We start from the raw sequence: 72,089 nt of genomic DNA, 5'->3' as shown, positions 1-72,089 counted from the left end.
GGAAACCGACACTGAAGGGATACCTGGTGTCAGAGTATACGTTGGCGATGTAATCATCTGGTCTAATACACCAGAGGAACACTGTGACAGGCTCAAGAAAGTGCTCACCAGAGTTCATTACTATGGATTGAAACTAAATCGTGACAAATGTCAATTTGGGATCCAGAAACTGAAATTTTTAGGCAATATCATATCGCAGGAAAGAGTTCAACCGGATCAAGACACAATGAATGCCAAATCAATGCCATAGGTTAAAATGCCGATACCAACAGGCACTGTAAATTCTATGACAATCTATGAAACAGACAAAAAAGCAATTCTGAGAATGCTAGATGTTGTGAACTTTATAGGTAAATTTATTCCAACCTATCCAGTAGAACACCACACACTGTACTGTAGTTTCACCCAGGAGGCGAACCCTGGTCCGAATCCAAACCGTTCCATGCTCATAAAAAGTCCTCCATGCCTAGCAAAACTCCCCGTGGAGAGCAGGGCAAATTCCATTTGTAATGTTTCCTCTCCACCAGTAGTTCCACAGTTGGGGCCGTGGAGTACCGCCGATCTACCTCCAATGTGGAGTCGACCAGCTGTTGCCTGTCAGCCCTCTCCTTCCTCTTTTTGTACACCTTGAATGCAATAATTTCCCCCCTGATCACCGCTTTCAACACCTCCCAGAATGTGGAGGGTGAGACCTCTCTATTCTGGTTGTTGGTAATGGACTCGTCTATGCCTGTGATACCCGATCACAAAATGCATTTTCGGCGAGGAGGGCCGTGACCAGACTCCATAGTGGACATGAGCCTGGCCGCCTCCAACCTCATATCCACATAGTCTGGAGCGTAGTTGGAGACTAAAATTGAGGAATATTCCGCTCCTACTACCGCTAGAAGCACCAATTTTCCCACTACAAAGAGGCTGATCTGGAATAGACCCAGTGGACCTGGGAGAAGAAGGAGAACTCCATGAAGGCGCTCAGCTCTCTCTCTCGCCATGTTTGTCAGTTTCCCTGATTTGGGGCTGGAGCTGTCTGTCCATGGGTACTGTATGCAGTTAAGGTCCCCCCACCCCCATGATGAGCTGGTGTGTGACTGTGTCGGGGTTTTATGCCATGGTTTTTTTCATGAATTCCAGTTGGGAGCCTACATGTTTACAAGGACCACTGGTGCCTCTTCCAAGACACCACTAACCATGACAAACAATCCCTCTGGGTCCGTTATTGTCTGTCGTCGTGAAGGCTGTCCTCTTGTTTAGCAGTATGACTACCCCCATAGCCCTCCTCCCATAACACGATATGTACGTCTGACCCACCCAGCTTTTTCTTACCTACAGTTGGTCCTTCTCCCTTCTGTGTCTCCTGGAGGAAGATAACATCAACCCTCAGAAGTTTTAAGTGGGCAATGACTCTGGATCATTTCACTGGGCCGTTAAGTCCCCTGATGTTCCAGGTGACTACCCTGATGGGGGGGGGGGTTCTGTTCCTCCTACATGCTGGGTCAATCAAACTTACCTAGTGGATGTGCTCTTGCACTCCAGGATTTCCCTTTGTTTGGGGAGTCTGCCAAGATGGTCGTTCCTGGCATTGGTATTTTGTAGTTGCCAACATGTGCTACCTGTCATAGTCAACATTTTACCCCCCCCCCCCCCCCTCGCTCCAACCACCCAATTCCCCCTCTTGGGTCTGTCTACCTTTTTTGTCAGCCCCTCCCCCCACCGAAACTGCCCCTATGCGCCCTCCCTCCCCTTCGCCTTTCCTTCCCCCCATTGTCTAGCTTTCCCCTCCCCCCTTTCTGCTATGCATTCTCTCCCTTTGGGAACTGTGCCGCAACCACTTCTGCCTGTACTTCTCAACGCTGGCTTGCTCACTGGTTCCCCCCCCCCCCCCCCCGCCCCCCCAGAGCAATCCTTATCCTCCCCCACCCAATGTGTTCTTCTCCACCCCCCCCTCCCCCGTCTCTTCCCTCACCTATCTCGGCACCTTATCACTCTCACCCCCTCCTTTCTGGGACTCGGAGATAGGTTGAAAGTGAGGCGGTTTAGTCCCACGCAGTTGCCCTTTTCTCTTCTTTATACAAGGTTTGTTTCTACTGTTACCGCTGTTGCTGCAGCCTTCCTAAGCCATGCCTGTGCACGAACCCGTCCACCTTGGCCGGTGCGGTGAAGTAGTACATCTTCCCCTCATCTTCTCCCAATCCTGGTACCAGTGAAGTTTCCCGATGACTGCCCTTGGTTGTTCTCCCGCTTTAGGCTTTGGCCTGAGTGACCAGTGGGCTCTGCCTATCCCCAGCGGTTTGGGAAAGCTCTTGTCCCGACCAGCTTACCCAGCATCTGGGCCACATATTCTGTGGGGTCCTGCCCTCGATACCCTCCAGCAGACCTACGATGTGGAGATTTTGCCAGCGTGCCCGGTGTCCTGGTCATCGACCTTCCCCTTCAGTATCCCGTGCGTTGCCGCCAATCTTGTCATTTCTGTCTGCAAGGAGGCGACTTGGTCACTCTGGTCAGATGCTGCTTTCTCCAGATCTCTGATTGTCGCCTCTTGTGCCTCCAACCGTCTTTTTTAGCATCACCTTGAAGGGGACCAGGATGTCTGCCACCGCCGCCTTCACTGTTGCCATCATTTCGAGCTTGATGGCGTCCCATGATGTGTTTTAGTCGCTCCTGAGTTAAAGCTTATTGCTGGATAGTCTGGCATGAGCCCCGGCAACTCAGCCTGCCTGGGTATGCCCCGCGTGCTCCTCGACGTCCCGTTCTTCGGCTCTAGGCTTTTGCAGATTCTATCCTCTTTTCAGGTCCTCGAGATATCCCTGGGCATATGGTGGTCCTAGAGGGGTGTAGATGACCCCTATTTTCGTGCTAAACGTGTCGATCTTCTGAGTTCCCGGAGGAGGGCCACGTTGCCTGCGTCCGGTCAGCACATCCCCGTCACCAGATGTCTTCTCGCTATTTTTTGATGGGATAATCATCATAAAATCTCTGTCTACAACAAAATGAACTTCTACATAAGAAATCTTATGCGCAGCTTTATAGTTTTATTATTTGATAAGTTTATAGCATGTGCCCATCTGCTTCCTTTAATTATTTTAATCATGGGATAAACATTCAAGATCCCACTGAAACTCTAACCACAAGTACAGATAATAGATGTGTAATGTTCTATTCTTCCCCACAGGTCAATACTGACGTCAAAAGAAGAAAAAGAGGACAGAATTCATGAAACAGCGTACAGGAAACGATTTATTCACAAACAATTTATTGTTTAGGTACCGAATGAAGATTGACGTTTATACAAGCTTGCAGTATGGTCACTTATTCATCTTTCTGTTTTGTCGATTGTAGTTGTGTGAAGCAATCAACAAGTGTTGTATCTTCTCAATTAGACCAAATACTTTTGTAGTTTTTCAATTATGTAATTAAATGTTAGTTTAAATATCACGGTAAATGCTAAGACAATGTTGCTGCGACACTATTGCAATATTGGGCCTACTTACTGAAAATAAGATTGTGTATTGATGCATTGTTTGGAAAAACATTTATGGGGTTATTTTGATTTTTTTGCAAAGTTCAGTTAGTTTAGAATTTTCAGACAACTGTTATTTCCCCATTATTATAATTTGTTTAGTTTGTTATAATTTTATTACCGTGAGATAATTAAGTACTATCCCACTTCAGACAAAAGTCAATAAGGTTTCATTGATAGTGTGGAACAATAGATGATAGAACACAACAGAAAGATGGTGATAGATTAAGTTCACAAGAGGGAGAAAGAGAGAACAGTTCAGCTGGCTAGCACTGCTGCCTCACAGCGCCAGGGACCCTGGTTCGATTCCGGCCTTGGGTGACTGTCTGTTGAGTTTGCACTTCCGCTCCATGTCTGTGTGGGTTTCCTCCGGGTGCTCTGGTTTCCTCCCACAATCCAAAGATGTGCAAGTTAGGTGGATTGGACATGCTAAATTCCCGCTTTGTGTCCAAAGATGTGCAGGTTTGGTTGGGTTATGGGAATAGGGTGGGTGGGGGAGTGGGCCTAGGTAGGATGTGCTTTCAAAGGATTGGTGCAGACTCAATGAGCCAAATGGCTTCCTCCTGCACTGTAGGAATTCTATGGTTCCATGGTTCTATGGTAGGAGGACTTTTTGACACAGATGCATTACGGCTCCACTGATGTTGCCTTTGTGCTGTTCAGTGACTGATTTTGGAATGTGGATTGAGTACAGTAAAAGGTGCAATTCTGATTGACATTATTATGCTGGTTCTTCAATGAAATGACTTTGAAGTAAGGAATATTTTGCAAATATATCCCTAATGACTGACAAAGCAATAATTGAAACCATTCATATTAAATCTGCACCTAGATTAAACAGCAGCTTCAATGCAGTCTGGATTATTGATTAAGTAAGTACACATCAGATAGTTCAGTATTTGCAAATGAGGTCAGTTTGGATTTTACTGTTTGCTGCATAAATGTTAAAATGTAATTATTTCTCGTAGTTAAACATTGTTGATTTCTGAAAATGTTTGTTTAAAAGAATGTTTGAATCATATTTTATTTTCAAATTTTGTACATGTTTTAGTGAATTGGAATCCACAGATATGTCAGGTTATACCTGCTGATTTTGAATCCTAAGTATAAGTTTTACTTAATTTTATTCATGCAATTATTAACCAACAATTAAATACAGTTTTGAAATAATTTGAGTCAAATTTGTGATTTGCCTTAAGTGCAAGTTGTTTACTAAAATATATCGAAATTGATGTTCAAATGGAGGTTGACATTTTAAAGACAACTTTATGTATAACGCACAAGATATCATTTAACTCTTTGAGAGATAATGGGCTGGATTCTCCGCCCGCAGCGCCACATTTCTGTTTCACCCCACCAGTGGGATGCCCCATTACGCCGGCCGGTCAATGGGATTTCCCATTGTGGGGCTGCCGGCAAAATGGAGCATCCCGCCGGAGGAGAATCCAGCCAATATCTATATGAACAGACTATCCCATAATTTATTGTGGAGTTTTACATAACCTGCTATTTTCTTCAAACCATTTTCAATAGATTTTATATAATCACTGAAACTCATACATAATTCTGAAGTGGAAGCTAAAAGCAATGTGCTGGAAGTAAAGACAGGAACAATGTGAAAGAAAAGTTAAATTTGGACCAAACGCTTTACCAGTGTCAGCTGCATCTTAAATTCTCATGTTATATAATTTATAACAGTTACACTTAAAGTTACAAATTATATCCACAGCATGCAAGTTGGCTGTTAAGTCTTTGCATCGTAACTTATTGCAGTTCAGCCCACTCTGAATGATTCCAGTTATTCCATAGCGATGTATGTACGGGCACAGTAAGTGGTTTTGGAGGAATTGAATTTATGCTCTGTTAAAAAGCAGACATTGGGGGCCACGTGATGTGAGCCCGGGAGTAGCCGCTTTTCTGCGGGCTCTAGCGCCACTCGCTTCCAATCCATCATTTATCCTGATTGCCTGATGTTTATCTACCTAATCCTTGAATTAATATATGCTGTTATGTCCCTAGAAGTATTTCGGATTGGTATTGGTAGAATATGCCAAAATACGTGAAGAAATCTGTCAGTGCAGCCAAATTCAGCCATAGTAGAGCTGTCCTTTAATATGGAGGTCTGATCCTCGGGAGGGCTCTCGACCCCACAGTCTCCAGGTTCTCTTGAAAGTGGTGAAAATGATGAAATGCCAACATTATCCAAGCGATTGACCAAAAGCCAAGTGTGTTGATCCAAAATCTGTGTGCTCATGAGGCCGAGTTGCAAAGCACCATTAAGAGGCATGATGATATGGAGGAAAGGATATTGAAAATGATGCTTCCCTTGTGGAGGCAAGAATTCAATCTTTGGACAGCCGGTTAGTGACATGGCGGAGATCCTGGGGGACTTGGTTGAATAACGAATATCCAAAGCATTGGTGTGATAACCCTACTTGAGGCCAACGGATTTGCAACATCAGAATCCCTGTGGCCTCACCTGAATAAGATCTACCCAGATGAGGGGACGGAGCTAACTCCACTGTTCCTAGGACTGCTGGGATATAAATACCCCGGCCCAGGTGTGGGAGGCCCTTTAGGGAGTAGGAGGAGTGTATCGTAACCTGAATAAAACCAAACTTTGCTACAGACATAGCTGCCGAGTGGTCGCTTGCCTGAGACTTTACAGTCTGTCTACCAGAAGGTGTGGAGGGTAATACCCCTATTATGGTCTGCAAGGACTGCCTGACGTTGTTACATCCATGAGTGGTAAGGCTTGATGGTTTGCTGCTCGGACTAACTCGAACTCTAATGTGTACTCTATCCCTATCATGGTGTTGTTGACTGATTTTATTGTCTTGTATCCAGTTGACGGGAGTTGCTATGATATGTGCACTGAATTATTGTCTTCTGCTTCTCTGGAGTGTTTCAAGGACTCCTATTAGTATTATTACTACTGTATTATCGTATCATCTCATCTTAGTTGTGGCAGAAAAGCCATGTGATTAGTATCCATCATTTTTCTTCTATTGTCTGAGTGTTAGTCATGGCAGAATCAAGTGGTGTCATTATTGAAGGGTGGGTGTGGTGGATACACGTCACCTGGGATGGGCATTCGATTCCCATTCCCTTGTTGACATTTCTTTTATTCTCCTTGTTCTGGAGAATTTATCCAGACGGTAATGACAGTATGGCTGTGGGGTTAATCCTGCGGCTCCTCAGTCTCAATGAAGAATGTCCCCTTAGATCTACTGTGGTTGTGTTTTTTTTGGTTATTATGGGAGGGATTCTGTGTTGTTGACGCTATCCTACTTTGGTACATGAAAGGAATGGTTTGGGGATACTTTTGTGCCTCTGGTGTAAAGTGAGTTGGAGGAGGAGGGTAATTGTGCATGCCCGATTGTGGTGCAAAAATCCAGAATTATTCTTCTCTGTGGCCTAATTAATGATGGCAGCTAATCTTAAAATTTTCTCATGGAATGTAAGGGGCATCCATCACCCATCAAAAGGAAAAAGATTCTCGCTTTTCTTAAGAAGGAGAAGGTCAACATTGCCTAATTACAAGAAACTTATCTAGATGAACATAAGAACAGAAGACCTAGGAGCAGGAGTAGGCCACCTTGTCCGTCGAGCCTGCTCCGTCATTCAATGAGACCATGGCTGATCTTTTGTGGACTCAGCTCCACTTTCCCGCCCGAACACCATGGGCAAAATTCTCCGGTATCGGCGCGATGTACGCCGACCGGCGCCAAAAACGGCGCAAATCAGTCTGGCATCACGCCGCCCCAAAGGTGCGGAAGCCTCCGCCCCTTGACCGGCCGAGTCCTAACCTTGAGGGGCTAGGCCCGCGCCGGACTGATTTCCGCCCCGCCAGCTGGCGGAAGTGCCCCGCCAGCTGGCGCGGAAATGACATTGCCGCGTGGCGCATGCGCGGGAACGTCAGCGGCCGCTCACGGCATCCCTGCGCATGCGCTGTGGAGGGAGTCTCTTCCACCTCCGCCATGGTGGAGACCGTGGCGAAGGCGGAAGGAAAAGAGTGCCCCCACGGCACAGGCCCGCCCGCGGATCGGTGGGCCCCGATCACGGGCCAGGCCACCGTGGGGGCACCCCCTGGGGCCAGATCGCCCTGTGCCCCCCCCAGGACTCCGGAGCCCGCCCACGCCGCCTGGTCCCGCCGGTAAGAGAGGTGGTTTAATCCACGCCGGCGGGACAGGCATTCTAGCAGCGGGACTTCGGGCCGGAGAGTCGCGGGGGGGGCCTGCCAACCGGCGCGGCGTGATTCCCGCCCCCGCCGAATCTCCGGTGCCGGAGAATTCGCCAACCGGCGGGGGCGGCATTCACGCCAGCCCCCGGCGATTCTCCGTCCCGGCGGGGGGTCGGAGAATCTCGCCCCATAACCCTTTATTACTTTATTCTTCTAAAAACCATCTTTTCTTGAAAACATTTATTGAAGGAGCCTCAACTGCTTCGCTGGGCAGGGAATTCCATAGATTTACACCCTTTGGGTGAGGAAGTTCCTTCTAAGCTCAGTCCTAAATCTACTTCCCCTTATTTTGAGGCTATGTTCCCTAGTTCTGCTTTCACCCGACAGTGGAAACAACCTCCCCGCATCTATCCTATCTATTCCCTTCATAATTTTATATCTTTCTATAAAATCCCCCCCCCGCATCCTTCTAAATTCCAACGAGTACAGTCCCAGTCTACTCAACCTCTCCTCGTAATTCAACCCCCTCAACTCTGGGAATAACCTCATGAATCTCCTCTGCACACCCTCCAGTGCCAGTATGTCCTTTCTCAGGTAAGGAGACCAAAACTGAAACCAATATTCCAGGTGTGGCCTCACTAACACCTTATACAGTTAAATTCCATCCCTCTAACAATGAAAGACAAAATTCCATTCGCCTTCTTAATCACCTGTTGCACCTGTTTTAATATTTTATCATTCAAATAATAATCCCTTTTGCTGTTATTCTTACCAAATTGGATAACCTCACATTTGTCAACATTGTATTCCATCTGCCAGACCCTAGCCCATTCACTTAAGCTATCCAAATCCCTCTGCAGACTTCCGGTATCCTCTGCACTTTTTGCTTTACCACTCATCTTAGTGTCGTCTGCAAACTTGGACACATTGCACTTGATTCCCAACTCCAAATCATCTATGTAAATTGTGAACAGTTGTGGGCCCAACACTGATCCCTGAGGGACACCACTAGCTACTGATTGCCAACCATAGAAACACCCACTAATCCCCAATCTTTGCTTTCTATTAATTAACCAATCCTCTATCCATGCTACTACTTTACCCTAATGCCATGCATCTTTATCTTATGCAGCATCCTTTTGTGTGGCACCTTGTCAAAGGCTTTCTGGAAATCCAGATATACCACATCCATTGGCTCCCTGTTGTCTACTGCACTGATAATGTCCTCAAAAAATTCCACTAAATTAGTTAGGCACGACCTGTCCTTTATGAACCCATGCTGCGTCTGCCCAATGGGACAATTTCCACCCAGATGCCTCGCTATTTCTTCCTTGGTGATAGAATGAAAGAATGAGCATTTAAAATTGAAGCAAGAGTGGGTGGGGAGGTTTATTTCGCAACCTTTTTGTTAACCAGTTAGAGGGTGGCAATGTTTAATAATAAGAATGTCCCGCTTAGGGTTGAAACTTGCACCAAGGACAAGGGCAGTAGGTATCTGATCATTAGATGCACAGTGCATTGAGACATTATTTCATTAATGAATGTTGATGGACCCCCAAATTATTCCCTGGAGTTAATTACTAAGGTTTCTTTTGGATTTTACAGACTTGGCCTCGACTAACTCAACTAACCCCCTGGTAGATAAGCTCCTGATTACCAAGAGACCCCCTCCAATCTGCAGTCTAGGGCTGTTGCCTCGGCCTGTGAAGAGGTGGGCCATGTGTATGTTTGGGGGACTTTACACTCGAGGGATAGGGACTTCACTTTTTTGTTCAGCCCCTCATCAACATCATATTAGGATTGACTACTTTTATGTAGAGGACGGTCTTGTACCTGGTGCCCTCCTGCTCCATAGGTAACATTCTAATCTCAGATCAAGCCCCCTTTTTCTTGGAATTTTTGCTTGACAGATACGAAGCACATGAAATGAAAAATGAAAATGAAAATCGCTTATTGTCACAAATAGGCTCCAATGAAGTTACTGTGAAAAGCCCCTAGTCGCCACATTCCGCCGCCTGTTCGGGGAGGCTGTTACAGGAATTGAACCGTGCTGCTGGCCTGCCTTGGTCTGCTTTAAAAGCCAGCTCTTTAGCCCTGTGGTAACCAGCCCCTACACATGGCATATCTACCACGACTAAGATGAGATGATACAATAATTCCCCCCCCTCCCCCTATTGTGAGCATAGAGGTTTGGTATCTCCCTGACAAGAGATACGTAATTCACTGAACATTTAATAAATGCTTTTTATTGGATTTTTGAACAGAGTATATTTGCCGTTGTGTACACAGGATATGATATATATATATATATAAGTAGGCATCCGTTTGTGCCGGCGAGGCACTTCCGGAGGGCAATCCTCGAGTGGGTCTGGTGCCGGTGTTGCCCCTCGCTTTTCCCGGTCGGATTTCGCCGCCGTTGTCTTCTCGTGCACGCTGCCGCTTCAGCCGGCCCTCCCGTCCTCCGCCGGTATTCTCCTTTTTCTCTGTTCCTGTGGATGTTAAGATAGTTAACGTTTCCCTGCTCCCCCCCTCCCCCCCCCTCCCCCACCTACCTCCCTGGCTCTCCTCTATTGTTCCCTGTCAATTCCCCCCCCACTCCCGCCCTCTCCCCCGGTCTATCTCTCCCTCTCAAGCTTTGGCTACTTTCCCCTGGTTCTTGGCTACCTGGCTATTCTTCTGCTTGTTTGTTGGCCGCAAATAGGTCCCGGAACAATTTGGTAAATGGCTCCCACATTCTGTGGAAGCCGTCGTCTGACCCTCGGATGGCGAATTTGATTTTCACCATTTGGAGAAATTCCGAGAGGTCGGACAGCCAGTCTGCAGCTTTGGGTGGTGCTGCTGGCCGCCAGCCAAACAGGATTCTACGGCGGGCGATCAGGGAGGCAAAGGCATGGGCAGCTGCCCTCCTCACCAGAACTAGATCTGGCTGGTCTGAAACCCCGAAGACCGCCACGTTCGGGCATGGCTCCACCCTCACCCCCACCACTTTGGACATTGCCTCGAAGAAGGCTGTCCAGTACTCCACAAGTCTGGGGCAAGACCAGAACATGTGGGCGTGGTTGGCCGGGCCTCCTTGGCACCGTTCACATCTATCCTCCACCTCCAGGAAGAACCTACTCATGTGGGTTCTTGTTAAGTGGGCTTGATGTACCACTTTTAGTTGCGTCAGGCTGAGCCTTGCACAGGTGGAGGTGGAGTTGACCCTATGCAGTGTTTCGCTCTAGAGTCCCCACCCTATTTCAAACCCCAGGCCCTCCTCCCATTTCATTCTTGTTGCGTCCAGTACGGTGTCAGCCCCTTGTACCAGTCGGTCGTACATGTCGTCCAGTAACTCTTCCAGTAATGCCTGTCATCGCGGTTGTGGGTAAGTCCTTGTCTCCTTTCGTAGGATGTTTTTGAGTTGCAGGTACCTTAGCTCGTTCCCCCTGGCTAGCTGGAATTTTTCTATCAGTTCGTCCATTGTTGCGATCCTGTCGTCCGTGTATAGGTCCCTGACTGTCAGTGTCCCCCTGTCCTGCCCCCAGCTTTTGAAGGTGGCGTCAGTCAGCGCTGGTGTGAACCTATGGTTGTTGCAGATGGGAGCTTTGTCCGACATTTTGGTCAGGCCAAATTGCTGCTGTAGTTGGTTCCAGGACTGGAGGGTGGCTATCACCACCGGGCTGCTGGAGTGTTTTTTGGGTGGGGATGGGAGTGCCGCTGTGACGAGGGCCCGGAGGGAGGTCCCCATGCAGGAGGCCTCTTCCACGCGCACCCACTCGGCTTCTGGCTCCTTGATCCATCCCCTTATTCGCTCGGCCGTCGCCGCCCAGTGGTAGAATTGTAGGTTTGGGAGGGCTAGCGCCCCCCCCCATACGAACGCAGCACGTTCATTTTGATCGTCTGGACTTTCCCCGCGAGGGACAGTGGGAGTGTGTTCCATCTTTGCAGGTCCCTTTTTACTTCCTCTGTCAGACTGGTGAGGTTCCATTTGTGGATCCCTTTCCCGTCATGGGCTATTGGATCCCCAGGTAGCGGAATTTGTGTCGGTCTTGTTTAAACGGCAGTCCCGTTACTGCTGCCCCACCTACTTGTTGGTGTACCGGGAAGATCTTGCTTTTGCTCATGTTGAGTTTGTAGCCCGAGAAGGTGCCAAACTCTTTCAGGAGCGTGCTGATTCCGTCCATGCTGCTTTGTGGGTCCGAGATGTAGAGGAGCAGATAATCTGCATAGAGTGAGACTCTGTGCTCTCTGCCGCCCCTTCAGATCCCCCTCCATCTTTTTGCCACTCTGAGCTCAATCACATGAACATTTCAAAAGAGCGTTTGAGTTTTTTCTCTTGCCTAACCCGACCCGAGGTATCACCCCTCCATTTTTGGAAGATGTGTAAGGCTTATGCTAGGGGGCAGATTATCTCATATACAACTACTAAAAAGTGCAAGATGCTGGAGAGCCAGCTGCGGCTGAAGGGTTGCTTGGCGATGGTGGTGGAGGAGAGTTATAAGAAGACTCCCAGTAGGCAGTTGTTCAAGGAGATTGGGGCAGCGAGCGTGGCTTTGGACTCCTTATTGACTCGGCAGGTGGAGAAAAACTTGAAATTTACAAGGTAGAAGTTGTATGAGCTTGGAAATAAACTGAGAAAATACTTAGCCTGCTATTTTAAAAATAAATTTAGAGTACCCAATTATTTTTTCCAATTAGGGGGCAATTTAGCGAGGCCAATCCACCTACCCTGCACATCTTTTGGGTTGTGAGGGTGAAACCCACGCAGACATGGGGAGAATGTGCAAACTCCACAGACAGTGACCCAGAGCCGGGATCGAACTCGAGTCCTCAGCGCCATAGGCAGCGGCGCTAACCACTGTGCCACCGTGTCGCCCACACTTAGCCTGCTTGACAAAGAAGAAGGCTGACTCTAGAGCAATCCCGTCTATGTGGCTTGTGGGAGGGAAAAGGGTTACAAAGACTGAAAAGATAAATGGGACTTTTAGGGAATTCTATGCGGTATTATAAAAGTCTGGGCAATCTGGTGGAGAGTTGGCGGGTATGGAGCATTTCTTCTCTTCCTTAAAGCTTCTTGTGCCCTCGGAAAGCTAGCATGGGCTTCTTACTGCTCCTCTTTCTAGGAAGGAGGTATCAAAGGCCATCAAGGAGCTTTAGTCAGGTAAGGAATCAGGACCTGATGGCTTTGGATATGAGTTTTATAGGGAGTTCAAGGATTTTTATTTAGACCCTTTGCTGAGTGTGTATTGTCTCTCTTTTGAGTTCGGGATATTGCTGCTGACTTTATGTGAGTCTAATATTTATTTAATTCTGAAGGTAGGCAAGGACCTGGAGGAGTGTGTTTCCTGAATATTAGCCTATATCAGCTTGCCTCTCACCTAAGATTCATCAGAAACTAGATTAGGATGGATCAAGCACCAATCTGGCTTGAAATTGAAGCAGTACAGTCAATTTTCCCTCCACAGGTCTTGTTATTTTATAGCGACATTGAGGCGGGCACTGGTAAGTGTGATAATCCTATTATGGTTAATACTCTTAGTGTGTGGAGGTTGGTTCGCCAACTAGAAGGGAGACTTAAACTGACTTCCACTCTCTCCTAGTCAGGGCAGTCCAGACTTCCCACCCGGTCTAATTGACCATGGATTATCTGGAGCGATAGAGTCATTTGTAGGCTGTGAGACATGTTTAGAGATCCCTTTTCGTCATCCTTTGAGCAGTTACGTCAGCAATTTGTCATCCCAAGGCAATCCTTTTTTAAGTGTTTACAACTTAGAGAATTTACCCTTAATTAAGTCTTCCCTGCGTCTTGACTCCTCAATTTCAACAGTGGAAAGAATCCTGATTTCTGTTGAGCCTAATCAATTGATTAGTAAGATGTTTTGAACTCCAGGACCCACATCGCCATTCTGAATGCCCTGCAGGCATAGGAAAAGCACTTAGCTAGCCAGATTGATGAGGAAACATGGGGTAACATATGGGATTATGCCAGAACTTTCCTTTGCAATAAGATGAAGGACGCCCAATTCAAGATACTACACTGTTCTCATATTATGCCTGGTGTTGGACAAAGGTTTGATCCTTCCTTACCCCCGATGTGCCAAAAGTTTCAGGTGATCAAGGACGATTATATTCATTGTTTAGATTCAATCCTATTGTCAGGGGACTGGAGAGGATTTTTGAGAGAGCCTTCAAATCTAATCCTCTATTTGATTTTGGGTCTCCCGATCAGGAATATTACGGATTCTAATGAAAATATCTACATGATATTCTGACATTTACTGCTGGATTAGTGGCAAATATCCCTCTATCCAAAATTGGCATAGGCTGATTGTGGAATGCATCCCATGGAAACTTTGACATCTGTTTTCCACTCTAAATCCGATGTGTTTCGTAAAGTATGGAACCCCTACCTTAAATTCATAGGCCCCACTTTGGCTGACTTGCATTTGCTGGGCTTTCCATGAGTGAATTCATCTTAGTTCAACTCACTTTAATTAATTTCAAGTTGTTGCTCTGAATCACAAATACTTTGGTGTGCGCGGCCTGTATTGTGATCCTTCTGCATTAATATGATCTTGCCCTCTTTTCCCCACTCGCTGTGGTATCTCATTGTTGGATTGATCCGACATTTAAGCTCGGGGCTCTGGTTCCTCAACTGACCTGTTCCGAATCTATTCTGCACTGTTTTGCTTGTATTTATGTCAACTCTTCTATTATTTGTTGCATTTATTGTTATTAAAAAATGGGAAAAATCCTCATAAAAATATATTTAAAAAACATACATTAAAATATTCATCACAAAAGATGATGGAAGGGGAAAGGCTATGAAGAGAGAATTGAGATGCTGGAGCTTTTCTCCATCACAGCGACATCCTGCGCTTGGCAACACCCGTCTGAAAACACATCAGGTTCCACATTAATGATGATGACAGGTCAAAGAGACACAGCCTGAGTGAGTAAGACACATCCAGAATGGGAATTTGAAACTTGGTAATTCGGTGCAGAGTGGGAAAAGGTGCTTTTTCCCTACTGTTTTGTTCTCTCTCTTTCTTCGGGCCTAGTTTCGGGAGCCGTTCGGAGGAGGAGGAGCAGTCTCTGTATGAGTATAAAAACCTAATGGTTACTTCCTGTTTTCCACTTTTGTTTTCAAAAGTGATGGCAGAGGGAAGCTGTGATCTGATTGGTTGATAGCAAATCTGCCTCAAATTAAAAAAAAAAACACAGCTAAACTTGTAAACTTAAATTAAACTAATTAATTAATTAGAGATGGCTGGTCAGGTGATGTGCTTGAGCTGCTTGATGTGGGAGCTGGCAGATCCCATTGCGAGCTGCAGCGACCACATCTTCAGTAAGTGTTGGCTGCTCAAAGAGCTCCGGCTCAGAGTTGATGAGCTGGAGTCTGAGCTTCAAACTGAGGCACATCCGGGAGGGGGAGACTTACCTGTACATTGTGTTTCAGGAGGCAGTCACACCTGTCAGAGTAAGTAGTTTAAATACTGCCAGTGGCCAGGGACAGCAGGGTGTGACTGCAAGTCAGGCAGGTAAAGGGAACCAGCAGTCAGGAACTCAGGAGCCTCAGCCCTTGACTCTGTCCAACAGGTACGAGGCACTTGCTCCCTGTGTGGATGGCGAACAGGGCTGCAGGAAGGATGAGTCAGCTGACCAAGGCACCATGGTTCAGCAGGCCATTCAAGGGGAGGGAGTAAATAGGAAAGTTGTAGTTGTAAGGGATTCTATTATCAGGGGGATAGATAGTATCCTTTGTGAGCAGGATAAAGAGTCCCACATGGTATGTTGCCTGCCCGGTGCTAGGGGGCGGGACATCTCTGACCGGCTTGAAAGGATACTGGAGAGGGAGGGGGTGGATCCAGTTGTTGTGGTCCATGTCGGTACCAACAACATAGGCAAGTCTAGGAAAGAGGACCTGTTTAGACATTATAAAGAGCTAGGATACAAATTTAAAAAACAGGTCCTCAAGGGTCATAATTTCCGGATTACTGCCTGAGCCACGTGCAAATTGGCATAGGGAGGCAAGAATAAGGGAAGTTAACACGTGGCTGAAAGAGTGGTGTGGGAAAGAGGGGTTCCTTTTCATGGGACACTGGCATCAGTTTTGGGACAGGGGGGACCTATACCGTTGGGATGGTCTCCACCTGAACCGAGCTGGGACCAGTGTTCTGGCGAGAAGAGTAAATAGGGTGGTCAATAGGACTTTAAACTAGAGATTGGGAGGGAAGGGAAAGTCAGGGAACCAAGAGGTGAAGTAATCAATGAGAAGCGTAGCTGCTTAGGAATACAAAAAAGCACGAAAAGACAGAACTCAGGAGAGGTTACGATAGTCCCCATCTCACAAAATATGACACAGTGTATGAAATGGCTCAGTAAACCAAGGTCCACCACACTAAGAAAACAAAAAGGGACGGTCAATAGAGAATTAAAGGTGCTATATTTAAATGCGCGCAGTGTACGGGACAAGGTAGATGAGCTTGTGGCCCAGATTGTGACTGGCAGGTACGATGTGGTAGGCATCACAGAGACGTGATTGCAGGGGGTTCAGGACTGGCATTTAAACATCCAGGGATTCACAACCTATCGAAAAGAAAGAGAGGTGGGCAGAGGGGGCGGGGTTGCCTTGTTAATTAGGAATGAAATTAAATCAATAGCACTAAACGACTTAGAACATAGAACATAGAACATAGAACAATACAGCGCAGTACAGGCCCTTCGGCCCACGATGTTGCACCGAAACAAAAGCCATCTAACCTACACTATGCCATTATCATCCATATGTTTATCCAATAAACTTTTAAATGCCCTCAATGTTGGCGAGTTCACTACTGTAGCAGGTAGGGCATTCCACGGCCTCACTACTCTTTGCGTAAAGAACCTACCTCTGACCTCTGTCCTATATCTATTACCCCTCAGTTTAAAGTTATGTCCCCTCGTGCCAGCCATATCCATCCGCGGGAGAAGGCTCTCACTGTCCACCCTATCCAACCCCCTGATCATTTTGTATGCCTCTATTAAGTCTCCTCTTAACCTTCTTCTCTCCAACGAAAACAACCTCAAGTCCGTCAGCTTTTCCTCATAAGATTTTCCCTCCATACCAGGCAACATCCTGGTAAATCTCCTCTGCACCCGCTCCAAAGCCTCCACGTCCTTCCTATAATGCGGTGACCAGAACTGTACGCAATACTCCAAATGCGGCCGGACCAGAGTTCTGTACAGCTGCAACATGACCTCCCGACTCCGGAACTCAATCCCTCTACCAATAAAGGCCAACACTCCATAGGCCTTCTTCACAACCCTATCAACCTGGGTGGCAACTTTCAGGGATCTATGTACATGGACACCTAGATCCCTCTGCTCATCCACACTTTCAAGAACTTTACCATTAGCCAAATATTCCGCATTCCTGTTATTCCTTCCAAAGTGAATCACCTCACACTTCTCTACATTAAACTCCATTTGCCACCTCTCAGCCCAGCTCTGCAGCTTATCTATATCCCTCTGTAACCTGCTACATCCTTCCACACTATCGACAACACCACCGACTTTAGTATCGTCTGCAAATTTACTCACCCACCCTTCTGCGCCTTCCTCTAGGTCATTGATAAAAATGACAAACAGCAACGGCCCCAGAACAGATCCTTGTGGTACTCCACTTGTGACTGTACTCCATTCTGAATATTTCCCATCAACCACCACCCTCTGTCTTCTTTCAGCTAGCCAATTTCTGATCCACATCTCTAAATCACCCTCAATCCCCAGCCTCCGTATTTTTTGCAATAGCCTACCGTGGGGAACCTTATCAAACGCTTTGCTGAAATCCATATACACCACATCAACTGCTCTACCCTCGTCTACCTGTTCAGTCACCTTCTCAAAGAACTCAATAAGGTTTGTGAGGCATGACCTACCCTTCACAAAGCCATGCTGACTATCCCTGATCATATTATTCCTATCTAGATGATTATAAATCTTGTCCCTTATAATCCCCTCCAAGACTTTACCCACTACAGACGTGAGGCTCACCGGTCTATAGTTGCCGGGGTTGTCTCTGCTCCCCTTTTTGAACAAAGGGACCACATTTGCTGTCCTCCAGTCCTCTGGCACTATTCCTGTAGCCAATGATGACATAAAAATCAAAGCCAAAGGTCCAGCAATCTCTTCCCTGGCCTCCCATAGAATCCTAGAATAAATCCCATCAGGTCCCGGGGACTTATCTATTTTCAGCCTGTCCAGAATTGCCAACACCTCTTCCCTACGTACCTCAATGCCATCTATTCTATTAGCCTGGGGCTCAGCATTCTCCTCCACAACATTATCTTTTTCCTGAGTGAATACTGACGAAAAATATTCATTTAGTATCTCGCCTATCTCTTCAGACGCCACACACAATTTCCCATCCCTGTCCTTGACTGGTCCTACTCTTTCCCTAGTCATTCGCTTATTCCTGACATACCTATAGAAAGCTTTTGGGTTTTCCTTGATCCTTCCTGCCAAATACTTCTCATGTCCCCTCCTTGCTCGTCTTAGCTCTCTCTTTAGATCCTTCCTCGCTACCTTGTAACTATCCATCGCCCCAACCGAAACTTCACACTTCATCTTCACATAGGCCTCCTTCTTCCTCTTAACACGAGATTCCACTTCCTTGGTAAACCACGGTTCCCTCGCTCGACGCCTTCCTCCCTGTCTGACCGGTACATACTTATCAAGAACACGCAGTAGCTGATCCTTGAACAAGCCCCACTTATCCAGTGTGCCCAACACTTGCAGCCTACTTCTCCACCTTATCCCCCCCAAGTCACGTCTAATGGCATCATAATTGCCCTTCCCCCAGCTATAACTCTTGCCCTGCGGTGTATACTTATCCCTTTCCATCATTAACGTAAACGTCACCAAATTGTGGTCACTGTCCCCAAAGTGCTCTCCTACCTCCAAATCCAACACCTGGCCTGGTTCATTACCCAAAACCAAATCCAACGTGGCCTCGCCTCTTGTTGGCCTGTCAACATATTGTTTCAGGAAACCCTCCTGCACACACTGTACAAAAAGCGGCCCATCTATTGTACTCGAACTATATATTTTCCAGTCAATATTTGGAAAGTTAAAGTCTCCCATAATAACTACCCTGTTACTTTCGCTCATATCCAGAATCATCTTCGCCATCCTTTCCTCTACATCCCTAGAACTATTAGGAGGCCTATAAAAAACTCCCAACAGGGTGACCTCTCCTTTCTTGTTTCTAACTTCAGCCCATACTACCTCGGAAGAAGAGTCCCCATCTAGCATCCTCTCCGCCACCGTAATACTGCTCTTGACTAGCAGCGCCACACCTCCCCCTCTTTTGCCTCCTTCTCTGAGCTTACTAAAACACCTAAACCCCGGAACCTGCAACATCCATTCCTGTCCCTGCTCTATCCATGTCTCCGAAATGGCCACAACATCGAAGTCCCAGGTACCAACCCACGCTGCCAGTTCCCCTACCTTGTTTCGTATACTCCTGGCATTGAAGTAGACACACTTCAAACCACCTACCTGAACGCTGGCCCCCTCCTGCGACGTCAAATCTGTGCTCCTGACCTCTATACTCTCATTCTCCCTTACCCTAAAACTACAATCCAGGTTCCCATGCCCCTGCTGCATTAGTTTAAACCCCCCCAAAGAGCACTAACAAATCTCCCCCCCAGGATATTTGTGCCCCTCAGGTTCAGATGTAGACCATCCTGTCTGTAGAGGTCCCACCTTCCCCAGAAAGAGCCCCAGTTATCCAAAAATCTGAAACCCTCCCGCCTGCACCATCCCTGTAGCCACGTGTTTAAATGCTCTCTCTCCCTATTCCTCATCTCACTATCACGTGGCACGGGCAACAACCCAGAGATAACAACTCTGTTTGTTCTCGTTCTGAGCTTCCATCCTAGCTCCCTGAAAGCCTGCCTGACATCCTTAACCCCTTTCCTACCTATGTCGTTGGTGCCAATGTGGACCACGACTTGGGGCTGCTCCCCCTCCCCCCTAAGGACCCGGAAAACACGATCCGAGACATCACGTACCCTTGCACCTGGGAGGCAACATACCAAACGTGAGTCTCTCACGCTCCCACAAAATCTCCTATCTGTGCCCCTGACTATAGAGTCCCCAATTACTAATGCTCTGCTCCTCTCCCCCCTTCCCTTCTGAGCAACAGGGACAGACTCCGTGCCAGAGGCCCGTACCCCATGGCTTACCCCTGGTAAGTCGTCCCCCCCACAAGTATCCAAAGCGGTATACTTGTTTCTCAGGGGAACGACCGCAGGGGATCCCTGCACTGACTGTTTTTTCCCAGTCCCTCTTACAGTTACCCACCTATCTCCAATCTTTGGTGTAACTAATTCCCTGAAGCTGCTATCTATGACCCCTTCTGCCTCCCGAATGATCAGATGATGTGGAGTCTGTGAATTATGGTCAGATGAATTAGGGTCAGATGATGTGGAGTCTGTGTGGGTAGAGTTGAGGAACCACAAAGGCAAAAAAACCATAATGGGAGTTATGTACAGGCCTCCTAACAGTGGTCAGGACCAGGGGCACAAAATGCACCACGAAATAGAAAGGGCATGTCAGAAAGGCAAGGTCACAGTGATCATGGGGGACTTCAATATGCAGGTGGACTGGGTAAATAATGTTGCCAGTGGACCCAAAGAAAGGGAATTCATTGAATGTTTACAGGAGGGCTTTTTGGAACAGCTTGTGGTGGAGCCCATGAGGGAACAGGCCATTCTGGACTTAGTGTTATGTGATGAGCCAGACTTGATAAAAGATCTTAAAGTAAGGGAACACTTAGGAGGCAGTGATCATAATATGGTAGAATTCAGTCTGCAATTTGAAAGAAAGAAGGTAGAATCAGATGTAAAGGTGTTACAGTTAAATAAAGGTAACTACAGGGGCATGAGGGAGGAACTGACGAAAATCGACTGGGAGCAGAGTCTAGTGGAAGTGGGGGGGGATGATTTTTCAATTTGTTAATTTTTCAATCCTGTAACTTTTCTCTCTTCCCCTCGTTGGGGGGGTGGGGGGGGGGGGGGGTATGAGGAACTGTGGGCGCCGGTGGGAAGGAAAGGGGAAGGAGAAGGGATTAGGGGCGGGGTCGAGTGGGAAACGCGGGAGTTGCTCCCGCGCTAGGGTAATTATGGCGGGAACAGGGACGCAGGAAGGTGGGGGCCTCGCACAGTGAGAGGCCGAGGGCAAACGGGGAAGCCGAGGTCAGCCAGAGTTCGCTGACTTCTGGGAGTAACATGGGGGGTGTAATTACGCTAGAGGGGGATCTAGCGGAGCGGGGGGGGGAGGGTGTTAACTGGGTTGCTGCTGCTAAGGGGAAGGGGAGCTGTTATGGGGCGGGGTGGTCGAGACGGGAGGGCACCGTCGGTGGGATATACGGGTACGTGGGAACCGGGTAAGGAGCTGGGTTAAAAAAGGGGATGGCTAGTCGACAAGGGGGGGGGGTGGTAAAGAGCCCCCCAACCCGGCTGATCACGTGGAACGTGAGAGGGCTGAATGGGCCGATTAAAAGGGCATGGGTACTCGCACACCTAAAGAAATTAAAGGCAGATGTGGTTATGTTGCAGGAGACGCACCTGAAACGGACAGACCAGGTTAGACTACGTAAAGGATGGGTGGGACAGGTGTTTCATTCAGGTCTAGATACGAAGCATAGGGGGGTGGCTATTTTAGTGGGGAAACAGGTACTGTTTGAGGCAAAGACCATAGTGGCGGACAGTGGGGGTAGATACGTGATGGTGAGTGGCAGATTGCAAGGGGAGGCGGTGGTTCTGGTGAACGTATACTCCCCGAACTGGGATGATGCAAACTTCATGAGGCGTATGTTGGGGCATATCCTGGACCTGGAGGCGGGAAAATTGGTAATGGGGGGAGACTTCAATACGGTGCTTGATCCAGGGCTGGACCGGTCGAGGTCCAGGACCGGGAGGAGGCCGGCAGCGGCCAAGGTGCTTAAGGACTTCATGGAGCAGATGGGAGGAGTAGACCCCTGGTGATTTATTAGGCCTAGGAGTAAGGAGTTCTCATTTTTCTCCCATGTTCACAAGGTATATTCACGGATAGACTTTTTTGTCCTGGGAAGGGCACTGATCCCGAAGGTGACAGGGACGGAGTATACGGCCATAGCCATCTCGGACCATGCTCCACATTGGGTAGATCTGGAGGTAGGAGAGGAAAAAGAACAGCACCCACTCTGGAGAATGGATATGGGCTTATTGGCGGATGAGGTGGTATGTCTAAGGGTGTGGGGGTGCATCGAAAGGTACTTGGAGCTTAATGACAACAGAGAGGTTCAGGTGGGAGTGGTCTGGGAGGCGTTGAAGGCGGTGGTCAGAGGGGAACTGATATCCATAAGGGCACATAAAGGGAAGCAAGAGAGTAAAGAAAGGGAGCGATTGATGAGAGAACTTCTGAGGGTGGACAGGCAATATGCAGAGGCACCGGAGGAGGGACTGTACAGGGAAAGACAAAGGTTACATGTGGAATTTGACCTGCTGACCACGGGTAAGGCAGAGGCACAGTGGAGGAGGGCACAGGGTGTACAGTATGAGTATGGAGAGAAGGCGAGCAGGCTACTGGCCCAACAATTGAGGAAGAGGGGAGTGGCGAGGGAGATAGGTGGGGTGAGAGGTGAGGAGGGAGAGATGGAACGGGGAGCGGAGAGAGTGAACGGGGTGTTCAAGGCATTCTATGAGAGGTTGTACAAGGCTCAGCCCCCAGAAGGGAAGGAGGGAATGATGCATTTCCTGGATCAGCTGGAATTCCCGAAGGTGGAGGAGCAGGAGAGGGCGGGACTGGGAGCACAGATTGAGGTGGAGGAGGTGATAAAGGGGATTGGGAGCATGCAGGCGGGGAAGGCCCCGGGACTGGATGGGTTCCTGGTGGAATTTTATCGGAAATATATGGACCTACTGGCCCCGCTTTTGACGAGAACCTTTAATGAGGCCAGGGAAAGGGGGAAGCTGCCCCCGACTATGTCAGAGGCGACGATATTGTTACTTTTGAAGAAGGAAAAAGACCCGCTGCAGTGTGGGTCCTACAGGCCCATTTCCCTTTTGAACGTAGATGCGAAGCACCTGGCCAAGGTGATGGCGACGAGGATAGAGGATTGTGTCCCGGGGGTGGTCCACGAGGATCAAACTGGGTTCGTTAAGGGGAGACAGCTGAACACGAACATACGGAGGCTGCCAGGGGTGATGATGATGCCCCCACCAGAGGGTGAGGCAGAGATAGTGGTGGCGATGGACGCTGAGAAAGCATTCGACAGAGTGGAGTGGGACTACCTGTGGGAAGTGTTGAGGAGATTTGGTTTTGGAGAAGGGTTTATTGGATGGGTACAGCTGCTATATAGGGCCCCGGTGGCAAGTGTGATCACGAACATGCAGAGGTCTGACTACTTCCGTCTTTATAGAGGGACAAGGCAGGGGTGTCCCCTGTCTCCGTTACTGTTTGCATTGGCAATTGAGCCCCTGGCCATAGCATTGAGGGGCTCCAGGAAGTGGAGGGGAGTACTCAGGGGAGGAGAAGAACACCGGGTATCATTGTATGCAGATGATTTATTGCTGTATGTTGCGGACCCAGTGGAGGGGATGCCTGAGATAATGCAGACACTCAGGGAGTTTGGGAAATTCTCGGGGTACAAATTGAATATGGGAAGAGTGAGTTGTTTGTGGTGCATCCGGGGGAGCAGAGTAGGGGAATAGATGATTTACCGCTGAGGAAGGTAACAAGAGATTTCCGGTACTTAGGGATTCAGATAGCCAGGAGTTGGGGAACCTTACATAGGCTAAATTTAACACGATTGGTGGAACAGATGGAGGAGGATTTTAAGAGATGGGGCATGGTGCCCCTGTCACTAGTGGGTAGGGTGCAGGCGGTCAAAATGGTAGTCCTCCCGAGATTCCTTTTTGTGTTTCAGTGCCTCCCGGTGATGGTCACGAAGGCTTTTTTCAAGAAAATCAAGAAAAATGTCATGAGTTTTGTGTGGGCTGGGAAGACCCCAAGAGTGAGGAGGGGGTTTTTGCAGCTTAGCAGGGATAGGGGGGGGACTGGCACTACCGAGCTTAAGTGAGTACTATTGGGCCGCCAATATCGCAATGGTGTGTAAGTGGATGGGAGAAGGGGAGGGAGCGGCGTGGAAGAGATTGGAGATGGCGTCCTGCAAAGGAACCAGCCTACAAGCACTGGCGACGGCGCCGTTGCCGTTCTCCCAGAAGAAATACATCACAAATCCAGTGGTGGTGGCAACACTGAAAACTTGGGGGCAGTGGAGACGGCATAGGGGAATGACGGGAGCCTCGGTGCGGTCCCCGATAAGAAATAATCATAGGTTTGTCCCAGGGAGAATAGATGGGGGATTTGGAGCATGGCAGAGAGTTGGGATTGTGCAACTGAGGGATCTGTTCCTAGACGGGACGTTTGCGAGTCTGGGAGCGCTGACGGAAAAATATGGGTTGCCCCAAGGGAATGCATTTCGGTATATGCAACTGAGGGCTTTTGCGAGGCAACAGGGGAGGGAATTCCCGCAGCTCCCGACGCAGGAGATTCAGGATAGAGTGATCTCAGGGACATGGGTGGGGGATGGTAGGGTGTCAGATATATACAGGGAAATGAGAGACGAGGGGGAGATCATGGTGGATGAGCTGAAGGGAAAATGGGAAGAAGAGCTGGGGGAAGAGATTGAAGAGGGGCTGTGGGCAGATGCCCTACATAGGGTAAACTCTTCGTCCTCGTGCGCCAGGCTTAGCCTGATACAATTCAAGGTTTTGCACAGGGCGCATATCATAGTATCATAGAATTTACAGTGCAGAAGGACTGGAGCAAGGCTCAGTAAATTTTTCGGGGTAGAGGATAGGTGTGGGTGATGCTCGAGGAGCCCAGCAAACCACACCCACATGTTTTGGTCATGCCCGGCACTGCAGGGGTTCTGGGTGGGGGTGGCAAATGTGCTTTCGAAGGTGGTGGGGGTCCGGGTCGAGCCAAGCTGGGGGTTGGCTATATTTGGGGTTGCAGAAGAGCCGGGAGTGCAGGAGGCGAGAGAGGCTGATGTTTTGGCCTTTGCGTCTCTAGTAGCCCGGCGAAGGATATTGCTTATGTGGAAGGAAGCCAAATCCCCGGGCGTGGAGACCTGGATAAACGACATGGCAGGGTTTATAAAACTAGAACGGATAAAGTTCGCACTAAGGGGTTCGGCTCAAGGGTTCACCAGGCGGTGGCGACCGTTTATTAACTACCTCGCAGAACGATAAAGGAAATGGGAAGGTAACAGCAGCAACCCGGGGGGGGGGGGGGGGGGTCCTCAGGGGTGTTTATGTATAGATATTTGTACTTGGTTATGTATATTGGATTGCTTGATTTTATTATTTGGGAGAGCTATTATTTTTGTTCTGGCAGTTGCCATTTAGTTTATATATTATTTATTTATTTGTTAAAAACGGTCACTGTTATTTATATTGTTTTATTGTTGTTAAAAAGGGGAAAAACCTTTGTACTATTTTGTTTGGCCGAACAATTTGAATAAAATATATATTTTTTAAAAAGGATGAGATTTCTAAATTCTTGGAAGTGCAGGGTCGGATTAGGACAAGTCAGCATAGATTTAGTAAGGGGAGGTTGTGCCTACAAATAGGTTAGACCAAGAACAACCAATGGATGTTATCTATCTTGACTTCCAAAAGGCCTTTGATAAGGTGCCTCACGGGAGACTGCTGAGTAAAATAAGCGCCCATGGTATTCGAGGCAAGGTACTAACATGGATTGACGATTGGCTGTCAGGCAGAAGGCAGAGAGTTGGGATAAAAGGTTCTTTTTCGGAATGGCAACCGGTGACGAGTGGTGTCCCGCAGGGTGCAGTGTTGGGGCCACAGCTGTTCTCTTTATATATTAACGATCTAGATGACGGGACTGTGGGTATTCTGGCTAAGTTTGCCGATGATACAAAGCTAGGTGGAGGGGCAGGTAGTATTGAGGAGGTGGGGAGGCTGCAGAAAGATTTAGACAGTTTAAGAGAGTGGTCCAAGAAATGGCTGATGAAATTCAACATGGGCAAGTGCGAGGTCTTGCACTTTGGAAAAAAGAATAGAGGCATGGACTATTTTCTAAACGGTGACAAAATTCATAATGCTGAAGTGCAAAGGGACTTGGGAGTCCTAGTCCAGGATTCTGTAAAGGTAAACTTGCAGGTTGAGTCCGTAATTAAGAAAGCAAATGGAATGTTGTCATTTATCTCAAGAGGCTTGGAATATAAAAGCAGGGATGTACTTCTGAAGCTTTATAAAGCACTAGTTAGGCCCCATTTAGAATACTGTGAACAATTTTGGGCCCCACACCTTAGGAAGGACATACTGGCACTGGAGCGTGTCCAGCGGAGATTCACATGGATGATCCCAGGAATGGTAGGCCTAACATACGATGAACATCTGAGGATCCTGGGATTATATTCATTGGAGTTTAGGAGGTTGAGGGGAGATTTAATAGAAACTTACAAGATAATGAATGGCTTAGATAGGGTGAACGTAGGGAAGTTGTTTCCATTAGCAGGGGAGACTAGGACCCGGGGGCACAGCCTTAGAATAAAAGGGAGTCACTTTAGAACAGAGATGAGGAGAAATTTCTTCAGCCAGACAGTGGTGGGTCTGTGGAATTCATTGCCACAGAGGGCGGTGGAGGCCGGGACGTTGAGTGTCTTTAAGACAGAAGTTGATAAATTCTTGATTTCTCGAGGAATTAAGGGCTATGGAGAGAGTGTGGGTAAATGGAGTTGAAATCAGCCATGATTGAATGGTGGAGTGGACTCGATGGGCCGAATGGCCTTACTTCCGCTCCTATGTCTTATGGTCATCCAGCTCTACTTACCCACCTTCCTTGATCACGCCACTTTCTCAAAATTGGCAGAGTTATCTGCCGTCCAGTACTGAATGAGCAGACATTTCCTCCAGCAGCAAGGTCGTTGGGTGGGATTTTCAGGTCGCGTCCACCACAAGACTCCTGCCAGAGGTCAACAGAACTTTAAATGGTCTGTCAAATTGTCTATCCCACCTGTGACGATTCCCACGGTGGATGGGACCGGAAAGCTTACCCCATTGTCTTTGCTCCAATCCCCGTTTTTTCCATCATCTTCATCTTGGCAACTATCTGATGCTGAACCAGACTGTTTCCAACCTTGTGTCCAAGCTGACCCCAAGATGAGCTTCTGACCACATAGCCATGGCAGCATTAAAATCACCTACTTCCACCTCCATGACATCATCCCGGCCAGAAGGTCAACTATTATTAAAAACCTGATCCATGCTGATTAGCTCCAGGTTGACTGTTCCAATGTTCCAATTCATTCCTAGCTGACCTCCCATCTTCTAATCTCTATAAACCGCCATGTCTGCTGTCTATCCTTACTTGCAGCAAGTTCAATTCACCCACCACCCATGTGCTCACTGACTTATACTGGCTCACAGTTGAACAATATCCAGTTGTCCTAGTTGTCAAATCATTGTTTGATGATGCCCGTGGATCTGTTTTACAATGTTAAAAGCTCTATTTAGGGGCAGCATGGTAGCCTTGTGGAAAGCACAATTGCTTCGCAGCTCCAGCGTCCCAGGTTCGATTCCGGCTTGGGTCACTGTCTGTGCGGAGTCTGCACATCCTCCCTGTGTGTGCGTGGGTTTCCTCTGGGTGCTCCGGTTTCCTCCCATAGTCCAAAGATGTGCAGGTTAGGTGGATTGGCCATGATAAATTGCCCTTAGTGTCCAAAATTGCCCTTAGTGTTGGCTGTGGTTACTGGGTTATGGGGATAGGGTGGCGGTTTTGACCTTGGGTCGGGTGCTCTTTCCAAGAGCCGGTGCAGACTCGATGGGCCGAATGGCCTCCTTCTGCACTGTACATTCTATGATACTCTAAACACTAGTTGCTGCTGTTGTGGGGTAACTAGAGGAGATCTTCAAGATTATGAAGAGTTGTTGTAAGGGAAGTATAATAACCTGTCAACCAGACAGTAAGAGAGAGATTGGGAAACATTTCTTTACCCTGCGCATGGTTACAATGCAAAATGTAGAAGCAGAGTCCACATGTATACTTTAAAGGCAATTACTCAAATGTTTATAAAATAGAAACCTAAGAGGATATAGGCGGGAACAGAAGGTGGATTAAATTAGGTGGATTATGGAGAAATCTGAATGATCTGTTCCTGTTTAAGTCTATTCTTCCAAAGTTGAATGGTGTTGCGGAGAAAAGTACAACTATTCGTCTTTATTGTACTTCACACATCCACTCATGAGAAATCAGACGAAGACTTAGGAGTAAAGGATTCAGTTTTATTCAAGCTATAGTGTGGGCTTCTCTCATTCGAAGTGGGACACCAGCGAAGCCCTAATTTAAGGATAATACATTGTACTTCAAAATTTGATTATAGGAAATTAGCATTATCCAATCATTTGTTACTAGTTCATAGATCATAGATCATAGAATTTACAGTGCAGAAGGAGGCCATTCAGCCCATCGAGTTTTGCACCGGCTCTTGGAAAGAGCACCCGACCCAAGGTCCACACCTCCACCCTATCCCCATAACCCAGTAACCCCACCCAACACTAAGGGCAATTTTGGACACTAAGGGCAATTTATCATGGCCAATCCACCTAACCTGCACATCTTTGGACTGTGGGAGGAAACCGGAGCACCCGGAGGAAACCCACGCACACACGGGGAGGATGTGCAGACTCCGCACAGACAGTGACCCAAGCCAGAATCGAACCTGGGACCCTGGAGCTGTGAAGCAATTGTGCTATCCACAATGCTACCATGCTGCCCACTAGTTATCTGTCCAATCAGGATTATTGATTGAGGTAACATCAAGCATAGTATATTACAATCACATTAAGAATCCACATGCTTAATTAAACTATCCCAACGTTACAAATGCACGTATTTTGGTTTGCAATTAGTGAGATCGGTCGTCTGATATCTAGGGTGCAGCCATCGATCACCTCCCCCCTGCTGTTTTAATGGCTCCTGTCAAGGCATGGATGCCATCTATCTATTCCCCCCTCTGTTATCAACAGACAGATTGGAGCCATAGCAAATAGTACAGTGTCCCACATTGAGCAACAAACATTGAGATCTGACACTTGCAAATCCCACCCCTGGAAACTGATCTCTTCAATGAGTTCTATTGCACTTTGAAGTTTGTTTTTCCCAAGTCTGAACTGTATAACTCTGTACCTTCTCCAAGTCTAATGGAACTAAAGTTTTAAATTGACATCAGTGTAATATCTATCATCTAATGATGTCCAATTCTCCCTTTACAAATGCCCTACCTCTTCTCCTACATTCCTAAATTATTCGATACGCCTCTTGTCCTTCGCATTAGAATTTTTACCAGATTTGCCTTTTAAACGATTGACAGTATTTCATATGGTATGAAGACAATGCTTTTTTTTTAAACAAATATTTTATTAAGGCATTTATGGTTTTATAACAACAAAAGATACAAATACAAATATAAACATAATTTAGTGCATAACATCCCCCTCCATCTCTTCTCACTGTTCCTGCTGAAACTAAACTACACTAATCTAACTCCCCTGGCCCCCATAATCCCCAAACCCCCGCTTATTGAATCTGCTAACAGTTTAGTTTTCCCCGAAGAAGTCGATAAACGGCTGCCACCTCCGGACGAACCCTAACGTTGATCCTCTCGGGGCAAACTTAATTTTCTCAAGCCTTAGAAACCCAGCCATGTCGCGAACCCATACCCCCCATTTTGGGGGCTCCGAGTCCCTCCACGCCAATAAGATCCGTCTCTGGGCTACCAACGAGGCAAAGGCCAAAAAGTCAGCGTCTATCATCCCCGGGTCTTCCGACATTCCAAAAACCGCCACCTCTGGACTCGGCGCCACCCTCATTTTTAGCACCGTGGATATGACATCGGCAAATCCCTGCCAGAATCCCCTAAGCTTCGGACATGCCCAAAACATGTGGACATGATTTGCGGGACCTCCTGCACACCTCACACACCTGTCCTCTACCCCAAAAAACCTGTTCATCCGGGCCACCATCATGTGCGCCCGGTGAACCACCTTGAATTGCATCAGGCTGGGCCTGGCACATGATGAGGACGCGTTGACTTTGCTCAGAGCATCCTCCCACAGACCCGCTTCTAACTCCTTTCCCAACTCATCTTCCCATTTAAGCTTTAGCTCAGCTATCTGGGTTTCCTCCCACTCCATATAGTGGTTCTTTATAGATTTCCAATACCGTCCCTTCCCCCACTCCCGTTCTAGAAACGACCTTGTCCTGTATCCCCTGTGGTGGTAGAAGCGGAAAGATCGAAACCTGCCTTCGCACAAAATCCCTCACCTGCAGATAACGAAACCCATTCCCTCATGGCAATTCAAACTCCTCTTCCAGATCTTCCAAACAGGGAAAGCTCCCATCAATAAACAGATCCCCCAGCCTCTCAATACCTGCTCTCTGCCACCTCCAAAAACCCCCATCTAAACTGCCCAGCGCAAACCTGGTGATTACTACAAATTGGAGCCCACACCGACACTCCCTCCACTCCTATATGCTTCCGCCACTGCCCCCTGTGGTAGTGTGCGCTACACCCCCAAACCCTCAGGGCCGCCACTACCACCGGGCTTGTGGAGTACCGTGCTGGCGAGAACGGCAGAGGTGCCATTACCAGTGCTCCTAAACTTGTGCCCCTACATGATGCCGCCTCTACCCGCTCCCTCACCAACCCCTCCCCCCATTACCTACTTCCTGATCATGGCTATATTTGCCGCCCAGTAATAGTTCCTAAAGTTCGGTTGGGCCAACCCTCCCCACCCTCAACTCTGCCCAGCAGCACTTTCTTACTCCTGGGGTTTTACCCACCCACACAAACCCAGAGATTAAATGTCACCCGTTGAAAAAAGGCCTTTGGTATAAAAATAGAGAGACACTGGAAAACAAACAGAAATCTCGGGAGAACAGTCATTTTTACCATCTGTACCCTCCCCGTCAGTGACAACGGTGCATGTCCCACCTCCGGAAGTCCTTCTTCATTTGCTTAACTAAGCGGGCCAGATTTAATTTATGTAGCTGCTCCCATCCCCGTGCTGTCTGGATACCCAAGTATCGAAAACTCCCTCCCACCACTTTGAACGGCAACTCCCCCAGCCACCTCTTCTGCCCTCTCGCCTGGATCACAAAAACCTCGCTCTTCCCATTTCAATTTGTACCCTGTAAACTGGCCAAATTCCCCTCATATCCGCATAATCTCTCCCATCCCGCCTAATGGGTCAGAAATATACAGGAGGAGGTAATCTGCATACAACGAGTCCCTGTGTTCCACCCAGGCCAGACTAGCCCCTTCCAGTCCTTTGACGCTCTCAGCGCCATCACCAATGGCACTATAGCCAAGGCAAACAACAGTGGGGAGAGTGGACATCCCTGTCTTGTCCCATGTGCAGGCTAAAGTAGTCCGATCTCACCGGGTTCATCCGCACACTCGCTACCGGTGCCTGGTACAGCAACCGGAACCAATCAACAAAGCCCTGCCCAAACCCAAACCTTCTCAGGACCTGCCACAGATAATTTCACTCCACCCAGTCAAAGGCCTTCTCCGCATCCATTGCAACCACTACCTCCACCTCCCTCCCCTTGGAGGGCATCATGATTACATTCAAGAAAGAACCTACTAACATTGGCCATTAACTGCTTGCCTTTGACAAACCCCGTCTGGTCTTTGGCTATCATTCTCAGAACGCAGTCCTCTATTCTCGAGGCCAAAATCGTGGCCAGCATTTTGGCGTCAATATTTAACAGGGAGATTGGTCTGTATAACACGCATTGCTCTGGGTCCTTCTCCCACTTCAGGATCAATGAAATCGAGGCCTGTGACATTGTTGGGGGAAGAACACCCCGCTCCCTTGCCTCATTAAATGCCCTCACCAGCAGCGGACCCAGCATCCCAGAGAACCTCTTATAAAATTCCACTGGGTAGCCGTCCGGTCCCGGGGCCTTGTCCGACTGCATGGCCTCCAAACCCTCTAGTATTTCTACAATCCCGATCGGGGCTCCCAATCCTGCCACCAACCCTTCCTCCACCTTCGGAAATTCCAACCCCTCCAAAAACTGCCTAATCCCCTCTACCCCAGCTGGGGGCTCCAACTCATACAGCCGACTGTAAAACTCCTTGAACACCCCGTTCAACCCCGCTGGGTCCAAGACTGTGTTTCTCCCTCTGTCCTTCATTCTTCCTATCTCCCTGGCCGCCTCCCTTTTATGAGCTGGTGTGCTAGCATCCTACTGGCCTGCTCACCATACTCATATATACTCGCCTTCCTCAACTGCCCCACTGCCTTCCCTGTAGATATCAGCCCAAACTCCATCTGCAGCTTCTGCCGCTCCTTCAACAGCCCCGCCTCTGGAGCTTCAGAGTACCTTCTGTCCACTTGGATTGATTGATTGATTGATATTTATTGTCACATGTACCGAAGTACAGTGAAAAGTATTTTTCTGCGGCCAAGGGAACGTACACAGTACGTACATTGTAGGCAAAAGAATAATCGAAAGAGTACATTGCCAATGGTACATCAAGAAATACTGATTGGTTACAGTGCAAAACAAGAGCCTACCAACAGCAGCATAGGGTGCCGTGAATTGTATTCTTACAGGGAACAGATCAGTCCAAGGGAGAGTCATTGAGGAGCCTGGTAGCTGTGGGGAAGAAGCTGTTGTTATGTCTGGAGTGCGGGTCTTCAGACTTTTGCATCTTCTGCCTGATGGAAGTGTCTGGAAGAGGGTAAAACCTGGGTGTGAGGGGTCTCTGATAATGCTGTCTGCCTTCCTGAGGCAGCGAGAGGTGTACAGAATCAATGTGGGGGTGGCAAGTTTCTGTGATGCGTTGGGCTGAGTTCACCACAGTCTGCAGTTTCTTGCGATCTTGGGCCGAGCAGTTGCCATACCAGGCTGTGACGCAGCTGGATAGGATACTCTCTATCGCACATCTGTAGAAGTTTGCGAGAGTCGATGCAGACATGCCAAATTTCTTTAGCTTCTGGAGGAAGTAAAGACATGTTGAGCTTTCTTGACTGTTGCATCAACGTGATTGGACAAGGACAGACTGTTGGTGATGGTGACCCTCAGGAACTTAAATCTATCGACCATCTCGACTTCGGAGCCATTGATGCAGACGGGAGTGTGTCATGCTGCACTTCATGAAGTTGATGATCAGTTCCTTGGTCTTTCCAACATTTAGAGAGAGGTTGTTTTTGGTGCACCATGCAACCAAGTCATCTATCTCCCTTCTGTAGTCTGATTCATTGTTGTTTAAGATACGACCCACCACAGTCATATCATCTGCAAACTCATAGATTGAATTGGAGTTGAATCTTGCCACCTAATCGTGTGTGTATACGGAGTACAGTAGAGGACTGAGCACTCATCCCTGCGGGGCCCCGGTGTTGAGGACTATTGTGGAGGAGATGTTGGTACCTATTCTGACAGATTGCGGTCTGTTGGTGAGGAAGTCAAGGGTCCAGCTGCACAGGGAGGGGTCAAGTCCAAGATTGTGGAGTTTGGTTATTAGTCATGTTGGGATAATGTTGAAGGCAGAGCTGTAGTCTATGAACAGCAGTCTGACATAGGTGTCCTTGTTGTCGAGATGTTCGAGAGGTGATTGGAGGGCCAGAGAGATAACATCTGGTGTGGATCGGTTTCCGTGGTAGGCGAACTGCAGTGGATCAAGACCATCTGGGAGGCTGGCGTTGATCTGGCTCACGATTAGCCGCTCGAAGCATTTCACAATAACAGACGTCAGGGCCACCGGTCGGTAGTCATTGAGTCAGGCTACCTTGTTCTTCTTTGGTACTGGTATTATGGTGGTCTTCTTGAAGGAGGTGGGGACCTCAGAGCGGAGGAGTGAGGTGTTGAAGATATCTGTGAATACACTCGCCAGCTGGTCTGCGCAGGTTCTGAGTGCTCGCCCAGGGACTCTGTCGGGACCCGTCGCTTCCGCGGGTTCACTTTCAAGAAGGCAGCTCTTACCTCGGAGGGTGTAATAGTTGGTATGGGTGTGTCCAGGGCTGTTGGAGCGGGTGGCACTGATGTATTGGATGACTGTTCAAAGCGGGCATGGGACTTGTTCAGTTCATCGGGTAGGGATTCTCCAGCCCCAGAGATTCCACCTGGCCTTGCTTTGTAGCCTGTGATCTCATGTAAGCCCTGCCATAGACGTCTTGGGTTAGTGTCGTTGGCCTGGGACTCTAGTTTGATGCCGTATTGTCTTTTTGCATCCCTGATGACTTTCCGTACGTCGTACCTGGATTTCTTATATAGGTCAGGGTCGTCAGACTTGAACGCCTCCGTCCGGAACTTCAGCAGGGAGTGAACCTTTTGTTTGACCCAGGGTTTCCGATTGGGGAATACCCGTATTGTCTTCTTTGGTGCACAGTCCTCGACACACTTACTGATGAAGTCTGTGACGGTGGTTGCGTACTCGTCCAGGTTAGCTGCGGTGGCCTTGAATATGGATCAGTCCACAGACCACAAGCAATCATGGAGTATCTCCTTACCCAACCTATCCATCTCTGCCCGCTCCACTTTCTCCCTATGAGCCCATATCAAAATCAGCTCCCCACTAACTACTGCCTTCTGCACCTCCCACACCGTTGCTGCCGAAACCTCCCATGTGTCATTTATCTCCAAATAATTATTTTTTTGAAAATGTATTTTGTTACAAACATGTATCAAAACAGGCTACAGTGAACAAACACCGCAGGAAACATATTTCCCAGCAATCAACTAAACAGTCCGTACAGATTTTTCCTTTTTTTTTAACCCCCCTCTCCCCCATGATGAACAGCCTCTCAAACACGGTCACAAACATCCCCCACCTTTCTTCAAACCTCCCTGAAGAGACTCTTAACTCATATTTTATCTTCTCTAACCGCAGGAAGTCGTACAGATCACCCAACCATGCTGCTGCCCCCGGTGGTGATGCCGACTGCTACTCCAGCAAAATTCTCCGCCGTGCAATCAGAGAGGTGAAGGCCTTCCACCTCTCCATGAGCTCCGGCTTCTCTGAAACCCCAAATATCACCACCAAAGGGTTCGGGTCCACCTCCTCCTCCACTATTCTGACTATGACCGCGAACACTCCCTCCCAGAATCTTCCCAATTTTTCGCAGCCCCAAAACATGTGTGTGTGATTCGCTGGCCCCTGCCCAAACCTCTCACACTCATCTGCTACCCCCTGAAAGAACCCACTCATTCTCGCCCGAGTGATATGCACCTTGTGAATCACCTTAAACTGTATCAGGCTCATCCTTGCACAGGAGAGAGCTTGTTTACCCTGCGCAGTGCCTCACTCCATGTTCCTCAATTGATCTCCCCTCCCAACTCCCCTTCCCATTTCTCCTTGACCTTCATCACCTGCTCGCCTCCCTGCTCCCCCAGCCACTTATACATGTCCCCAATTCTTCCCTTCCCTTCCACATCCGGAAGCAGCAGTCGCTCCAGCAGGGTGTATCCCGGCAACCTAGAAAACCCCCTCCAGACCTTTCGCGTAAAGTCCCTAACCTGCAGATACCTGAACTCACTTCCCCTTGGCAGCTCTACCCTCTCCCTCAGCTCCTCCAGACTCGATAATCTTTCCTCCAAATACAGATCCCTCACCATGACCAGCCCCACTTCCCTCTACCTCCTGTATACACTATCCATCCCGCCCAGCTCAAACCCATGATTCTCGCACAGCGGCGTTAGCACCGACATCCCTTCCACCCTAAAATGCCTCCTCAACTGATTCCATATCTTCACCGTGTACTGCACCACCGGGCTCCTTGAATACCTATTCGGAGCCATTGGCAATGCTGCCGTCACCATAGCCCTCAAACTAGACCCCTTACAAGATTCCTCCTCCATCCTAACCCACTCTACACCTTCTCCTTCCCACTATCACCATACCTTGTCCACATTCGCCGCCCAATAATAATGAAGCAAGTTCGGCAATGCCAACCCCCCCTGCTGCCTCTGCCTCCATAGTAGGGTCCTCCCCACCCTCGGCACCTTCCCCACCCATACAAAGTCAGAAATGATTGTGTCCACTTTCCGACAAAAGGCCTTTGGTATAAAGATCGGGAGAGCTTGAAAGATAAACAAGAATCTCGGCAGAATATTCATTTTCACACTTGGACCCTCCCCGCCAACGTTAAGTACAGTGTATCCCACCTCTTAAGATCCTCCCTAGCCTCGACCACCAGCTTCGTTAAGTTCCACTTATGGAGCCCCGTCCATTCCCTCGCTACCTGAATCCCCAAGTACCTAAACCTATCCCTCGCTACCGTAAATGGCATCCCCCCCTAAATTAGCCTGCTGTGCCAGCTCATTCACCGGGAATACCTCGCTTTTCCCTACATTCAGCTAGTACCCTGAGAACCCTCCAAACCTCCCTAGCAGGCCCATAATCCCTCCCATACTCTCCAACAGACAGCAAGAGGTCATCGGCAAAGAGCAACACCCGATGCTCCCTCTGTCCCCTCATAATCTCCTGCCACTCCATCGACCCCCTGAGAGCCATCGCCAATGGCTCTATGGCCACCGCAAACAGCAGCGATGATACCGGGCACCCCTGCCTCGTACCCCTGTGTAAGTCAAAGCTTTGTGAGCTCACATCATTCATCCTCACCCTTGGTGCCACATACAGCAAATCTCCAAATAATTCTGGATGGCCTCCCTTACCCTCCCACACACCTCTTCATCCACTAACAGTCCTACATTCAATCTCCATTGCGGGCGCTGAGCTCCCTCCTTGCTCACCCATAGATCATCCCAGTGTGGGGCATGGTCCGACACCTCAATCGCCTAATACTCAGCATCTACCACCCCCGCCAGCAAAGCCCTGTTCAAAATGAGAAAATGAATCCGGGAGTACATTTTGTGCACGTGGGAAAAAAATGAAAACTCCTTTGCTCTTGGCCGTCCGAACCTCCACGGAACCACCCCTCCCATCTGCTCCATAAACTATTTTAGTTCCTTCACTGCGGCTGTTACCCCCCCTGTCCTTGAACTCGACCGATCCAACCTCGGATCAATGACCGTATTAAAGTCCGCCCCCATGATCAGCGTATGTGAGTCCAAGTCCGGGATCTTCCCCAACACCCGACTCATAAACTCCGCGTCGTCCCAGTTTAGCGTCGTCCCAGCATAGATATTCACTAATACCACCGGCATCCCCTCTAGCTTCCCACTCACCATAAGGCACCTACGCTCTGAGTCCCCCACTATACTCCCCACCTCATATGACACCCACTTATTGATCAAGATCACTACCCCTCTAGTTTTAGAGTCTAGCCCCGAATGAAATACCTTCCTCAGCCTAGTCTGATCCATTACCCTCAGGTGTGTCTCCTGTAACATTGCCACATCCGTCTTCAAACTCTTCAAATGCGTGAACACGCGAGCTCTCTTGACCGGCCCATTCACCCCTCTTACGTTCCATGTGATCAGCCAGGTCGGGGAGCATCCCCCTCCCCCACTCTGATCAGCCATCACCCCTGTTAGGCCAGTCTACAGCCGCGTCCCACGCCTCCTCAGGCCTGCCCTTGGATGCCCACCACGATATGGTGTACGGGCCGGAGAGTGGAGCTGAGTCCACAAAGATCAGCCATGATCTCACTGAATGGCGGAGCAGGCTCGAGGGGCCAGATGGCCTACTCCTGTTCCTAGTTCTTATGTTCTTAATTTGTCTCCAAGCACCAGTCCCTCCCCTGTCAGCAGAACAATTCCCACCCTCCTTTCCTCTCCCCCCCAAAACAAAATAACAATCCCAACCCCCTCAACAAACTTATCACCTGCTCACCCCCCACTGCGCTTCCGTGAGCTAGCCCACCCAGCTAGTCTGGTAGCCCCCACCCATGGCGCCAAGCAGCCTACCCCCCACTGATCTCCCCCCCCGCTCAAACATACATATGCAAAACATCAACAAACACAACAAAGAAAATTCCACTCACCATCCTCCATTAAGAACAGAGTTCACCCGCATACAAAACTGCGCAACAGCCCAAAATTTAATACAAAAACAATACACACAGAACCCAAAGAGAAAAGAAATTTATGAAGCATAAGTACAGAATTACTCGCCTCCAAGTTCAATGTCCTCCATCACCTGCCAGTCCCCTGACCTTAACAAAGTTCATCGCCTCATCTGGCGATCCAAAATAAAGTTCTTGGCCCTCGTAAGTGGCCCACAAACGAGCTGGGTACAGCATGCCGAACTTCACCCCATTCTTAAAAAGGGTCGATTTAACTTCATTGAAGCTCGCCGTTCTTTTGGCCAGTTCCGCACCCAAGTCCTCGTAAATGTGCAGCTCGTTATCTCCCCATTTGCAGCTCCTCGGCTGCCTGGCCCACCTCAAGATCTGTTCCTTGTTCAGGAACCGTTGCATTGGTACCACCATCGCCCTCAGCAGCTTTCCCATAAGCGCTCTGTGCACCCGGTCCATCTCCAAGGGCCGAGTAAACACATCTTTCCCCAGCAGCTTCTCAAACATACTTATCACATATGTCCCTGCGTCCAATCCCTTGCGGCCTTCCGGGAGGCCTCAGGTTCTGCCTGCGCGACCTGTTCTCCAAATCCTCCACCTTCTCTTGCAGCCTTTTCTGGTGGTCCTTCAACATTCCCATCTCCGCCGCCATTGGCTAGCTGGTCATCATGCTCAGCAACCACCACTTCCATCTTCTGGATCGCCTGGCCCTGGGCTTCCAATCTTTGCTCCACCCGGTCAATCCCCATCTTAATCGGGTCCACGTTAAGACCTGTCTTTGCTTGGCACAGTTCTTCTGGAGAAAGTCCACCAGCTGCTCCGTTGACGATTGGGCTGACAGTCCCAGTCCCTGAGCCTTGGCCATATTTTTCTGTGCTGCAGAGTCCACTCCCTTCTTTAACCAACGATCTCTCCTTTTCAGACCACTTCTGGTGCACAAATCCATACATTGGTGGGGAATCCTACTCCTCTACCTCACCAATCTCCTATTTTGCCGATCAAATCTCCCATAAGTCGGGGCGAAAAGGTCTCAAAGATCCACCACGAGTGGGAGCTACCAAATAAGCGACCACTCAACTCCATGGCCGCCTCCGGAAGTCACCGTATGAAGACAATGCTAAAGATTTATTTCAAAAGTCCTGCATCAAAATATATCTATTCAGTATCCATCATAAAATCAAAAAATGCTGTCTTTATCTAATGACAATATTTAATTAGTCGATTCTTCTAACAGAAACAAAACACCTTCAATATTATTCATGTTAATATGTTTTAGAAAAAGACTGGTTTAACAAGTAAATTACTCTTAATTTAATCTCTTAAAATCAGCCAACACAAAACTACTTGAACAAGGATCAAGTAAAAAAAACTATTTTCCAGTACTGTGTTTAATGTTATTAATTTGAAGGTTTTCAATTCTGTTCCATTCCTAAAGTCAAACATTAATGAAACTGTTAGCTACTCTATAACCCAACCAATAATTGATTTCATTATTTTATATATGGACTTTTAGCAGAATCCAAAGATGCAGCCTGATAACCCTAGTCCCTTTACAACCATTAATTATACAGCCTTTTCAGACTGAACAAAGTGTTGGGTCAAACTAATGCTTTTAAATAATTTTTATGACTAAAATATATGACCAACGAATTATTTCATGCTGAACAAATATTTCATGAATAATCTATTTATTTGGTAATTTTGGAACTGAACATTTCTTTCAGGTTTCATAAAACAGATTTGGTTAGTGCTTTGTTTAGTGACTTTGGGGTCCACATGATGAATCTCAAAGATTAGACTCAAACTTGATGACAGAACTAAGTCATTACAGTGTTAGATTCAAAACACACACATCATTTGCCAATTTTGTCCATAATTTTACGATTTGACGCTGCCACTTTGTGTTCCCATTCCAACTTTGCAATCGCGTTCAATTCTAGCAAGAGTTTAAACGTGAGATCCAAGGAATAGTTCATGGAAGAGGTCCTGCGAAAGCTGCTAACTTTTTGGTCAGCTTCTTGAGTGGACATGAGGCTTTTTGTATTTAAGGAAAGTTCACGTAGGAAACGAGTGGCTTCTTTAGCAAAGATATCTTTCACCATCTGCAGGTAATCTGGTGGTAGCTGAGAACGAATCATCATGTATTTAGGACTTGTTCCAAAGACTGGAATAAGAGGTGTGTCATTTTCTTCATCAGTGGCTGTATTGACATTGGGTTCCCGTTTGTCAAAGATCTTCAAATCTACAGCACGACACACAGTGGGAGGGATGCGAGTGACAAGCAGTAAACAGGCTGCAAGGAAAATGAGGGGAGTTGGCACCATGTTGGATACAAATCTGCAAATAAACATGTGAGAATCTGAGTTATAGCAGAGCCTATTGTGGTGATAATACATTTTCTTAAAATCTAGTTTTACAGGTCACGTTTCACACTGGATACAATTTATTTTTATATTCTACTATAAAGCATTCAAATATATAGTAATATGATGGAATATCTAACAGGCAAATGACATCTAAAATATTAAGAAATTATTTGAATAATTGGTTGGTTTAGGATACTTTTTGATTTGTGCATTTTTGGTTAAGGAAGGACCTGCTTGTATAATTTTTTGCAGCTTACTCATATCTTGTTAGTACTTTGTCACTGTTGACTATATATATATATACTTTTTAAATTTGTTTATGGGATGTGGGTGTCGCTGGTGAGGCCATCATTTATTTCCCATCCCTAATTGCTCTTCAGAAGATGGTGGTGAGCTGCCTTCTTGAAGTGTTGCAATTTTGAGGTGTAGGTACACCCACAGTGCAGTTAGGGCAGGAGTGCCAGGAATTTGCCCCAACAACACTGAAGGAATGGCGATATATTTCCAAGTCAGGGTGGTGAGTGACTTGGAAGGGAACCTCCAGGTGGTGGGGTTCCGAGGTATCTGCTGCTCTTGTCCTTCTAGGCGGTAGTTGTCATGGGTTTGGAAGGTGCTGTCCAAGGAACCTTGGCTGTCACTTGTCGTCGGTGGTGGAGAGTTTGTATGTTTGTGGAAGGCAGAGCAATCGAGTGGGCTGCTTTGTCCTGGATGGTGTTGATCTTCTTGACTCTTGTTGGAGCTGCACTCATCTAGGCAAATGGATTACATTCCTGACTTGTACCTTGTAGATGGTGGACAAGCTTTGGGGGGGGGGTCAGGAGGTGCGTTACTCGCAGTAGGATTAGAAGGAACAAAGAACAAAGAAAAGTACAGCACAGGAACAGGCCCTTCGGCCCTCCAAGCCTGCACTGTAAATGCTGCCCATCTAAACTAAAAACGGCTACACTTCCGGAGTCCGTATCCCACTATTCCCATCCGGTTCATGTATTTAAGCCTTTGACCTGCCCTGGTAGCCATAGTATTAATATGGCTGGTCCAGTTCAGTTTCTGATCAATGGCAACCCCCAAGATGTTGATTGTGGGGGATTCAGCGATGGTAATGCCATTGAATGTCAAGGGGCGATGGTTAGATCCTCTCTTGTAGGAGATGATCATTGCCTAGCACATTGCCACTTGTCATTCCAAGCCTGGATATTGTCCAGGTCTTGCTGCATTTGGACATGGACGGCTTCAGTATCTGAGGAGGCACGAATGGTGCTGAACATTGTGCAGTCATTTGGGAACATCCCCACTTCTTACCTAATGATGGAAGGAAGATCATTAATGAAGCAGCTGAAGATGGTTAAGCCTTGGAATAGCTACCCAAGAAACCCCTGCAGTGATGTCCTGGAGCTGAATGATTATCTTTCAACCACCACAAACATCTTTCTTTTTGCCAGGTATGACTCCGACCAGAGGAGAGTTTTCCCTCTGATTCCCATTGACTCCAGTTTAGCTCGGGCTCCTTGATGCCATACTCGGTCAAATGCTGCCTTGATGTCAAAGGCAGTCACTCTGCCCTCACCTCTGGTATTCAGCTCTTTTCTCCAGATTTGAACCAAGGCTGTAATGAGATCAGGAGCTGAGTGACCCTGGCGGAACCCAAATAAAATGGCCGTGAGCAGGTTACTGCTGAGTAAGTGCCGCTTGATAGCACTGTTGATGACTCCTTCCATCATTTTTCTTTTTTTTAAATGTAAAGTGCCCAATTCTTTTTGTTTCTAATTAAGGGACAAATTTAGCGTGGCCAATTCACCTACACTACACATCTTTGGGTTGTGGAGTGAGACCCGTGCAGACATGGGGAGAATGTGCAAACTCCTCACAGACAGTGACCCGGGGCTGGGAACAAACCTGGATCCTCGGTGCCGTGAGGCAACAGTGCTAACCACTGTGCCACCATGCTGCCCTCCTTCCATCACTTCGCCGATGATGGAGCGTAGACTGATAGGATGGTAATTGGCTGGATTGGATTTCTCCTGTTTCTCGTGTACAGTACACACCTGGGCAATTTTCCACGTAATATAATATTTTATTGTCACAAGTAGGCTTACATTAACACTTCCACCTCCCTCTTCCAGGCAGCAGGGGCATCCCTCTCTCCTCCAGGCAGTCAGGCAACAGCCAAGGAACATTAGCAAGCCCTCAGGCAGTCTTGCAGCAAGAAAGCAGGAGCTCACAGATCAGACACCCTATGTTGGGGGCTGTGAAGTGTTCACTTTACTACGATTGCCAGCGCCGCCACGGTCAGTGGGAGTATGGGTGGTCAGTGGGACAGACGGGCAGGAGCTGCGGTTGCCCTTATTATGGGTACACATGATCCACGGGTGGTATGGCGGACCCATGGACGCTGAGGCACCCACCACACCCCTAGCCCAGGGGTGGCCCTACCCCTCCCCACCGATGGCAGCCCACCCCCGGAGCCTGCCGAGGCCGCCCCACATGGGGGCTCTCCCCACCCCCCCCCCTCCATCCCAAGGACTGGGGCAGCAGTGCCCCCAGGAAACTACCTGGGATTGAAGATGGGTACTCACCTCTTCAGATCCGCACAGCAGTCATTCAGCCAGATTCATGTTTTAAAAAGGTATACTAATCGGCGCCGCATGACAACTTGCTGGGGAGGCGGTTAGATTACAGGAGGACATCAGATAGGGGGTTGTTCCTCTTAATTCTATGGATTGGTGATGATTGGTTCCTCACTATGTCACGGCGGGGTTCGGTTCTCGTCAATGGGAATGGGCCAGACTCCACACAGACAGTGATCCAAGCATGAATCAAACCCGGGTGCCTGGTGCTGTGAAGCAACAGTGCTAACCACTGTGCGAGAGTGCCGCCCAGATTTTGACCTCTCCCACGATCAAATGGCCACGTCATGCTCTCACTCATGCACCACGCGGCCATTAAATCGTGTTTGTTGATGGAGGATTAAGATTTACATAGTGTGAAGTATTTGGATCCAAGTAAGCTTTCTATTGTGCAGAGAACTACAGAAGGCAATTTAGAGTTCAGGGCAAACAAACGAAATAGGAAATTCATGCAAGTTTTTTCTAAATGAACTTAAGAATTGGGAGCAGGAGTAGATCCTTTGGCCTCTTGCACTTGCTCCACCATTTGATAAGATCATGGTTAGATCTGATAATTAAAAAAGAGAATAATAGAATTGTAGAATGGAAGGACTTGATGATAGAACATAGAACATACAGTGCAAAAGAACGTCATTCGGCCCATCGTGTCTGCACCTACTCATTTAAGCTCTTACTTCCACCCTATACCCGTAACCCAATAACCCCTCCTAACCTTTTTTTTGGTCACTAAGGGCAATTTATCATGGCCAATCCACCTTACCTGCACGTCTTTGGACTGTGGGAGGAAATCGGAGCACCCGGAGGAAACCCATGCAGACACGGGGAGAACGTGCAGACTCCGCACAGACAGTGACCCAGCAGGGAATCTAACCTGGGTCCCTGGCGCTGTGAAGCCACAGTGCTAATCACATGTGCTACTGTGCTGCCCACTATGATATTTTATTAGGAAAGGGCGTTTAGGTGTATTAGTTGCAGAATCACACCAGGATGGTAGTTTGGAAGGTTGGGATGATGTAGTGATAACTGTCTCCTGTATAAGATGTCATTGATCTGCATAATGTGGAACAAGGGGGCAAAGACTAAATCTGCCACAAAGACCATTATGTCAGATGTCCGAAATAATGTTTTCAAGCAGAGAATGATCAGCACAGAGGGATTTGGGTGTCCTAGTACATGAATCACAAAAGGCTATCTTCCCGGTAAAACAACTAATCAGGAACGCTACTAGAATGTTTTCATTTATTGTGAGGGGAATTAAGTACAAAGGTAGGGAGGATGTGCTCCAGTTGTGCAGGGCCCTAGTGAGTCCACATCTGGAGTCTTGTGTTCAGTACCAGTCACCTTATTTAGGAAGGAAGCAGTTCAGAGAATGTTTACCAGACTAATACTTGGATTGAGTGGGTTGCCTTATGAGGAAAGGTTGGACAGGTTAGGCTTATAATCCCTGGAGTTTAGAAGAGTAAGAAGCGACTTGATTGAAACATATAAGATCCTGAGGGATATTAACAGTGTGGATGTGGAGAGGATGTTTCCTATTGTGGGAGAATCTAGAACTAGTGGTCATTGTTAAAAATAAGGGGTCACCCATTTAAAATGGAGATGTGGTGAACTTTTTTCACTCAGAGTCGAGAGTCTCTGGAACACTCTTCCTCAGTAGGTGGTGGAAGCAGAATCTTTGAATATTTTTAAGGCAGAGGTGAATAGATTCTTGGTAAACAAGGGGATGATAGGATGTTAGGCGAATGCAGATTTGAGGTCTCAGATCGACCATATTCTTCTCAAATGGCAGAGCAGGCTCGAGGAGCTGAATGGCCACTCCTGCTCCTTGTACGTATGTAACTCTGATAACTATCTTGAAGGTGAAGTAGTGGAACAAAACAGTTCTTTTGAATAGACTTAAAGGGCATGATACATTTTTTCTTTATTCTGGGTGGATGAGCTAAGTTGGACCAATTACTACTATTATCGGTATTCACCTAAAGATCTTGTAACTATTTACAAAGTGAGTTGAAATTCACCCACGGTGTGCAGCTTTGTATCCGAAGGTTCCATTGCAGCATTAAGTGTTGTTAAGATGCATTGAAATTATGGAATTGGCAGGTGTTGATGCACGTCCTTGATGCACAATCAATTGCACACAGACGCAGATTGGGTACAACTGTGGCGTTATTGCAGTCAGATGCGTGGCCTCCTGCTGCAGCTGGCAAAATGGCAGGGCAATGGAGGTCATGCATATTTATACAGTTCTTAGTGGGTGGAGCCAGCCGGCAGGGGCTACCGGCGAACCTGTAGTGCAGGTCCTACCTTACATCTCCTAATACAGTGGTTCACCACATTCACCCCCTGTTAAAAATGAGTCTGGCGGGGGTGATGTGAAACTATATACAAATAGTGTAATTATGTACAGTGTTAAGAAGAAAAAAAGAAAAAGTCCATGTTGACGGTCCGGAGTCCGTCAAAGGGTTCAGCCGGTCCGGTGCTTTGGTGCTTCGTTGGGAGTGGCGTAACGGTGGCGGCGAAGTCGGTGCTGGCGGTGGTGGAGGTGGCACCGATGGCGATGGTGGTGGTGCTGATGCTGGCCAGTCATCGGGGAACTCCGGGAGCGTGCCAAAGTCCTCTTCGTCCTCTTGTTCGGAAAAGGGGAGGGGGGGAGGGGGGCACATGGGTGGGGGAGTGTGTTGGGGTGGAACCTGACGGTGCCAGGTCCCTGAGTGAGACAGTATCTTGGCGGCTGTCGGGGAACTCAACGTAGTCTTATGGAGGGTTGGCGTGGAGCAGGTGAACCCTGTTCACCAAGGGGTCCGCCTTGTGGAGTCAGACGTGCCTACGGAGAAGGACCGGTCCTGGAGCTGCGAGCCAAGTCGGGAGCGACACCCCAGATGTAGACTTCCTGGGGAAGGTAAAAACACGTTCATGGGGTGTGTTATTAGTGGCGGTGCACAATAGTGACCGGATGGAGTGTAGAGCATCAGGGAGGACCTCCTGCCAGCGAGAGGCTGGGAGGTTCCTGGACTGTAGGGCCAGCTGGACGGCCCTCCAAACCGTCCCATTCTCCCGTTCTACTTGCCCGTTTCCCCAGGGGTTGTAGCTGGTCGTCCTGCTGGAGGCTATACCCCTGCTGAGCAGGAACTGACGCAGCTCATCGCTCATGAATGAGGATCCCCTGTCACTGTGGATGTAAGCGGGGAAACCGAACAGAGTGAAGATGGTGTTGAGGGCCTTGATGACGGTGGCAGACGTCATATCGGGGCATGGGATGGCGAAGGGGAATCTGGAGTACTCACCGACCACACTGAGAATGAACGTGTTATGGTCGGTGGAGGGGAGGGGCCCTTTGAAATCCACGCTGAGGCATTCAAAGGGGCGGGAAGCCTTCACCAGGTGCACACGGTCTGGCCGGTAGAAGTGTGGCTTGCACTCCGCACAGACCTGGCAGTCCCTGGTGACTGTCCTTACTTCCTCGACGGAGTAGGGCAAATTGCGAGCTTTGACCAGATGGTACAATCGAGTGACCCCCGGGTGACAAAGGCTGTCGTGTAAAGCCTGGAGTTGGTCCGCTTGTGCGCTGGCACATGTACCTCGGGAGAGGGCATCTGGGGGCTCATTGAGGTTACCGGGGTGATACAAAATCTCGTAATTATAGGTGGAGAGCTCGATTCTCCACCACAAGATTTTATCATTTTTGATCTTGCCCCGCTGTGTGTTGATGCGTGGCCTCCTGCTGCAGCTGGCGAAATGGCAGGGCACTGGAGGTCATGCATATTTATACAGTTCTTAGTGGGTGGAGCCAGCCGGCAGGGGCTACCGGCCAACCTGTAGTGCAGGTCCTACCTTACATCCCCTAATACAGTGGTTCACCACAGTCCTACAGCAGTCTGCAGTATCGACAACCGTTGCGTTTTGGAGATGGCTAGAAATAAATGGGTTTTGGACGCTTGCACAATACCCAGACCACCTTCTAATATTGAGTACAAGATTACATATGATTACCTAGTATGGAGCGCGTGAAGAATACAGCAAGTCAATTTGTATTCCCAGGCAATTGAGGCGGGCACTGAGGTACTTTGGTCCTCTGTCATCAATGATCACCACTCTTAGCTTTTACTCACTTGTATCAATGTTTGCCATATTGTGTCGGCACATGCTTTAAGAAGAGAACTGATAGTCAATGCTCAGTGTGTAGTGTTCTGTGGGTGTACTGAGTCATCTATTTCAATGCAAGTACCATACAATGTGTACGAAGGACACATTTTATATGGGTATTTGTCATGCGAGAGTGCCTTTAAGAACTGGATGTTTAAGCAATGTACCTGTAAGAAAACAGTGATGTCATAGAGTGGGTGGAGCTCAGCTCAGTTCAGCCATTTTGCAGTTTGGTTTTGCAGTTTAAAAAATGCCTGGCTGGTTTTGCTGAGAGCAGTTTAAAAGCAGAAAGCCAGTTTGAGACAGCAACTTGAGAAGTTCTGGTTTGCTGTGATCTGCTTAGGAGGGAGAAAGCCAGGTTTGAGAAAGCAGCGTGGGTGTGTCTGTGGGTTTCCAGAGAGCTGCATGAAGAAAGCAAGGTGCTGGAGCTGAAGTCACCCAAGCTAATATATCTCTGCCATTCTACAGAAAATATATATATCCTTTAACCTGATGTGATACTTTTAAAGATGTTAAGTCTCTTGGAAGTTTGAAGGAACATTTTAAGGAATTATTTACTGTTGCAATATTTTCTGAGTTATCTTTGAAGTAAGGGGTGTTAAGAGATCCAATGTTTATTTAAGATGTTAAGTTGAGTTCATTGAATAAACATTGTTTCGTGTTTAAAAACCCACGTGTCCATAATTGTAATCCCACACCTAGGGAAAAAGCCATGTGCTAGGAAAAGCAACAAATACATTAAAGGGGGAGGTTGGTTGAACCCCATGATACATTTTGGGGTTCTGAAAACGCCTCGCCCATAACAGTATTGAATAAGATTACATTTATTACCAAACTGTCTGAAACGTTTTAATGTAAATATATTGTACAGATTATGGAATATCCAATTATACAATAGCAAAAATTGTTGTGATATGCTGATCTCCACAGATTAATTGCCTTGATGAATACATCTAATTATGTTCTGATATTCCATGACTGTCTTAGATGAGAAATTTGCTTTTGAAAGTAAGAGTGACTTGGCCCATTAAGGCTGTTGTCGACCAATCATTCATTCCTTATCATTGTATTTAGTTGTTTTGAACTTAATTAATGATTTTGTGTACATGAATTTTATTCAGTTGGTTAAAACTACTGGCTCTGGGTAAGGTTTGTGGTCTGACTTCATAAACAAGGTTGCCACTACGATATAATAACAAGGGTGTCTAGTTCTTGGGTGCTTTCTTTATCTATGGGGCAGCCCTGCCCCCCACCCCAAATTGCACTCCCATCTTTCAAATTTATTGCAGAGTCCGCATGACAAAATGGGGTTTGCATTTTTGGTTTGGGGTGATTTTCCACCATAATTCCACACTGCAACGAGGTTCTCAAACATTTTGAAATTGAGAGGAGGCAGATATTTCATCTGCTGCTTCGAACACATGGAAACAAAAGTATTGTACATTAGTTGCTACTCTTTCATTTCCATTTATGAATTTTCATTTCTCACTGTTGCCACGTCGGCTTATTGTACATTCATGTGGGGTTCAGTTCACTTTGCAAAACATTATGATTTTCAGGAAACACAGGAATGTCTGCCTCAGAATGGTTTTCCTCCAGATATTTCAGGAGCAGTTAAGAAAATACAGATAGGCATTGCTGATCGAAGAAGAGGATTCTAATTAACTGTATAATCGATATGGACATTTAACATCTCATCATGGGCCTCTTTGAGACTGCTAGTGAATTAACTCAATTGTCAACTCACCTATAGTGATTGATCCACTAACAAGTGTAGTCACTTTTCGGCACCAAATAAAAAGTATCATTTTTGATTTTCAAAATAATTTTCACTAAAAGTTTTATAAGGGACTCAATGTTATATTAGATATTTGCTAAATTATTAATGTGGATCAGTCCACAAATTCCTGCCCAAACCCAAACCGCCCCAGCACCTCAAATAAGTACACCCACTCCACCCGATCGAAAGCTTTCTCTGTGTCCATCACCATAAACGCTTCCACTTTTCGGCCCTCTGAGGGCATCATAATGACATTCATTAACCTCCGGACATTTGTCGATAGCTGCTGCCTCTTCATAAATCATGTCTGGTTCTCATCTCTCACCCCCGGGCCACTTTGACTATCTGCGTCGTCAGTGCCTTGCCTGCAGCTTCACAGTCAACAGCGAAATCGGGCGGTACGACCCACCCTGCTCTGGGTCCTTGTTTTTAAAAAAATGAGCAATATCGAAGCCTGAAACAACGTGGGGGGTGGGGAGGGGCTCCCCCTCACCATCATCTCATTATACATTTCGACTAACAGACTAACTTCTTATAGATCTTGGCTGGAAACCCATCAGCCCCCGGGCCTTTCCCGCTTGCATTGACCCCATGCAATCCATTACCTCCCTCAGCCCGATTGGGGTCCCCAGCGTCCACCACTCTTGGGCTGCAGAACATCATTCCAAATCTGCTCCATTCTGAGAAACCCCTGTAAACAGAACCATTTATTTTTTTCCCCAACTTTTTATACATGCTACTATATTTCCCCTATTATCTGTAGAAGTACAGACGAAGACCATTCAGCCCATCCCGTATGCACCGACCCTCTGAAAGAGCATGCTATCTCAGCTAACTCCCACCCCCTATCCCCTTAATCCTACCTAACCTGCACATCTTCGGACACTAAGGGCAATTTAGCATGGTCAATCCACCTAACCTGCACACCTTTGGACTCTGGGAAGAAACCCATACAGATACGGGGAGAACGTGCCAACTCTACACAGACAGTCACCCAAGGCTGGAATGGATCCCAGGTCCCTGACGCTGTGAGCAGTGCTAACCACTGTGCCATTGTGCTGCCCTTATGTCCATCAATTTAAAAAAAACAAGTCATCTATCAATCATATTTTGAAAATCCATGTACATTCCATCTACTGTATTTCCTTTATCTAAAAAAAAATAATGTTTGTCAAATATGATTTGTTTTTAACAAATTTGTGCTGACTGTTCTTGATCAAACCGTCATTTCTATACTTATTTTCTATCGCTGCCACAACTAGATTCTTTCTTTCTTCCCTATGTAATTATACCCTCTCAAAGAGAGCATCAGAAATTAGAATAGCTGTTTTTGCCGGTTGCTATACTAGAACAAGCTTTTCTGCAAATCTGAGTATCAATCTGGACTATCTTTAAGTCCCGTGTTTTTCAAACTTTTTTGCCCGCGACCAATTTTTATCAACCAACTATCCTTCGGGTCCCAGGTCAGCTGGCTAACCTTCGCGACCCATGCCGGCTGAACTTTGTGACTTATGCCGCCCCGAACTTCGTGATCCATTTCGCCCGAACTTTGCGACCCACCATTTTCGCTTACCTTTTTACCTGCTTGTTTCTCACGATCTCACTTGGGTTTGTCATTCAATGTTACATTTCTGTGAAGCACTTCAGCTGATGATGTAAGTTCTCGCTGCATCCTTTGAAAAAAATCAATACCTTTGTCCTCGAACTCACCATGCTTGCTCTTCAAAAGTTTTGAGGGTTTTAAACTTTCATTTGCCAGTACCTCCCTGCATATAACACACATTGGCTTTGCATCCTCATGTGCATTGGCACAATTAATAAAGACATACCTCAAGAAATCATCCTAATAGTGATGTTCCCAATTTCAGCTTCTTCTTCATGGGTTGTTTATTTAAGGCCCTGGAGCTTACACCAGCACTGCTTTATTCCTGCCAAGAACACTCCTGAGAAGCTGTCGCCACCAGATTCAGTTGCGAGATCCTGGCGTTTGTGTCTCTGGCCCTCTCTTCCTTATTACAAATTGATCCATCTTCAGTTCTTCACACACTCCTGTTCCTTGATTGCTGGCAGCTACAAAATGGAGGGATGTCTCTAAAGCCCAGATCGCATGAAGTCAGTGTATGTGTCGGGCGTATGACCTGTTCTTTGCCTTCACTTCTGGTGGAAAGATGCTGCCATTTAAAAAAATATATTTGGTCAGGGGATAGCACGCTGATGTCAGGAGTGTGGTGACATGCCTGTGAATAATATTGTATATATTTAGCAATGCGACCTCCAACCAGCTGGTGGCGTTAGACATCAGTCATCTGACATCCGACCCGTGGCAGTTGGTAGTAAGGCCTACAACAGGACAGTCGGACATAAGCCTAGTTCCAGGAGACTCACATAGTAACTTAGTTGGTATAGTATTCTGGTTGTTATCTTGCCACGTGTTAATCATTGTAGTTAAAATGTGTGCATCATTGCAATGGCAAGGTCACAGGATACAACATGGTACCAGGTGTATTGAACGTTTAAAAGTAACAGCAGAAATAACAAAGTGAAGAACAAAAAAGAGAAGATTCTTCCACCGACCTGATGAAATACGGCCATTGGTGACTGAACACAACAAACGATGGTGAAGTTCGAGATGGAAGGTTTAAAGGCACCCCGCCAGCTTCAAGTCTTGGGTAACGTAGACGAAAACTGCCACGTTTTCCAAGAGTAGTTTAAACCCTATGTCTCAGCCCTTGGCCTGCAGGCACAGCCTGACGAAAGGTGCATTGCATTTCTGCTCATGACAAGCAATCAAAATCTGCAATACCTTCTCCTTTGAGAGCGAAGAGGAAAGCAGCAGATACGATGATAAAGCACTTCGATCGGCATTGCTCTCCGAAAAAAAATAAAACATTTGAAGATACATTTTTCGTATGTGTACCCAGAAACCAGGCGAATCTTTCGACGGTTTTGTAGCTGACCTGAAGCTGAAGGCCCAGTCCTGCAATTTCAGCAATCTAAAGTTATTGACGATCCGTGACCAAATAGTGTTTGGGATATTAAATGATAAGCTCCCTGAGAGATTGTTACGGGAAGAAGACATGAAATTGGAAAATGCGATTAAGATCTGCCATGCGAGTGAGCTGGCTGCACAGCAGATCAGTTCACTCAGCACAAAACATTTTGGTGCCAACATGGAAAAGACGGCAGTGCCATGAGCACTGTGACGCAGATTAATAAGAAACATGGTGTCAGTGCAGGCGGCATTTTGAGCAGCTGACCAGAGCTGCCATTTTATGCCAGAAATGTGGCAATCGACATGACCCAAGGCAATGTCGAGCTTATGGAAAGGTATGCTCCTGTGTGGCTGTACAAATCATTTTGCAAAATAATGTTTTTCGCATCCTACAGTGGACCAAACAGGGTCAGTCAATGCAATCGTTGAGATGCCAATTGAAGAATTATTTTTCGTTGATCTGATTTCAACCAAGGACACCGTGTATAAAAGAGGAAGAAGTACTCATGACTATTGGGGATAACTGTGGTGATCCAGCTATTACCATCAAAAACAGATGCATAATTCCAGTGATGCTGAATGACACACTGACAAAATGCAAGCTCGACAGGGGAACGAGGGCAAACCTCCTCACAGGCTGCGAGTTCAACCAAGACTGCTGATAGACTACAGTGTGAATGAGATTGAGAAGCTTGGGGAATGTGAACTCGAAGCATGGGTACGCAACAGAAATCACATTGTACCATTTTCAATTGTGGACACAAAATGTGAGTCCAGCATAAGGGCGGATGCATGTGAGGCCCTGAACCTAGTTAAGCGGCTGTACGTCTAAGTCAGTGAGGCGACACAAGAACACTCATTCTCGCAACTAGATACAGTGGCACAATTATGCGATGAGAGACAAGCGCTAGTGAAAGTGGAGGAATATCAGCCAGAGACAGAGATAGAGGATCCAAAGGACACCTCAGAGTTCTGGTGAGGGGTCTTCGGAAATGAGGATATGTTCAGTGGCACGATACAAGAGCACGATGAGCCCATCTTGCAGCATCTACAAGGTGTCACCGTAAGTTTCTCAGACCTGGGACAGCCAATAAGCTTCACTCTGGAGTTCAAGTTTGAATCGAATGAATACTTCACGAATGAGGTGCTCGGAAAAACATACCAGATGGAGTCACGGCCTGATGGGGCAGGCTTCTTCATATCTCCAACCACTGGTGCACCGGCTGCCACATCAACTGAAAGAAAGGAAAAAATGTCACACTGAGATCCATTAAAATGAAGTTGTCGCATAAGGGTTGACCCACTCGTAAAGCAGCTACGAAAACTGTACTACATTATACTTTTTTTCAACTTCTTCACTCCTGCTGAGGTTCCAGAGCATGGAGTGTTAGATGGAAACTCTGCAGCAAGACAAGATGCTGATTCGAAAATACATCAATTCCTGTATGAACAAATCATTCTGGAGGACTTCCGGTTGCGACGATGACCAGCTAAGCCGCATGTTTCGGCGGCTCCAGCTCCAACGGACCTTCGGGCTCTTTTAAGAGCCCCAACGGGAAATTTTCGTGCGACGGAACCCGGTGTGGGGTGAGTGAATAGGGAGTCCCCCCCCAACGAAAGAGGAAAATGTCGTCGGCGGCGGCTGCAGCGCGAGGAATCCTCGACGATAGGGACAGAAAGGGAGAAGACACAAGATGGCGGCGGAGAAAGCCCAGGCGACATGGGGGCCCGAGCAAGACGAATTCTTGAGACGGTGTGTGGAGCTACTAAAGAGGGAGGTGCTGACCCCGATGCTACAGGCAATTGAGGGGCTCAAGGAGGCACAAAGGACCCAGGAGACAGAGCTCCGCGTAGTGGAGCAGAAGGTGACGGATAATGAGGACGAGATCCTGGGCCTGGCAGTCAAAACACAGACGCACGAGGCGCTCCACAAAAAGTGCATTGAAAGCATTGAGGCCCTAGAAAACAGAGCGCGAAGGAAGAACCTTTGGATACTGGGTCTCCCTGAGGGAGTGGAAGGAGCGGATTGTGGAGCTTATGTAAGCACGATGCTAAGCTCGTTGATGGGAGCTGAGGCCCCTGCGGGCCCCTTGGAGGTGGAGAGGGCACATCGGATCCCAGCGAGAAGACCAAAAGCGGGAGAACCACCTAGGGCGACAATCGTGCGATTTCACCGCCTTAAAGATAGAGAAGAGGTCCTGAGATGGGCTAAAAAAGTACGGAGTAGCAGATGGGAGAATGCAGTGGTACGGGTGTACCAGGATTGGAGTGTGGAGGTGGCGAGTAGGAGGGCGAGTTTTAACCGAGCCAAGGATGTGTTACACAAAAAGGTGAAGTTCGGGATGCTGCAGCCGGCACGACTATGGGTCACGTACCAGGAGAGACATCACTATTTCGATACGGCGGAAGAAACATGGACCTTTATTAAAGAGGAGAAATTGGATCGGAACTGAGGGACTGATACTGTAGGGAATGTTATTGTCGATGTAAATAGAGAAGTAAATTGGGATGGGGGGAGACACTAAGAAATGTGGGCGCCGGTGAGGGGGGAAAGAAGGGACATAGGCGGAGAATGAGGAAGGGGAGGGGGAGGGGAAAGGGAGCTGCGCCACAAGAGGCGGGTCAGATAAAGGGATGTTCCCGCGCCAGAAAGATAACGGCGGGAAGACAGGCGCAAGGCGGATGGGAGTTCCCCACACGGGGGGGGTCAAGGAGTGAGCAGGAGTAGCCGGGGTCAGTTGAAGTCAGCTGACTTGCGGAAGTAATATGGGGGAGCAATCACGCTAGAAGGGGATCTAGCGGGGGGGGGGGGGATAACTGGGTTGCTGCTGCGGAAATCAAAGAGGAAATGGCTAAAGAGTGGGTGGACGGGGATGGAATGCGACGCCTGGGGAGCGAGTGGGAGGGAGCGCGGAGGCGGGATACGGGACTGGCCTAGAGAAGGTGATGGCTAGTTGACACGGGAAGGGGGCAGGTAGCCCCCTAGTGAGGCTGATCACGTGGAACGTGAGAGGCCTGAATGGACCAATTAAAAGGGCCTGAGTGCTCGCGCACTTGAAAGGACTAAGGGCAGACGTGGCTATGCTCCAGGAGACGCACCTGAAGGTGGCGGACCAAGTTAGGTTAAGGAAAGGATGGGTGGGACAGGTGTTCCACTCAGGACTAGATGCAAAGAATAGAGGGGTGGCCATATTGGTGGGGAAACGGGTAGCATTTGAAGCAAGGAGCATCGTAGCAGATAGCGGAGGTAGATATGTAATGGTGAGTGGCAGGCTGGAGGGAATGGAGGTCGTGTTGGTTAATGTATATGCCCCGAATTGGGACGATGCGGGATTTATGAGACGGATGTTGGGTCATATACCGGACCTGGAGGTAGGAAACTTGATATTGGGAGGGGACTTCAACACCGTGCTGGACCCAGGGTTAGATAGATCCAGATCGAAGACCGGAAGAAGGCCGGCAGCGGCCAAGGTGCTCAAGAGGTTTATGGACCAAATGGGGGGAGTGGATCCATGGCGATTTCTTAGACCGAGGGCCAGGGAGTTCTCCTTCTTCTCCCATGTCCATAAAGTGTACTCCCGGATAGATTTTTTTGTTCTGGGAATGTCGTTGATCTCAAGGGTGGAAGAAGCTGAGTATTCAGCCATAGTGGTTTCGGACCATGCCCCACACTGGGTGGACCTGGGACTAGGAGAGGAAAGGGAGCAGCGAGCACTCTGGCGATTAGATGTGGGATTGATGGCGGATGAGGGAGTGTGTGGAAGAGTGCGGGGATGTATTGAGAGGTACCTGGAGGCCAATGACGACGGGGAGGTCCGAGTGGGAGTGGTATGGGAAGCACTAAAAGCGGTGGTCAGAGGAGAGCTGATCTCCATTAGGGCCCACAAAGGGAAAACAGAGGCCAAGGAAAGGGAAAGATTACTGGGGGAGATTTTAAGGGTGGACAGGGAATTTGCGGAGACCCCGGAGGAGGGACTGTACAGGGAGAGAAGACGACTCCAGACGGAGTTCGACCTTTTGACTACCAGAAGGGCGGAGGTGCTGTGGAGGAAGGCACAGGGGAGGAGGTATGAATATGGGGAAAAGGCTAGTCGCCTGCTGGCCCATCAGCTGCGAAAGAGGACAGCGGCGAGGGAGATAGGGGGAATTAGAGACGAAAAGGGAGCTACGGTGCGGAGAGCAGGGAAGATAAACGAGGTGTTCAAGACCTTTTATGAAGGACTGTACAGGTCCCAACCCCCGGAGGGAGAGGAGGGGATGCAGCAGTTCCTGGATCAATTGAGGTTCCCGAGGGTGGAGGAGCAGGAGGTGGAAGGCCTGGGGGCACCGATTGGGGTGGACGAGGTTATTAAGGGGCTGGGGAATATGCAAGCAGGGAAGGCTCCGGGACCAGACGGGTTCCTGGGGGAATTTTATAGAAAATACGTGGACTTGTTGGCCCCGCTGTTGGTGAGGACGTTCAATGAGGCCAGGGAAGGAGGGACTTTACCCCCGACAATGTCGGAGGCGACGATATCGCTAATTCTGAAGCGGGATAAAGATCCGTTGCAGTGCGGGTCCTATAGACCTATTTCATTATTGAATGTGGACGACAAATTGCTGGCAAAGGTACTGGCATTGAGGATAGAGGACTGTGTCCCGGGGGTGGTGCACGAAGACCAGACAGGGTTCGTAAAGGGGAGACAACTGAATGTCAACGTGCAACGACTATTAGGGGTGATAATGATGCCCCCAGTGGAGGGGGAGGCAGAGATAGTGGCGGCAATGGATGCAGAGAAGGCATTTGATAGGGTGGAGTGGGAGTACTTATGGGAGGTGTTAAGGAGGTTTGGGTTCGGGAACGGGTTTATTAGCTGGGTCAAACTCCTTTATGGGGCCCCAACGGCAAGTGTAGTCACGGGTCGGCAAAGATCGGAGTATTTCTAACTATATAGGGGAACAAGACAGGGATGCCTGCTATCTCCATTGTTGTTCGCGTTGGCAATTGAACCTCTGGCCATGGCGTTGAGAGACTCCAGGAAATGGAGAGGGGTGATTAGAGGGGGAGAAGAACACCGAGTGTCGCTATACGCGGATGACCTACTGTTGTATGTGACGGACCCAGTGGGGGGGATGACAGAGGTCATGCAGATATTGAGGGAGTTCAGAGATTTCTCGGGATATAGGCTTAACATGGGGAAGAGTGAACTATTCGTGATACACCCTGGGGACCAGAGTAGAGAGATAGAAGGCCTGCCTCTAAGGAAAGTGGAAAGAAACTTCCGATACCTGGGGATTCAGATCGCTAGGAGCTGAGGAACCTTACACAGACTTAACCTGACACGATTGGTAGAACAAATGGAGGAGGACTTCAAGAGGTGGGACATGCAGCCTCTGTCGTTGGCGGGCAGAGTGCAGGCAATTAAGATGATGGTCCTCCCGAGGTTCTTATTTGTATTTCAATGTCTCCCTATACTAATCACTAAGACCTTTTTTTAAAAAATAGACAGGAGCATCACGAGCTTCGTGTGGGCAGGGAAAGTCCCGAGGGTAAGGAGGGGGTTCCTACAACGTAGCAGAGACAGAGGAGGATTGGCGCTACCGAATTTGGGCGACTACTATTGGGCCGCCAATGTGGCGATGATTCGTAAATGGATGATGGAGGGAGAGGGAGCGGCGTGGAAAAGATTGGAGAGAAAGTCCTGTAAAGGGACGAGCCTAGAGGCGCTGGTGACGGCGCCGCTACCGCTCTCACCCAAAAAGTTTACCACAAACCCAGTGGTGGCGGCAACATTGAATATTTGGGGACAATGGAGGCGACAGAGAGGTGCGCGGGGAGCCCTGGTGGGGTCCCCAATCAGGAACAACCACAGGTTTGCCCCAGGAAAGATGGATGGAGGATTTCAGAGCTGGCACCAGTTGGGAATTAGGAGGGTGGGAGATTTATTTATAGATGGGACGTTTGCGAGCTTGGGAGCATTGGAGGAAAAGTATAAGTTGCCCCGGGGAAACTTCCTTAGATATATGCAGGTGAGGGCGTTCACAAGACAACAGGTGAGGGAATTTCCGCTGCTCCCGGCACAGGGGATTCAGGACAGAGTGCTTTCGGGGGTGTGGGTCGGGGAGGGCAAGGTGTCAGAGATATACCGAGAGATGAGGGAAGAGGGGGAGGAGCTGGTGGGCGAATTAAAAGGAAAGTGGGAAGAAGAGCTAGGGGAGGAGATAGAGGAGGGTATGTGGGCTGATGCCCTAAGCAGGGTAAATTCCTCTTCCTCGTGCGCCAGGCTTAGCCTGATTCAATTCAAGGTGCTACATAGAGCACACATGACGGGAGAAAGATTGAGCAGGTTCTTTGGAGTGGAGGACAAGTGTGGGAGGTGCGGCGGAAGCCCGGCAAACCACGCACATATGTTTTGGTCGTGCCCGGCACTGGAGGGGTATTGGAAGGGAGTGACGGGAGTGATTTCGAAGGTGGTGAAGGTCCGGGTCAAACCAGGCTGGGGGCTAGCTTTATTTGGAGTTGCAGATGAGCCGGGAGTACAGGAGGCGAAAGAGGCCAACGTTGTGGCCTTTGCGTCCCTAGTAGCCCGGCGTAGGATTTTACTCATGTGGAAGGAAGCGAAACCCCCCGGACTGGAGGCCTGGATAAACGATATGGCGGGGTTCATAAAACTGGAGCAGATGAAGTTTGCGCTGAGAGGATCGGCTCAAGGGTTCACCAGGCGGTGGCAGCCATTCCTCGAATACCTAGGGAACGTTAGAGGGAAGATAGGTGACCAGCAGCAGCAACCCAGGGGGGAGGGGGGGGGGTGGAAAGTTTTAGTTTATGTTAAATGATTAGTTTACCATGTTGATTAGCCATTTGTTCACTGTTAAATTTTCTTTTTTGTTATGTTTGATGTGTAAGGGGAAAAAATTGTGATCGAAAAATTTTCAATAAAATATATTTTTTTTAAAAAAGAACAAATCATTCTGTGAACCGTGTTATACTTCGCGGAAGAAGGTGACGATGAGTATGATGAGATTGACTCCGATGATGAGTACTACGATGATATTTACGAAAACAATGAGTACGATGAAGAAGATAAAGGCTCGGCGGGTGAGCAAATCAGGGCGACTATGAAACGACAGTAAGGTTGTTTCACAGGAGTGACGGTAAGCTAGATGAGGAAGCCCGTGAAGCACTCCAGTGGTTTGGCAGGGACTGACGAGGTGGTCACCATCATGCGCAGGGCACCGAGAAGTGAGCAAGCTCTGAGATAGCGCACGCAGAGATGGAAAGTGAGATTGGAGTAGCACACACGTTGGAGAAAAATGATTCAGCTGCGAACAAACTAATAATGGAAGATATAATACCCATTCTGAAACTGGCTCCAGCGGCATATGGTGAATCATCCCAGGGCTATGAAATGGTTCCGGTAGTGGACACCCCAGTACTAGAGGCCACTCCAGAGGAGTTAGAGGAGCAGATGGCTATATCGGTATGTTGTTCTACGATGACTGATACGTACATAATATCACAAGGAGAGGATGAGCCACTATTTGGTTCTTCAGGAAAAGATGACTTATGCATTGTAATTTTGAGTAATGAGGAGCCATCATTTGGGGCTCAAACACAGGATGTAAGGACAGCACCCAACGTTGGGAATGTGATCCAACTCAAACACGAGAGTGCGGGGCTCTGCAGCCAGCCATTCAAGGTACAGACTTGACCACAACCGCACTGGCCCTCAGAAGCAGGGCAACATGAGATGTCTCAACAGACGATCCACAAGCTACTGCTCCCATGGTGCAGGCCAGCGGCAAGATGGGTGCGACCAAACTCAAGTGAAAAAAGAGGAGCAGTTACAAAATCAGTCACAAAATTGTTCTCAAATCAAAAAAGAGGAGAAGGAGAGTGGGGGACACCGTGAGTCCCACTGATGACACGAAGCAAGGAGACAATGACAATGTGGCCGACAGGCCAGAGAATACACAACGACGTAATAGCAAAAAACATCTTGCAAAGACACGAAAAAAGCTGGTGACGCAGGCATGACCAGCAAGGATGCCGGACTTCAGGAAGCATTGCATCAAAAGGATAAGGCACAAAAGACCGGTACAGAAACCAGTCTTCCAGAAAGCTGACAAGAGCCCAGATGATCAGCGGGGTGACCATGTTGGAGATGCACAATCAACTGTGCACAAGGGACATGTTTAGGAGGCATATCATGTGAATGTAAGCACAGTTAAATCTGTATATACATGCCGCATGTGTTAAGTCATGTGTTGTATATAAATGTTGACATCTCCAAAGGAAGGGGGGTGTGGCGATATGCCTGTGAATAATATTGTATATAGTTGGCAATGCAATTTCCAACCAGCTGGTGGCATCAGGCATCGGTCATGTGACATCCGACTCATGGCAGTTGGTAGTAAGGCATACATCAGGAAAGTCGGACATCAGCGTTGTTTCCACGCGTTAATCAATAAATCATCATGGTAGTTAAGTCACCAGCAGTTCTGTCTGCATCATTGCAATGACAGGGTCATAGGACACACAAGGAGGAGACAGTACTGGAACAGTGCGCTGATGTCAGGAGGTGGCTGGGCCTGCACACTGCCGAATCCACCTGAGGGGGCATGTATGCGGACAGCCATCTATTTTTTTTTTTTAAACAGCGCATGGAGTCCCATAAGTTTTATTTGTAAAGACTGAAAACATAATCAACCATTATAGTGACATGATTATAGAGACAGATTAACTTACTTACCTTGCAGGTCAGCTGTTGAGTTCGGGAGTGAGAGCTGGGACCTTAGAATCAGCGCGGGAATTTTGAAAAAGCGCGGGGGTTGCGAGGCAGAGGGGACCATTTAAAAGGTCGCTGTCTGTGGTGAGGTGAGTACAGATTAACTTACTTACCTTGCAGGTCAGCTGTTGAGTTCGGGAGTGAGAGCTGGGACCTTAGAATCAGCGCGGGAATTTTGAAAAAGCGCGGGGGCTGCGAGGCAGAGGGGACCATTTAAAAGGTCGCTGTCTGTGGTGAGGTGAGTACAGATTAACTTACTTACCTTGCAGGTCAGCTGTTGAGTTCGGGAGTGAGAGCTGGGACCTTAGAATCAGCGCGGGAATTTTGAAAAAGCGCGGGGGCTGCGAGGCAGAGGGGACCATTTAAAAGGTCGCTGTCTGTGGTGAGGTGAGTACAGATTAACTTACTTACCTTGCAGGTCAGCTGTTGAGTTCGGGAGTGAGAGCTGGGACCTTAGAATCAGCGCGGGAATTTTGAAAAAGCGCGGGGGCTGCGAGGCAGAGGGGACCATTTAAAAGGTCGCTGTCTGTGGTGAGGTGAGTACAGGTTAACTTACTTACCTTGCAGGTCAGCTGTTGAGTTCGGGAGTGAGAGCTGGGACCTTAGAATCAGCGCGGGAATTTTGAAAAAGCGCTGATTAACAACTTGCTTACCTTGCAGGCCAAGTCGAATTCAGCAGGAGCGGAGCAGGCTAGTCCATTTCAGTGGGGGCAGTGCGGAAGTGATTTCCTGAGGTAAGTTTCTCCTTTAAGTAAATTTAAAAAAAAAAAATTCTAGTGTTTAAGGTGGGAACAGGAAGTCGACCCGCGGACTTCTGGGAAGACCCTCACCAATAAATTCTGGTGGAGAGGAAACCCGAGACACTACACGTGTAGTGTCTCCCACCCGCCCTCCTCCTCTAACCTAATAATAAAACCCTTTGGTGTGAGGTAAGTACCATATTTTATTATTGTTATTAATAATTTTTTTTTAATATATAAAATTTTTTAATTTAGTTGTTAGCCAGATCTTGGTAGAAAGTTAGAGGAATGGCAGGGAAGGGAGTGCAATGTTCCTCCTGCAGGATGTTTGAGGTGAGGGATGCCGTTAGTGTCCCTGCAGATTTTACCTGCAGGAAGTGCTGTCATCTCCAGCTCCTCCAAGACCGAGTTAGGGAACTGGAGCTGGAGTTGGAAGAACTTCGGATCATTCGGGAGGCAGAGGGGGTCATAGATAGCAGCTTCAGGGAATTAGTTACACCAAAGATTGGAGATAGATGGGTAACTGTAAGAGGGACGGGGAAAAAACAGTCAGTGCAGGGATCCCCTGCGGTCGTTCCCCTGAGAAACAAGTATACCGCTTTGGATACTTGTGGGGGGGGACGACTTACCAGGGGTAAGCCATGGGGTACAGACCTCTGGCACAGAGTCTGTCCCTGTTGCTCAGAAGGGAAGGGGGGAGAGGAGCAGAGCATTAGTAATTGGGGACTCTATTGTCAGGGGCACAGATAGGAGATTTTGTGGGAGCGTGAGAGACTCACGTTTGGTATGTTGCCTCCCAGGTGCAAGGGTACGTGATGTCTCGGATCGTGTTTTCCGGGTCCTTAAGGGGGAGGGTTAGCAGCCCCAAGTCGTGGTCCACATTGGCACTAACGACATAGGTAGGAAAGGGGATAAGGATGTCAGGCAGGCTTTCAGGGAGCTAGGATGGAAGCTCAGAACTAGAACAAACAGAGTTGTTATCTCTGGGTTGTTGCCCGTGCCACGTGATAGTGAGATGGGGAATAGGGAGAGAGAGCAATTAAACATGTGGCTACAGGGATGGTGCAGGCGGGAGGGATTCAGATTTCTGGATAACTGGGGCGCTTTCTGGGGAAGGTGGGACCTCTACAGACAGGATGATCTACATCTGAACCTGCGGGGCACAAATATCCTGGGGGGGAGATTTGTTAGTGCTCTTTGGGGGAGTTTAAACTAATGCAGCAGGGGCATGGGAACCTGGATTGTAGTTTTAGGGTAAGGGAGAATGAGAGTATAGAGGTCAGGAGCTCAGATTTGACGTCGCAGGAGGGGGCCAGTGTTCAGGTAGGTGGTTTGAAGTGTGTCTACTTCAATGCCAGGAGTATACGAAATAAGGTAGGGGAACTGGCAGCATGGGTTGGTACCTGGGACTTCGATGTTGTGGCCATTTCGGAGACGTGGATAGAGCAGGGACAGGAATGGATGTTGCAGGTTCCGGGGTTTAGGTGTTTTAGTAAGCTCAGAGAAGGAGGCAAAAGAGGGGGAGGTGTGGCTCTGCTAGTCAAGAGCAGTATTACGGTGGCGGAGAGGATGCTAGATGGGGACTCATCTTCCGAGGTAGTATGGGCTGAGGTTAGAAACAGGAAAGGAGAGGTCACCCTGTTGGGAGTTTTCTATAGGCCTCCAAATAGTTCTAGGGATGTAGAGGAAAGGATGGCGAGGATGATCCTGGATAAGAGCGAAAGTAATAGGGTAGTTATTATGGGAGACTTTAACTTTCCAAGTATTGACTGGAAAAGATATAGTTCGAGTACATTAGATGGGTCGTTTTTTGTTCAGTGTGTGCAGGAGGGTTTCCTGACACAGTTTGTTGACAGGCCAACAAGAGGCGAGGCCACATTGGATTTGGTTTTGGGTAATGAACCAGGCCAGGTGTTGGATTTGAAGGTAGGTGAGCACTTTGGGGACAGTGACCACAATTCGGTGACGTTTACGTTAATGATGGAAAGGGATAAGTATACACCGCAGGGCAAGAGTTATAGCTGGGGGAAGGGAAATTATGATGCCATTAGACGTGACTTGGGGGGGATAAGGTGGAGAAGTAGGCTGCAAGTTTTGGACACACTGGATAAGTGGAGCTTGTTCAAGGATCAGCTACTGCGTGTTCTTGATAAGTATGTACCGGTCAGGCAGGGAGGAAGGTGCCGAGCGAGGGAACCGCGGTTTACCAAAGAAGTGGAATCTCTTGTTAAGAGGAAGAAGGAGGCCTATGTGAAGATGAGGTGTGAAGTTTCAGTTGGGGCGATGGATAGTTACAAGGTAGCGAGGAAGGATCTAAAGAGAGAGCTAAGACGAGCAAGGAGGGGACATGAGAAGTATTTGGCAGGAAGGATCAAGGAAAACCCAAAAGCTTTCTATAGGTATGTCAGGAATAAGCGAATGACTAGGGAAAGAGTAGGACCAGTCAAGGACAGGGATGGGAAATTGTGTGTAGAGTCTGAAGAGATAGGCGAGATACTAAATGAATATTTTTCGTCAGTATTCACTCAGGAAAAAGATAATGTTGTGGAGGAGAATGCTGAGCTCCAGGTAAATAGATTAGATGGCATTGAGGTAAGTAGGGAAGAGGTGTTGGCAATTCTGGACAGGCTGAAAATAGATAAGTCCCCGGGACCTGATGGGATTTATCCTAGGATTCTCTGGGAGGCCAGGGAAGAGATTGCTGGACCATTGGCTTTGATTTTTATGTCATCATTGGCTACAGGAATAGTGCCCGAGGACTGGAGGATAGCAAATGTGGTCCCTTTGTTCAAAAAGGGGAGCAGAGACAACCCCGGCAACTATAGACCGGTGAGCCTCACGTCTGTAGTGGGTAAAGTCTTGGAGGGGATTATAAGAGACAAGATTTATAATCATCTAGATAGGAATAATATGATCAGGGATAGTCAGCATGGCTTTGTGAAGGGTAGGTCATGCCTCACAAACCTTATCGAGTTCTTTGAGAAGGTGACTGAACAGGTAGACGAGGGTAGAGCAGTTGATGTGGTGTATATGGATTTCAGCAAAGCGTTTGATAAGGTTCCCCACGGTAGGCTATTGCAGAAAATACGGAGGCTGGGGATTGAGGGTGATTTAGAGATGTGGATCAGAAATTGGCTAGCTGAAAGAAGACAGAGGGTGGTGGTTGATGGGAAATGTTCAGAATGGAGTTCTGTCACAAGTGGAGTACCACAAGGATCTGTTCTGGGGCCGTTGCTGTTTGTCATTTTTATCAACGACCTAGAGGAAGGCGCAGAAGGGTGGGTGAGTAAATTTGCAGACGATACTAAAGTCGGTGGTGTTGTCGATAGTGTGGAAGGAAGTAGCAGGTTACAGAGGGATATAGATAAGCTGCAGTGCTGGGCTGAGAGGTGGCAAATGGAGTTTAATGTAGAGAAGTGTGAGGTGATTCACTTTGGAAGGAAAAACAGGAATGTGGAATATTTGGCTAATGGAAAAGTTCTTGAAAGTGTGGATGAGCAGAGGGATCTAGGTGTCCATGTACATAGATCCCTGAAAGTTGCCATCCAGGTTGATAGGGTGGTGAAGAAGGCCTATGGAGTGTTGGCCTTTATTGGTAGAGGGATTGAGTTCCGGAGTCAGGAGGTCATGTTGCAGCTGTACAGAACTCTGGTACGGCCGAATTTGGAGTATTGCGTACAGTTCTGGTCACCGCATTATAGGAAGGACGTGGAGGCTTTGGAACGGGTGCAGAGGAGATTTACCAGGATGTTGCCTGGTATGGAGGGAAAATCTTATGAGGAAAGGCTGATGGACTTGAGGTTGTTTTCGTTAGAGAGAAGAAGGTTAAGAGGAGACTTAATAGAGGCATACAAAATGATCAGAGGGTTAGATAGGGTGGACAGTGAGAGCCTTCTCCCGCGGATGGAAATGGCTAGCACGAGGGGACATAGCCTTAAACTGAGGGGTAATAGATATAGGACAGAGGTCAGGGGTAGGTTCTTTACGCAAAGAGTAGTGAGGCCGTGGAATGCCCTACCTGCTACAGTAGTGAACTCTAACAACATCATACGAATAACATCACCAAAAATAACCGCCAGGGGGTCATTTTACTAACTGCCTATGATACACATACATTTGGGGTGATAAGAAGCCTTACAGACCCAGCCACACCTGATACAAAAGTGTTTGATGAGCTTGTGACTTTGGTGGGATGACATTTTAATCCAATCTCGTCGGTGATAGTCCAACGTCACCGGCTTAACACCGCAGAGAGGACTCTGGGGAATCCATTACCGAGTTCTTATCCAGGCTAAGCAGGATTGCGGAATACTGTGAATATGTCACCACTTTGTCAGAGATGTTATGTGGCCGGTTGACTTGTGGCATCAACATTGAGGGCATTTAAAAGTTTATTGGATAAACATATGGATGATAATGGTATAGTGTAGGTTAGATGGCTTTTGTTTCGGTGCAACATCGTGGGCCGAAGGGCCTGTACTGCGCTGTATTGTTCTATGTTCTATGATTGCAGAGGTTTCAAACATTCACACTATTTCACATACTGGACCTTAAAATTCCACTTGCCCTGCCCCAAAGGAGAACCACACGTCATTTATTTTCTGTGATTGCTGTTGGTGCCTTCTTCTTGGATCTCAGTTTGAAGAACAAGCAAATTGCTGCAATCCCTGTATATGTAGCTATCACATAATTCCTCCTCCCCGTGATGGTGTAGACATTGAAGTCCTTGTGGAAGCCAGTGAACTGGTGCTGACTGCCAGCATTGTGACCCGCCATTCCCACCCCTCACACAAACTTCACTCGGCCGCTCTCCATGTCCTTCACAGGCCCCGAGCTCCCACCACCGGAAGTACCGACCCGACTCCTCCTATTGGTCAGTAGAACAATGGGGCGCCAGATGTGACGTTAGGAAAGCTAATCACCCATTGGATAATCTGGGTGCCAATCACATGGAGCAACGCAAAATACTGCGGCTGCTGGCAGCTATGGCCGACATTCTCAGCCTAAAAGCCGGTGGCAGACATTGGCCATTTCTCCCGCGATCGGGAACACCATGGCCGATTGCACTGCGACCCTCCCAACACCACCCGTGGGTCGCAACCCTGGATTTGAAAAACCCTGTTCTAGTCTATCTGGAGCTGTATTTTAAATCTAAACAAATGGCCCGTGTTATAACCTGCACAGATCCTATTGGCTGGGGACAATTGGTTACCCCATGACTTGTGGGGGATATGACCTCCCCAAATGGGGGGGGGGGTTCTAATCATTAACGTTTCAGCTGTATAAAAAGAGTTGGCCAGTGTGGTACTGGCTTAAGAGAGCAAACAACTTGTGAACTTCTGAAGCTGTGTAAATATTGTTGTAAATAAAGTGACTTTCTGTTTGATTCTACAAACCCGTGCTGGACTCTTCGTGGCCCTCACAAAACTGGTGACGAGGGTTAAAATTGGATAGCTGCCTACGCTGCTGAAGCCACCTCCTTGGATTTTTGTTGGATACAGGTTGGAAGTTTTTTTTCTGTTGCACCATGCCTCTGTATGGACGTTTGGATGTATTTGATGCTGAGCTGAAGAGTCGGAACCCGTACGCACAAAGAATGCGTACGAATAACATCACCAAAAATAACCGCCAGGGGGTCATTTTACTAACTGCCTATGATACACATACATTTGGGGTGATAAGAAGCCTTACAGACCCAGCCACACCTGATACAAAAGTGTTTGATGAGCTTGTGACTTTGGTGGGATGACATTTTAATCCAATCTCGTCGGTGATAGTCCAACGTCACCGGCTTAACACCGCAGAGAGGACTCTGGGGAATCCATTACCGAGTTCTTATCCAGGCTAAGCAGGATTGCGGAATACTGTGAATATGTCACCACTTTGTCAGAGATGTTATGTGGCCGGTTGACTTGTGGCATCAACAACGCGGCCACCCAGACAAAACTGTTAGCCGAGCTGACATTGACTTTTCAACAGACCATCCAGATAGCATTGTCTCAAAAAAGCACAGAACGGGAGTGCAGGAGTTATAGGGAATGGAGGTGAATGACCTGGGGCATGCCCCCTCCTATCTGGAAGCATCTTCCCATACCCCTGCCCTGTCTTGGACGTGGCGCCGTAAGGGCGCATGCCGATGGCCGTCAGAAGTTCCTTCCTACAGAGAGCCTTCTCTCGAGCCCTTGGATGAGGAGCCAGGTAAATGTAGGATCTGTGGGTGCTGACCCCGGCACGGACGCCAGTCATGGCCAAGTGAGAGGGCCAGATACTCCAGCAGAAGAAGTGGCCAGCCCGGGACCCGTACTTTCCATTCGGTTGAACCCGAGGATGAGGGATGGAGGATATCTGCCTGCCGCTACATTGCATTGCAGTCCCCTGAGAGGCCCCCATTAAAGTGACGCTATGGGTGAATGGAAATCCACTTGAGTTGGGCACCGGCACAGAGGCCTCCGTGGTTGGACTGAAGATGTTTCATTGCATCAAGTGGAGTATTCAAACACTTTTTATTACTGGTACACAGGCCAGGTTTGCCACGTACACGGGTGAACCGTTAGACGTTGCTGGGGCTATGATGACCCCTGTCATTTACGGATGCCAGTTGGGACACCTCCCGCTCATCGTAGTGCGAGGCTGTTGGGTCGAGACTGGTTGCGCCATGGCAGGACATTTGCCAAATGGATTCTGCTGGTTTGATTGAGGTATGAGGAAGATACCTAGATGTATTCCAGCACGGTTTGGGGAAGATAAAGGGGCCATATCCTGCAATCAGGTTGATCCAGAAGCCACGCCATGGTATTTCTGGGTGCGTCTAGTTCCTTATGCCTTATCAGCCGTGTGTTATCAGGACTGTTCGTTTTGCCGACTGGGCAGTGCCAGTTATACCAGTAATGAAGCCAGATAACACAGTCCGCTTGCGCGGTGAACACAAACTGACAGTGAACACAGCTTCCTGGCTCGTCCAATATTCCATGCACCCCTGTCACAAGTGAGGAGTTTGCTGGTTTTGTGAAGATGAACGAGTTACGACATATTGGCACTACTCCATACAACCTGCTTACAATGGGTTGGCGGAGCCCGCAGTGCAGACGTTTAAGGGGGGCCCCAAGAAACAGTCTTCCGCTTCCGTGGACTTTATTTGTTTTTTGATTTGTTCTGGGACCACTCTTCATGCAGCGACTGGGGTAGCTCTCTCAGAACGGCCTGAGACTTCATACCCACCTCAGCATGATTTTTCCTGACATTGGCGCAAAGTACGTTGCAATCAGGAATGGCTGGGCCTTGCCCTTCTCGACACCGGCTGGTCTGTCAGTTTGTGCCAGGAAACTTGGTGTTTGTTCGCAATTTTGCCACCGGCACTCAGTGGGTCTCCAGCGTTATCCTTCGACAAACGGGCTGAGCTCCTACCAGGTACGAGCCCAGGGTCGTGTTCAACGTAAGCATCTCGACCACATTAGTTCCAGGAGGCTGCTTCCTCTTCCCTGGAAATCGCTTTTCCAGCCACAGCAGCCACCGGACCCAGATACAATGGATGTTGATCCTCGAGATCAGCCTCTGGCACCATGTTTACAGCCTGCTCGGGTCGCTACAGAGCCGCACGAAAATACGGACGCTGAGATGACGGAGGTTCTCAACACCGAGATAGACACTCAGGGCACCTCTGAGAGGGGCCCTTGGGTTCACAGACCACAAACTTGAAGCCATTATTATGTTTGCCTCAGAAGCACCATTCGCCATCTTGTTATATGCCGCTCAATCCGGCACCTCATGCGCATGATGCGCAGCCTGATTTCATGAATCCAACGCCCTTCTTCGCCAGTGTCTTCGGCGGATTCCTCAGACTTTGGGTGGGGGGGGGGGGGGGGGGGGTGACAGGGAGAGGGATTTTATAACCTGCCTGAATCTTACTGGCTGGGGATAATGACTCTTCGGGAATATGAGCTCTCCCAATGAGGGGGCCGTGCAATCGTTAACCTTTCAGCTGTATAAATAGAGCTGGCCAGTGTGAGCAATATAAATATTGTAAATAAAAGTTAGTTTCTTTTTGACTCTATAAACTCATGCTGGACTCTTCGTGGCCCTCACAAAAGCCAGGATTTTGAGGTACTGGTGACAACATCCATGCTCTCCAATGTAAATTTAATAGCAACTCTGGCATCCGTTCATGTAGTTAAATACAAAAATTTGGAACCTGCTGCCAGAGATATCTTGCACCAGTGATGTTGCAGTGCTTACCAACAGATTTAACACTAAAGTGACCATGGTGGCAAAAGCATGTTATTCTTGTCCACGAAGTCCCCACAAAAGATGGGTCAGAAAGTTAGGACTGACGCATTCAGGAGTGTGTGTGTTTTTAATGATTGGTCAGTGCTGGAGTTGAGAAATTAAGTTTACTAGTGTGGAGTCTTAGTCCCTCAGAACAAAGATAATATTGGAGATTTAAAACAATTATTTTAACTTTTTCTGTTGATCTGGTCTCTTTTATCCCTCTCTCCTTTAATCACATGCATTTTATTATCTATATTTCTCTTCTTGTACATGATTTAAGTTGAATTTATAATTCTTGTTTTATGCTTCCTCATTTAGACACTGATGCGCAATCAATTACTCTCAAGACGGAGTGATTCATAACTGAAGGCTTTAATCTGCACCCCCTGTTAAAAAAAGAGCCCGGCGGGGTGGTGGCCGGCGTTAATAGTCGCCTTTTGCATGGTATGACCAGGTATGGAGGTACTGTGATGTCGAGGGAATTTACAAAGTGTTCATGCTGCAGCAATCAGTCGATCGGGTGGCCTGGTCGTCCTTCTGGAGCGTCTGGGCCTCGGCGGTGATTCTGATGGGGGTCCCGGCGGATGCGACTCCGGGAGCGTGGTGTCGTCCTCCCTGGCAGCTTCGTCACCCCTAGGCGGCACTGTTGGGGCAAAAGGTGGACAGGGGGGGAAAGCGCCTGTAGGGGGCGTCGGTGTGTGGTCGGGCCTAGACAGGAGCGGCGGGAGTACTGACCCTCCAGTCAGGTGCTGTGGGGAGGGTGGGGGTGGGGGTGGGGGCAATGGTTCAGGTGCGCGTGGTGCTCCAGCGGGCGCCAGGTCCCGAAGGGAGACTGTGTCCTGGTGGCCGTCAGGGAACGCTACGTAGGTGTACTGGGGGTTAGTGTGCAGCAGGTGGACCCTCTCGACCAACGGGTCCGACTTTTGCGCCCTCACATGTTTCCGAAGCAGGATGGGTCCGGGTGTTGCTAGCCAGGTTGGGAGCGAGGTCCCGGAGGAGGACTTCCTGGGGAAAACAAGGAGACGTTCATGGGGTGTCTGATTTGTGGATGTACAGAGCAGTGACCGTAGGGCCAGCAGGACGGTCTTCCAGACCGTTCCGTTCTCCCTCTCTACCTGCCCGTTTCCCCAGGGGTTGTAACTTGTCGTCCTGCTCGAGGCGATGCCCTTGCTGAGCAGGAATTGACGAGGTTCGTCGCTCATAAAGGAGGACTCCCTATCACTGAGTGTATGCGGGGAAACCGAACAGTATAAAGATACCCTGGAGGGCCGTGGTTGTGGTCATGTCTGGGCAGGGGATGGCGAAAGGGAACCGGGAGTACTCATCAATCACATTAAGGAAGTACGTGTTGCGGTCGGTGGAGGGGAGGGGGCCTTTGAAATCCATACTGAGGCGTTCAAAGGAACGGGAAGCCTTTATCAGGTGCGTCCTCTCTGGCCGGTAGAAGTGTGGTTTGCACTCCGCGCAGATTTGGCAGTCCCTGGTGACTGTCCTGACCTCCTCGATGGAGTAGGGCAGGTTGCGGGTCTTGATAAAATGAAAAAAACGAGTGACCCCGGGGTGGCAGAGGTCCTCGTGGAGGGATCGGAGGCGGTCCACTTGTGCGGTGGCACAAGTGCCGCTGGATAGGGCATCAGGCGGCTCGTTCAGCTTCCCTGGACGGTACAAGATCTCGTAATTGTAGGTGGAGAGTTCTATCCTCCACCGCAAGATCTTGACGTTCTTAATCTTGCCCCGCTGTGCATTATCGAACATGAAGGCAACCGACCATTGGTCCGTGAGGAGAGTGAATCTCCTGCCGGCCAGGTAATGCCTCCAGTGTCGTACAGCTTCTACTATAACCTGGGCCTCCTTTTCGACTGAGGAATGGCGAATTTCGGAAGCATGGAGGGTACGGGTGGCCGCCAGGGCTACGTCGGACGCATCGCTCTCGACCTGGAAGGGGAGGGACTCATCGATGGCGTGCACCATGGCCTTTGCAATGTCTGCTTTGATGCGGCTGAAGGCCTGGCGGGCTCCATCGACAGGGGGAAGGTTGTGGACTGGATCAGGGGTCGGGCTTTGTCTGCGTAATTGGGGACCCACTGCGCGTAATAGCTGAAGAACCCGAGGCAGCGCTTTAGGGCCTTGGGGCAGTGAGGGAGGGGAACTCTATGAGGGGGCGCATGCATTCAGGGTCAGGGATTATGACTCCACTAAGCACTACGTGGCCTAGAATGGCTAGCCGGTCGGTGCTAAACACGCATTTATCCTTATTGTATGTCAAATTTAGGATTTTCGCGGTCTGGAGAAATTTGCGGAGATTGGTGTCGTGGTCCTGCTGGTCATGGCCACAGATGGTGACGTTATCCCGATACGGGTACGTTGCGCGTAAGTCGTACCGGTCAACCATTCGGTCCATCTCTCGCTGGAAGACCGAGACCCCGTTCGTGATACCGAAGGGAACTCTTAAAAAGTGATAGAGCCGCCCATCTGCTTCGAAGGCAGTGTACTTGCGGTCACCATTACAGAGGGGTAGATGGTGGTTGGCAGACTTGAGATCCACCGTGGTGAAAACCTTGTATTGCGCGATCCTGTTCACCAGGTCGGCTATACGGGGAGAGGGTACGCATCCAGCTGCGTAAACCTGTTGATGGTCTGACTATAGTCAATGACCATCCTATGTTTCTCCCCGGTCTT

General features: G+C 48.3%; 1 protein-coding gene across 8 annotated transcripts; it reads right to left on the bottom strand.

Annotated features, from left to right (window-relative positions):
- Window positions 1–38,924: 38,924 nt before the first annotated feature.
- Window positions 38,925–65,965, bottom strand: LOC140411682 (ATP synthase membrane subunit K, mitochondrial-like). Of its 8 annotated transcripts, none has more exons than XM_072500698.1 (3): window positions 61,059–61,151; window positions 52,800–52,872; window positions 38,925–40,069 (listed from the first exon to the last, which is right to left on the bottom strand). In XM_072500698.1, the coding sequence occupies exon 3, from the start codon at window positions 40,054–40,056 to the stop codon at window positions 39,586–39,588; it is 471 nt and encodes a 156-aa protein (XP_072356799.1). In that variant the 5' UTR covers window positions 40,057–40,069; window positions 52,800–52,872; window positions 61,059–61,151; the 3' UTR covers window positions 38,925–39,585. The 8 variants fall into 8 exon arrangements, 7 of the variants coding, with proteins under 7 accessions (XP_072356799.1, XP_072356796.1, XP_072356797.1 ...); XR_011940951.1 differs by lacking the exon at window positions 38,925–40,069 and adding an exon at window positions 65,690–65,965 and having other exon boundaries at window positions 52,799–52,872; window positions 61,059–61,150; XM_072500695.1 differs by lacking the exons at window positions 52,800–52,872; window positions 61,059–61,151 and adding an exon at window positions 65,712–65,844.
- Between the last annotated feature and the right edge of the window lie 6,124 nt (window positions 65,966–72,089).

The sequence above is a fragment of the Scyliorhinus torazame genome, chromosome 4, assembly GCF_047496885.1.
Source record: "Scyliorhinus torazame isolate Kashiwa2021f chromosome 4, sScyTor2.1, whole genome shotgun sequence".
Classification (NCBI taxonomy): Eukaryota; Metazoa; Chordata; class Chondrichthyes; order Carcharhiniformes; family Scyliorhinidae; genus Scyliorhinus; species Scyliorhinus torazame.
Note: the sequence above shows the minus strand (reverse complement) of the source record. Positions and strands in the feature narration are given on the sequence as shown.

Bases quoted from the DNA above. Each gene is read 5' to 3' on its own strand.
- LOC140411682 (XM_072500695.1), bottom strand. From the start codon at position 40,056: ATGGTGCCAACTCCCCTCATTTTCCTTGCAGCCTGTTTACTGCTTGTC.